Raw genomic sequence first — 72,089 nt, 5'->3', positions numbered from 1 at the left:
AGAGAGAGGAGAGAGGGAGGGACAAAGAGATGGAGTTGGAAGGGAAGAGAGGGAGGGAAGAAGAAATACATTGAGAGAGATAAGTGGAGAGAGAGAGAGGGAGTGACAAGGGAGAGATGTAAAGAGTGTGTGTATGTTTGGGGGTGAGATATAGAGACAAAGAAGGAGAGATGGTGGGAGATATTGATATAGATGGGGTGGGGGGGTAGAGAGGGAAGAAGATTCATTACACTAGATGCATGGATTTTAACATACATGGTGAGTTCTAATACTATTTTATTTCTTACACTAATGCATTGATTTCAATGTAAATGTTGATTTTTAATGATATTTGATTGCTTGCACTAGATGCATTGGTTTCAGTGTAGATGTTGATTTCTAATCCGATTTGATTGCTTGCACTAGATGCATTGATTTCAGTGTAGATTTTTCCTAATTCTATTTGATTGTTTACACTAGATGCATTGATTTTAGTGTAGATGGTTATTTATAATCCTATTTGATTTCTTAGATTAGATGCATTGATTTCATTGTAGATGGTGATTTATAATCCTATTTGATTGCTTGCACTAGATGCACTGATTTCAATGTAGATGTTGATTTCTAATGATATTTGATTGCTTGCACTAGATGCATTGATTTCAGTGTAAATGTGATTTCTAATCCTATTTGATTTCTTGCACTAGATGCATTGATTTTAGTGTAGATGCTTTCTAATTCTATTTTATTGTTTGCACTAGATGCATTTATTTCGGTGTGGATGTTGATTTCTAATTATATTTGATTGTTTGCACTAGATGTATTGATTTCGGTGTAGATGTTGATTTTTTTATTATATTTGATTTCTTGCACTAGATGCATTGATTTCAATGTCGATGTTGATTTCTAATTTGATATCACTAGATGTATGATGGTACATTAATTTTGAAGTGATTGGATTAACAATGTGATTGGTTTTAGTGTAAGCACAAAAAATATTGACAATGTGCATTAATTTTTGTGTTATAATAATTCAACCTATTAATATTGGAGAGCAAGAGAGAGAAGGTAAGATGCTTACTAAAATAGTTTGAGTTAAAGATTTAAATGATTTACGATTTCAACTACACTTTTCATGTCATCGATATGAAAATATGACAAAACTAACAAGGGTGACAATAAGAATAGTAGAAAAAAATAGTTTATATTGATCACAATGAAAACTATTTGTAATTGACTACATTCTTATTATTCACATTTTTTTCCATTCAACACTATTACATTGTCGCTTTGCATTCAAAATTTTTATTTCATCATTTTTCATAACTAGAGTTATTAACAATATCTATCATCTCAATAGATTGAGGTAACCTAGCAAATTTAAAATTAAAACTACTCTTCAAGATATATTTAGTAATACTTGGAGGGACATTATTAACAATTAATACATAAAATTATTTATATCCTATAAACTAATAAAAACATCATTAAAAGATAAAGTTTAAACACTCCCAACTTATCTCACTGCCTATTTAAAAACTTTACTCTATTTTAACGAAGCTTAACATTAATTAGATGATAGAGTAATTAAGATTTTTCGTTGTTTTATTCGCACAAAATTAGGGTTACATAAAGTTTCATTGTGTACAGTTTCCAAGGTGATTGAAACCATATTCGCGCCACATCAAAAGCCCCACTAATTTTTGTTCACCATTTCTTTTGCTATTGGAAAAGCAGGGTTACATAACGACTATTCGATGTAGTACCCATGAAATTCATTTTTTTTCATTCCATGTGAAAAATACCTGACTATGAGGAGCAATTAGTGAAGAAAGCCACATAGGTGGATCTGGTTGAAGGGTCCTAATCCATCAACAAATTCCTTGATGCTGGAGAATCCAGACACCTCAGTGAAAGAAAATTAGAGAATGAGACATGTGGGCAACCACATGGACCACCAGGCCAACCTTGAACAAGATTCAGTTAATGAACTAATTTTAGTTAAAAAATCAGTTAAAACTAAATGTATGTATAACAAGAATTGAATGATTCATGAGTGAATCAAGAAAAAAGAGAGAAGAAAACCCCGTGCGTGTGAGAGAGGGAAAAATGTAGTTGCTGGAGAATTCTTGATTAAGGCTGAGATGCCTTAAGTTGTAATTTGAGTTTGTAAATAATAAAAATGTCTCTTTGTGAATTTGTGTCTTTATATGTTTTTGTTGTTTTCCGGTTTTCTTTTCTGCTGAAAATGAAAGTATGAATGCCACCGAATAGGCATGTCAGTGTGCAGGGTTTTCGGTAGAGTTTTGTGAAGAATTGAGGGCTGAATCCTGGTGGTATATTATGAAGAGTTAAATTACTTGCAATTACAGAGAAGGAGGGCATGAGGAGAGCAGCCCCCAAATTGTGTTAAAGCTTCGATTCGTTCACCATGGACAGTGCTACAGAGAGTACAATTGACCGATGATGTGGAGATCGAGCTATGGGAAGGCTCGAGATCGAATCCCCATCTATTTGTGAAATATCTGATAAACGAAAACAACACTTGTGAGAAATCGCAAAGTTTTTGTAAGAATGTGGCAAGGAAATATTTTTGTGGATATTCGTGAGTTTTACACGAAGGATGAGAAGCAGCTGCTTGGCAAGAAATGTGTTTCATTGTCGTTGGATCAGTGGGTGGTGTTGTGCAATTATGTTGAGGAGGTCGATATCTGTAGGTTGCAGGCATTGTATAGAGAAGCAGTTCTGGAACCTCCTGAGTGTCGACGCCGATGAAGATGGTGGAACAAAGCAGGGTTTCTAGAAAATTAAAAAGAAAATGGGGCTCGGTGTAGCCCATGGTTCTATGTACCAGATTTCCCTGTCAAAGGACCAGAGCGCGCCACCCACGGTGCCTACACTTACCTCGAACGTCCAGCCCCAGGCAGGTGAGTACACCAAAGAAAAGCTTCTAGAGTTGCAGAAAAATACCAAGAGCCTAGGGGGTTCGAAACCTCAACCCCTGGCCGAGAGTAATAAGCCCTCTGAGACCATGGTTGTGTTGAAGGGTTTAGTCAAGCCATCTGGCGAGGGCCTTCAGTGTTCCAAGAACAAAGCACAGTTTTTGAAAAGATGAAGGACTCATTGGCCCATAAGGAAATTGAAACTGTGAGAAGTTTCAAATAGGCTTCGTGGGCCCATAACCCACAGGCTTGAAGAATGATTTTATTGGGGAAAACGGATTTTGGCTTCACCCCAGAATGTCGTCCTCATCAAGTGGTATCAGAGCAGGAAAATATTTCCTGCGGAGAGGAGTTTTTGGATGCGAAGGAAGAAGAGGTACAGTTTGTTGAAGATTTGTAAGGTTGTAATTTTTTTTTTAATTTATTTGTGAAGGTGAGAAGATTGTAGAAAACCTAGAGCAGGAGTGCTCAATTGGTTTGAGAGGGGAGAACCACGGCGATGCCGAGAGGACTAAGCTCAGGAGAGAAGCTTGGTAGGGCATCTAGTAGTAGGGAGGACTTGCTATTGCAAAGGTTTGGTTGCAGCTCACAGAAGGCAGTTCCACTGAAGAAGTGAAACAGTGGGTAGAATTGCTAAGGAAAAGCATATGACGAGGAGGTCATAAATTTTGTACCTTGGGAGCATATGACCAGGAGGTCATAATTTTTGTACCTTGGGAGCATATGACGAGGAGGTCATAATTTTTGTACCTTGGGAGTCTGATGCAGGAGCATCCGGACAACTCAGTGAAAGAAAAATTAGAGAATGAGACACGTGGGCAACCACATGGACCACCAGGCCAACCTTGAACAATATTTGGTTAATGAACTAAATTTAGTTAAAAAATCAATTAAAACTAAATGTATGTATAACAAGAACTGAAGGATTCATGAGTGAATCAAGAAAAAAGAGAGAAGAAAACCCTGTGCATGTGAGAGAGGGAAAATTGTAGTTGCTGGAGAATTCTTGATTAAGGCTGAGATGCCTTAAGTTGTAATCTGAGTTTGTAAATAATAAAAATGCCTCTTTCTAAATTTGTGTCTTTATATGTTTTTATTGTTTTCCAGTTTTCTTTTTTGCTGAAAATGAAAGTATGAATGCCACCGAATAGGCATGTCAGTATGCAGGGTTTTCGGTAGAGTTTTGTGAATAATTGAGGGTTGAATCCTAGCAGTATATTATGAAGAGTTAGATTACTTGCAATTACAGAGAAGGAGGGCATGAGGAGAGCCACCTCCAAATTGTGTTAAAGCTTCGATACGTTCACCATGGACAGTGCTACAGAGAGTACAATCGACTGATGATGTGGAGATCGAGCCATGGGAAGGCTCGAGATCGAATCCCGTTCTGTTCGTGAAATATCCGATAAACGAAAACAACACTTGTGATAAATCGCAAAGTTTCTGTAAGAATGTGGCAAGGAAATATTTTTGTGGATATTTGTGAGTTTTACACGAAGGACAAGAAGCAGCTGCCTAGCAAGAAATGTGTTTCATTGTCGTTGGATCAATGGGAGGTGCTGCGCAATTATGTTGACGAGGTCGATATCTATAGGTTTCAGGCATTGTATAGAGAAGCAGTTCCGGAACCTCCTGAGTGTTGATGCCGATGAAGATAGTGGAACATAACAGGGTTTCCAGAAAATGAAAAAGAAAACGGGGCTCAGTGTAGCCCATGGTTCTACGCATAAGATTGCCTCATCAAAGGACCGGAGCGCGCCACCCACAGTGCCTGCACTTACCTCAAACGTCCAGCCCCAAGCGGGTTAGTACACCAAAGAAATGATTCTGGAGTTGCAAAAAAATACCAAGAGCCTAGGGGGTTTGAAACCTCAACCCCTGGCCGAGAGTAATAAGCCCTTCGAGACTGTGGTTTTGTTGAAGGGTTTAGTCAAGACGTCTGGCGAGGGCCTTCAGTGTTCCAAGAACAAAGCACAGTTTTTGAAAAGATGAAGGACTCATTGGCCCATAAGGCAATTGAGACTGTGAGAAGTTTCAGATAGGCTTCGTGGGCTCATAACCCACAGGCCCGAAGAATGATTTTATTGGGGAAAAGGGATTTTGGCTTCACCCCAGAATCTCGTCCTCATCATTCCTACATGTTAATCAGTTGTATGCTATACGTGTAGAAAGGACCATATCAATAAATGAAAATTGATTCTAGAATACATTCTTACTCTACTAGCAAAATTACTACATATTCAACCACAAACATAAGTAAGAACAAATGGTTTCATGGACTTGAGAACAATTAATAGATACATCTTGTTCGATTTCCATTATGAAATTCTTTATAATGAAGCATGTACCAACTGGTCTAAGGAAAAGACCGAGTTTTGGCCTTTAAATGTTGGTTTCTAAGAGCACAATCCTTGGTCCTTGGGGGCCAGGTTTGCACGAAATGACCCTAGATGGTGGTTTTCAATGCAATAGAGGGTTATGAAAGAGCATAGTATTGAAAATTATATTGTCACATAGACCATATTAAGGTAGAATATGATGTCGCAGAGATTGTCAAAGATTGTGATTGAGAGATTATTGATTTACATTGATTTCGTTATTACAAAAATATTGAGTTGACATTGTTTTGATTATTACAAATATATTAGGTCGACATTAATTCTTTTTTGTATGTTAAATGTTAAATTTTACAAACATTTATGCCTACACATCTCCCCTTATATTGAGTTGTAGGCACAACTATTATTTTAATATAGTTTAGTTTATTTTAATTTAAATTTCTTTTAAAGTTGAAGGTAGGGGTAACTAATGGGTAAATTATAATAATTCACCAAATATTTCCCCCATGCCATGTTGGGTGTGGAGCCTGATTATCCTCTGTGTTCAAAGGTCTCAGCTGGATGTATACCCCAGGAAGATTGTACACCCCTCCACGCGGGGGGGTGCGGGGGGGACTTGTCCCCCTCAAGGGTTCAGGGGGACCGATCCCCCCCCCCCCCGGTTGGGGGGTCCGGGGGGCAGCAGTCCCCCGGCGGGGGTTCAGAGGCAGTGCCCCCGAAGCTAAAAATAGATGTAAAATTGCCTTGTAAAAGTCTAGTAATTTCTAGTCAATCTGGGTTGTTCATTAGGCAGATGATCTGACGGTGGAAGTTATGTTTAGTTTACGGTTTTTTGCCCTAGAAGGCAACCCCTCATTATATATGAGGGAATTGTATTGCATCTATGTATATCTGTATTCTAAGTGAGGAAAATAGAGGAGATTGAGAGCAAAGAGGGAGTTACAGCGGATCTGTTGTAGGTTGTATCTCTTCAGTTTGCTGCGTAATATAATAAAAGAATGACTAGCTGTTTCTCCGTGGACGTAGCCCAAACTGGGTGAACCACGTATATTTGTGTCTCTCTTGTTTTATGCGTTTTCTGTGTTTATATTTCCGCAATATTTTATGTGTTCCATTGCTCTGTAATATATAATTTTCTAACAACTGGTATCAAAGCCAAAGGTCTGTTTGGCTGATAAACTCGCAAGAGAGAAGGGTTCCTGGTTCAAGTGGGAGCAATCGCAGAAGATGGTAGGTTTAGGGTCAAAAAATTCAACGGCCAAAACTACCAGCTATGTAAGATGCAGATGGAAGATTATCTGTATCAGAGATATTTGTACCTACCATTGAGCGCAAAGACAAAGAAGCCAACGAGTATGAGAGACACAAAATGGAATATCCTCGACAACAAGGCACTTGGAACAATATGGCTGTGCTTAGCAGCGTCGTTAGCGTTTAATATTTCAAAGGAAATGACAACAAAGGGTTTAATGTCGACATTGGCCAAACTATATGAAAAACCCTTGGCCTCAGATAAGGTATTTCTTATGAAGCGTTTATTTAATATGAAGATGTCAGAAGGTGGATCTATTGTAGACCATTTAAATGATTTTAATACAGTTACAAGTCAGTTAAGTTCTGTAGGGGTAACTTTTGATGATGAAGTAAGGGCTCTGTTATTTTTGTGCGCATTGCCAGAAAGTTGGAATGGTTTAGTTTTGACCATTAGTAACTCTGTCTCTAGATCTAGTACTTTAAAGTTTGATGATGTTGTTGGTGCAATCCTTAGCGAGGAAATGCGATGAAAAAGATCCGGTGAGACATCAGGTAATGCTTTGACTGCAGAGACTAGGGGAAGAAAAATGGAAAGAGGAAAGAGCCTAGAATATCAAAGTAAGTTAAGAAAAGGCAGATCCAAGTCCAGATCGGGGATAGTGTGCTATAAATGCGGGAAGAAAGGACACCTGAAGAAAGACTGCAAGTCTCGGAAGGGAAAAGAAGGAGACGCGCAATAAGAAACTAATCATGAAGCGAATGTAACAGGTGATGTGTTGCAAGATGCTTTGATTCTTTCACTAGAAAATATTATTGATGCCTGGGTGGTAGATTCAGGGGCCTCATCCATGCCACACCTGATAAGAAACATTTTCATGATTATGTTCAAGGAGATTTTGGACAGGTTCGATTGCGTGATGATAAACCCTATAAAATCGTTGGAATGGGTACAATTTTAATAAAACAGCAGAATTGAAATCAGTGGCTATTGAAGGAGGTAAGGCATGTTCCAAATCTGAAGAAAAATCTGATTTCAACAAGGCAGTTGGGAGGTGAAGGTTGCGTAACTACTTTCACAGATAAAACCTGGAAGGTCACTAAAGGACCCCTAGTAATAGCGAAAGGAGAAAAGGTTGGTACATTGTATTTATGCAATGATATTTCTAATTTTGTTAATGCTTTAACCTCTACAGGAGAAGATACGGCATTGTGGCATCATAGGCTCGGGCACATGAGTGAGAAGGGGATGCAGATTCTTCACTCAAGAAATTTGTTACCAGGTTTGAAGCATGTTGATTTAAAATTATGTGAGAATTATGTCTATGGAAAACAAAAGAGAGTCAGAGTCCTTAGAGTTGGGAAAGAAAAGAAGAGTGAAAAATTAGAGCTTGTGCATACAGATGTATGAGGACCTGCCCAGGTATCATCTCTTGGTGGCTCTCGTTATTATGTTACTTTATTGATGATGCAACCAGAAAAACCTGGATTTATTGTATTCGAAATAAATCTGATGTATTTGATACTTTCAAGAAATGGAAAGCTTTGGTTGAAAATGAGATAGAAAAAAGGTTGAAGTGTCTCAGATCAGACAATGGAGGTAAATATTGCAGCAAAGAGTTTGATAGGTATTGTTCTGAGAATGAAATTCGCAGAGAGAAGATAGTTCTAGGAACACCACAAGAAAATGGTGTGTCAGAAAGGATGAACAGGACAATCATGGAGCGTGCAAGGTGCATGATATTGCATGCAGGATTGCCTTTACAATTTTGGGCAGATGCTGTATATACTACTGTTTATCTAATAAACAGAGGGCCTTCAAGTTCCTTGGATGGTGGTATTCTAGAGGAGGCATGGACAGGTAAAAAGGTAAACTACTCTTTTTTAAAGACTTTTGGTTGTAAAGCCTTTGTCCACATTAATAAAGAAAATAGAACAAAGCTAGAGGCAAAATCAAAGAAATGTACCTTTATTGGATATGGTGTTAATGATTTTGGTTATTGCTTATATGATTATGAAAAACATAAAATCATTAGGAGCAGAGATGTCATATTCAATGAAAAGGTTTTGTATAAGGATCAGTTGTAGGAAAAGAAACAGGAAAAAGAAAACAGAGAATACACAGTGCTTGATGAGATCACAGAAAAAGTGATGGTGCCTAAAAATCATAATGATCAACAGCTAGAACAACAACCACAACAGCAACAAGCACTTCAAACACCTAAAAGTGGTGTTAGAAGATCTACCAAGATAGGTAGACCCCGTGAACGATACTCTCCTTCATTATATTATGTATTGTTGACTGATTCTAGTGAACCAGAATGTTATGAAGAAGCAGTGCAGGTAGAAACCAGGAAGAAGTGGGAGCAAGCCATGAAAGAAGAGATGGACTCCTTAGCACATAACCAGACTTGGGACTTAGTCAGGTTGCCTACAAGTAAAACAACATTACAGAATAAATGGGTTTACAGGCTGAAGGAAGAAGATGGAGGTAGAAAAAGGTACAAAGCTAGACTTGTGGTGAAGGGGTTTGCGCAGAAGAAAGGTATTGATTTTGATGAAATATTTTCTCCTGTTGTTGAAATGACTTCAATCAGAACTATTTTAAGTCTAGTGGCAGTTGAAGATTTTCATCTTGAGCAGTTAGATGTAAAGACAACTTTTCTCCATGGGGATTTGGAGGAAGAGATATATACGCAACAACCACTAGGATATGATGTAAAAGGGAAGGAGAAACTAGTGTGCAGGTTGAAGAAGAGCTTGTATGGCTTAAAACAGGCTCCAAGGCAGTGGTATCTAAAATTTGACAGGTTTATGTCTGAACAAGGTTATACTAGATGTCACTCTGATCATTCTGTTTATCTCAAAAGGCAAAATGATGGCAGCTATCTTATATTGTTATTGTATGTAGATGACATGCTTATTGCAGGTTCTAACATGCAAGAAATAAATGTGCTCAAAAGGAAATTGGCAAACTCATTTGCAATGAAGGATTTGGGTGCTGCAAAACAAATCCTTGATATGAGAATAACTAGAGATAGGAAGAATCACAAATTAACATTGTCTCAAAGTGAGTACATAGAAAAGGTGTTGAAAAGGCTTAACATGCAGAATGAAAAACCAGTTAGTATACCTTTTGCTAGCCATTTCAAACTTAGTAAGGAGATGTGCCCAAAGACCCAAGAAGACATGGATTATATGTCTAAAGTTCCATATGCATCAGCACTTGGAAGCTTAATGTATGCAATGGTCTGCACAAGGCCTGATATTGCACATGCAGTGGGAGTTGTAAGCAAGTACATGAACAATCCAGGAAAAGAACATTGGATGGAGGTGAAGTGGATTCTCAGGTATTTGAGAGGTACCACAAATCAAGCATTATGCTTTGGTGGTTCAAACATTGCTCTACAGGGATATGTTGATGCAGATATGGCAGGTGACAGAGATGGCAGGAGGAGAACTACAGGATATGTATTTTTGTAGGTGGAATAGTTGTTAGTTGGGTTTCAAAAATCCAAAGTGTTGTTGCACTTTCAACAACAGAAGCAGAGTATGTTGCTGCTACAGAGGCTAGTAAAGAAATGATTTGGTTAAAAAGGTTTCTGGATGAATTGGTTAAGAAGCAAGAGTTGGGCAGGTTATACAGTGACAACTAGAGTGCCATACATCTTGCAAAGAACTCTACATTTCATTCCGAGACTAAGCATATACAGATCAAGTACCATTTCATATGGTCAGCATTGGAAGATGGACAGTTGAAGCTGGAAAAGATACACACTAGCTAGAATCATGCAGATATGTTAACAAAAGTTGTAACCAGGGAGAAACTGAGAATCTACTTAGTTTCAATTGGTCTTCAAGTATGATGAATAAGATGAGAAATAGCCAGGTCCAAAGTGGAGTCATTGTTTAGCAAATGAAGTAGTGTTGGAGCTACTATAATCAATCTCCAAGTGGGAGATTTTTGGGTGTGGAGCTTGATTATCTTCTGTATTCAAAGGTCTCAGCTGGATGTATACCCTAGGAAGATTATACACCCCTCCACGCGGGGGGGTGCGGGGGGGACTTGTCCCCCCGGAGGGTTCGGGGGGGGGCTCGATCCCCCATGGCTGGGGAGTCCGGGGGCCAGTGGTCCCCCGGCAGGGGTTTGGGGCTAGCACCCCTGAAGCTAAAAATAGATGTAAAATTGCCTTCTAAAAGTCTAGTAATTTCTAGTCAATCTGGGTTGTTCATTAGGCGGATGATCTGTTGGTGGAAGTTATGTTTAGTTTAGGGTTTTTTGCCCTAGAAGGCAACCCCTCAATATATATGAGGGAATTGTATTACGTCTATGTATATCTATATTCTGAGTGAGGAAAAGAGAGGAGATTGAGAGCGAAGAGGGAGTTACAGCAGATCTGCTATTGGTTGTATCTCTTCAGTTTTTTGGATAATATAATAAAAGGACTCGCTGTTTCTTCGTGGACGTAGCCCAAACTAGGTGAGCCACGTATATCTGTGTCTCTCTTGTTTTATGCATTTTCTGTGTTTATATTTCTGCAATATTTGATGTGTTCCATTGCTCTGTAATATATAATTTTCTAACATGCCACTTTAAGGAGGTGGAGTGCCAAGAAATATTGGATAAATTATTGTTTTAATATAACTTAATTTATTTTAATTCAAATATGTTATGGGAGTAACGCCGAGGGGAAATATTGAATAAACTATTATAATTTACCCAATATTTTCCTCACCACACCCACCCTCATGGGGGTGAGGGTATGGGTGTGGGGAAATATTGAGTAGACTATTATCATTTACCCAATTATAATTATTTAAATGTTAAAGTGAAGACAATGGAAAAGTGATCAATAAGGTCATATTAGTTTATCTATATTTCTTACTTTTACATAAAGTTTTGGGAAAGATAGAATAAATGGAAATATTTAAAGACCAAAGTAAATATAATAGGAGGAGGATTAATGCTATATTAAATATGGCCATAGAGAGTTGAATTATTCATTTCTCTATTTGGAATTTGGTGGGTGTTAATTTGGTATGTAGGTGTTTGAGTGAAGTTGTCATTGATGTCAAAGCCCTAGCCCTAAGAATAAATCCCTAGCTCTAGAAATGATGGAAAAGAGTTGGGAATGATGTCAAAGCATGTGATAACAAGAGGTGTTTCAAAAGGGTTTAATCCCTTAAAGACAATAATGGCAGCGAGAACAAGCCCTTCAAGAAAATTAAGAAATAAGTGGTGAAAGTCAAGGCAAACAAAAAGAAAAGCTACATCATCATGTAGCCTCAACACGACCTTTCAAAATTTTAGTGGCATGCCTTCTAACTCATCACAGTTGAGGAGATATAAATTTTTGTATATATTAATATATATACCCTACTAGAAATCAAGTCGGCCCTACTAGAAGATAAGACATCCCTACCCCTTGACCTCCCAGTCATTTGGTATAAATACTTCACATGTGGCTCATCGAAGGTAAGGAAAAACTTGATGGTGTGATGAATAAGGTCTAAGATAGAACACACAATCGAGATAAGCCCAAGGTAAGGAAATATTATCAATTCAAGATGAGGAGAAGTGAAGCCTAGCTAAGGAGTTTTAATTATTTGACCCAAGTTCTATTAAAGAGACTAAGGTATGGCTAAATTCTCTTAGTGAGTTCAAGTTGAGAAGGCGAATTTTTGAGTTGAGGTATGTTCTTATTGTTATTCTTTATGATGGTATCGTATGGTAGTGTTTTGGTGATAAGATGCAACCCTTAAATAGGTTGCAAGCCTTTTGTGATAAGGCTAACATTCTTGAAGCTTAAAAAAACCCAAAATTTATACCTATGTTCTTTGGAGTAGGTTGATCCTTCTTACAAGGAAGGCTAGTAAAACCCTTTGAACTTTAGCATAAGTTGAAGGATTATATGTGTCTAGTTTAAGGAGACAATATTGTACCTAATAAGGTTGAATTATGCCCCTATTTCAATCTTGATTGGTGGCCAAGTTTCATACTTGTAGAAGGCTGGCGTAAACATTTATTAGAGGTTGAATAGTAGTCCTATTAAAAATTGAGTTCTAGACTTGTATAAGGTAGAGTTGCAGACGTGTTTAAAGCCCAAGTTATTGACCAAATTTGTGTGTTGGAGCCTAATTCTATGTGTTGAGGGGGGTCAAGTTAAGGAATGGAAAGAAAACTATCGGTTTGATAAAAATTGCATATCCTTGTAGTGTTAAAGGTGAAACAAACCTTAGAATGTGTGAAAAATGGTGACCATACTTAAGCCTTATCCAAGGACAAGCCAAAGCATAGGGGAAGGATTTGTATTGAAGGAAGGGTAGACCTAAGAGTCACCCTACACTCTTATCAATTTGGGTTTTTATTTTTGGGAACTACATTGTTGGAGGGAAATGAGATTAGCTTAATTAGTAACAACAAGAAGGTGGGCTAGGCCTAAGGTAAGACCTATATTAGAGACCTATGATAGAAAGTGTTTAATAGGTTTAGGCCATAGTCCTAGTTGTGGACAAAAAGGGATAGTTTAAAAGTAAAAGTATAGTGAGCTATAGTGGAAAATGTACAATGACATGGCAAAACCAATGGTGAAAATTGTAGACTATTGACAACAAGGTGAGCTTTATTAGGGGTCATGTTGCAAAAGATGAGCTAAGGAAAATTGAAGGCAATTAAAGTGTAGGAAAGGTGGTTGTGATCAAGTTTGAAGGTGAAAACCTAAGGGATGCATGATTAGATGACTATCTTATGAATTCTAGAGGACCTTGACGCAGAGATGCAAATAAATAAGGTCAAGGGTATAACTAATATAGGAAGAAGACCTAGGAGTATCCTTAAGTAAAAATTGAGTGGATCTAAGGAGCGAATTGAGAAGAGTGCATACCATAGACAAGATCTAGAAGAGTACAAAATAGTATGACGAAGTAAAGGCCATATTGAAGCAAAAACTTAAGCACCAAGTTGTAGGGATATTCAATGAGCATCTCAAGGACTAAGAGTGCAGATCATAATTCAATATTTGTTGAGTTGGTTCTCAATAAGGCGATTGGGGTCTCTTGTAGGTTGATGCCTACAAATAAATTTCTAAGTAGGATGAGGCTGCCCAAGGGCCCAAGGGGCCTCGTCCTAGGGCATATGAAGCCCATAGACCCAGGGTCGAGGCCCCTAGAGTCCCTGGGCAGGTCTTGGCCGATTCTCAGAATTGGTTGAGCCCTGTCCGGAGGCCTGAGGGGCCTCGACCATGGGTGGGTGGAAATCGCACTCGCCCTAAGCTGAGGCCCCTTGGGCCCCTTGGTGGGGCTTGTCTGATTCTCGGAATTGACCGAGCCCTACCCAGGGGCCTCGATCCTGGGCAGGTGGGCTCACAAGAGCTCCACCCACAAGGGTCGAGGCCCCTCAGGCCCTTAGGCGAGGCTCGGTCGATTCCGAGAATCATTTGAGCCCTACCCAGGGGCCCGAGGGTCCTCAACCCTAGGTGGTGCTCGACCGATTCCACCCACCCAGGGCCGAGGCCCCTTGGGTCCCTGGGCAGGGCTCGGTCGAGTCCCCTCGGCCCCTTGGGTGGGGCTCGACAGATTCTGAGAATCAGTCGAGCCCCGCCCAGGGGCCTGAGGGGTCTCGACCCTGGGCATATGGGCTCCATATGCCTAGGGCTGAGGCCCCTCAGGCCCTTGGGTACGGTTTGGTTGATTTCGAGAATCAACCGAGTCTTATCTAGGGGCCCAAGTGGCCACAATTTTTTATTTTTATTTTTTTTAAATGTTTCTTAATTTTTTTATAGTGTTAATTTTTTTATTAAAATTTTTAAATATATTTTTGTTTAGGTCTTTTTTTTTCTTTTTAATTGTTTCAAATGTTGATATCAGTCTTTCGAATTAATCACATCATAAGGACAATGTGATTAATCTGAAAGACTGATATCTACATTATGGATCACAAAAATCTTAGATCTAACATGTTTTAAATGTCATTTTATAATGTTTTTTCTTTAAAAATTTTTATTTTTTATTTTTTTACAATTATTTTTAATAGTTTTTATAATTTTATAATTTTTATTTTTTTAAATGTATTTTTTGCTACTTCAATATTTTTTATTTTTTATTTTAATTTTTTTATATTTATGTTTTTATTTTTAATGGTTTTTTTTATTAGATCTTAGGCTTTTGTGATCCATATTGTAAACAATAATATTTTTCGGATTAATCACATCATTATTATTTTGTTGACGTTTTGAACCAACTAATGTGGTTCATGCTCAAAGATAAAGGTTTTTTAATTGCACTTTATTTTATTTTATTATGGTTATTTTTACTTTAATTTTTATGAATACATTTTTTTTTTTTGAATTTTTTTTTCAACTATAATCATTTTTTATATAAAATTCATAAATTTTGTTATTTTTCAAAAAAAAATTATTTACTTTTTCCATAAAAATCTTTTATTTTACATGTCAATTTTAGCGAAAATTTTCTCAAATACGTATTTTTTTAAATTATATTTATAAGGAAAATGTGTATTTATTGTCGAGTTTTCAAAATTATAATTTTTTAGTGACAATTATTTTATGTGAACAGAAATATTAATTAACAATATATAAATATAAAAAAATCTTAACCTCACCATATTAATTTTATTAATTTTTTTAGCCCCAAGAGTTAGCTCAATCGGTCAAATCAAGTGCCTCGCTAATGGGAGGTCACAGGGTCGAATCCCGAAAGCTCTTGGGGTTAGGTCAGTAAATAGGCCGAGGGGTGTTGATGCCTTCGGGTGCGTCCACTCAGTGTTGAACAACCCTGGATGTAGCGGCTACCCATTGACCCGGGTATCCGTGAACCAGAAGTGAAAAAAATAAAAAAAATTATTAATTTTTTTAAACTTTGCCAAAAAAAATTATTATGAAAAAACATTGCAAAGGAAAACAAAAAACAAAAAATTGGAAAACCCTTAAAAAAACAAATATCTTAGGATGAAATACCTGAAAGGTGAATAAGACAACTTGAAAAACGGTTAAATAATCAACATTTAAAAAAGCAATTATGTATATTTAGGATATAACAAAATTTGAAGTGTTAAAAATATGCCTTAAAAAATTGTTGATGTTTTTCAAAATCCGCATGAAAACTATTAACATTTAAAAAAAAATATCCACAATTAATACATTCGAAATTTAAAGTGTTAAAGTAAACCCTATAAAATAAGTGGTTGATGATGCATCAACACTTTTCAAAATGAGCATGAAAATCACCAACATTTAAAAAAAATTGTTCATATTTGATATATAAAAAAAAAAAAGTGCCAAAACTATGCTCCAAAAGAAAAAGTGTATTCTGAATCAACGCTTTTCAAAATCAGTTGATTTTTTGGCTACCTCGAAAAAACAGGTAATCATATCAGTTCTTGTTTCAAAGTTTACATTGTTACCTGTGAAGCAAAACCACTTCGATATGAGTTAAAAGGTGCGAGAACATTGAAGAATAAACATACAAGAGTGATGAATCATTGTGTGTTGAGCAGCCTATATCTATGATAAAGTTTCCAAAAATAAAATTTAGCTAGTGCGTACATCCAATAACTTTGTTAAACCCGTGTGTAAGATCAGCAAGACTATCTTTCATGCGTTGCTGATTAAGGACCTTGATAAATTGTAGTGTGGTCATTTGTGTCAACACGTGGTTAAGAATATTACATGACTAATTTAAGGTGAGTATGGTAAACTTATTTGAGTGCCCCAATCAAGGGTAATGCCAAAATTTTAAAAGCGCAACTGAGGACTGGATCTCACCATCTTAGATGCGAAACAGGTAGATGGATAATCCCCAAGGAAGACTGTGAAGAAAGAATTTGTATGTTTGCAGGACAGGAGCGGTTGAAACCTAGTGACACTTCATCATGGAATGTTCGACTTATGAGGACATTTGTAATCAGTTTGAAAGTGGTCTAAAGGTGGACAGTTTGAGCACGGTGTTTGAGGAAGCAAGGCTTCACAAAACTATGAATTTCTTGATCAAAATTCACAACAAAAAGTTTGTTCTAGAGGGAAACTTCAGAGTGTGATGTCTTGTATGATGTGAAGTTTGGGTCCCTTAGACTATTGGTTCTTGTGGACGTCACTAAAATATATCTAGTCTAATCTAATATTTCATAATGTTATATGGCTTGGTTAGTGTGGTCCCCGCTTTGAAACCAACCATGAGGGGAACTTCCTTTTTAAATTTATGTTATGTCAATTTATGTGAATGTCCAATTATAGCACTGTTGCCAAAAATTACAAATTTGTAGAAGCACATCTGGTGTCCAATTATAATATTATTACTAGAAATGACATATTTGTAGAAGAATATCTTAAGATGAATAAATTGTAGAACAACTAACTCATTATTTGGGTCCACATGTTTTCTTTTGATATCTTGGACCAATATTTTCCCAAAATGGAATTTGAAAGAAGCATAACAATTGGGTTTTGAAGGTGGATGCTCTAGGAGATGCATATAATCAATTTTGCATAAAATTTTGATACAGTTACAGAGGCGGTGCTTGACAACTAAATTGTGAGCGTTGATAAGGTTATATATGTTTCTAGGATTTGGTAGTTTTCTTGCATAGTATTGGCGTTGAATGAATGAGCTAGTGACTAACATATTGTTGAGGGTGTTGGTTCAAAGATCATTTGGGCCAAAAAGTGTTGCTATCATTGATGAAATGAGACACTGCTAGGAATTGACATTAATGGTATTGTTGAGTAGTGAGCTTGTGTTGGGAGTTAGAGTTTACACTAACTAGGGTTTGATGTGTAGATTGGGCAGAGACAGAATTGTTGATGTTGACAAATAGCGCTTGACATGTAGATTGAGTAGAGGCAGAGTTGATTGATAGAGAGTGTATAGCAATTTCTTGTATTGCAATTTCTTTGTATTGATTTTGATTACAAGGGAATACAGTTTGAAAATTGTGAAACGAGGTCCATTGGCTGATCAAGGTAGAAAGGTGGTGCTAGGGCAGTTTAGAGCATTCATAGGGCATTGGAGCATCCTTTCGGTTGCAGCTCGTAAACAGGGTGTTGGAGCATCTTTCAGGTTAGAGCCTATAAACTAGGGTGTTGGAGCATCTTTCAGGTTAGAGCCTATAAACTAGGGCGTTGGAGCATCTTTATAGTTGCAATTGGTAAACATGGCATTGGAGTGTCCTATAGGTTGGATGTTGTAAACCGGGGGGTTGGAACCTCCCTTGGTTGGAGCTAAAATATTGATGTACATTTTATTAAAAGCAAATATTAAGAAGCGTTCCGTAGTTCTTGTCCAAGAAGGGTTTCCACCTAAAAATATTTGTTGTCCACTATCTTGATATTTTCACATTGTTGAATGATGTTTATTGTTGATTTATGTTACATATGATGATAATGTTATTTAATTCTTCGTGAAGTTAAAAATTTACTAATTAAAGAGAAATACAGATTCACCCTATCTGGGTATTTCCAACATTAAAACCTACAATAGAGATGTTGTAATGTCTTGTTTAAACTTTTTGACTCGGTAAAAAAAAAAAAAAAAAAAAAAAATTAATAATGATAATTAAACCAGTCTAGATCCATCTTAACTTTGGATCAACCAAATGTGGAGAGGGATGAGATATGTTGAGGTGCAAAGCTCTTTTAGACTGAAAATAGATTTGATCCCTCTGCATACTTGGTAGATCGGAAGCTAAGATGGATCTAGGTTAGTTTAACTATAAACGTGTTTTAACAATTTTAAATATAAAACTTCTTATCTATCAACACATAAATTGTAGAACAATTAATGATAAAATGTATTGTTAAAATACTCCTTGTATAAAGATTACAAATTCCAAACTTATTTAAAAAAAAAAAAATTAATATAAACAATAATATAAACGTACATTAATTATTAATATGAATTAATAATAACACAAACTTGCAACATATAGATGTATTAAATGAAATAAAATAAACAAAACAAACCTACATTAATAATATGTATAAAATAAAATAGAGCAAACAAACTTTTGTCCATCAATAAGAAGTTTAGTTTCTTGAAGATAATACCCTAATATGAGGTTTTTTTTCACCATTATTTTCAGTATTCTATAATAGTGTGAATGGATAGAATGAACTTGATGGAATAAAAGTAAAGAGGAATCTGACGGTACCAAGTTAGACCCGTCCACGATGTGTTTAAAAGTAAAGAGGAATCTTTACTTTTCTCCATCAATAAGAGTAGTTTAGTTTCTTGAACGTAATACCCTAATATGAGGTTCTTTCAAACATCATTTTCAGTATTCTATAATAGTGTAAATGGATAGAATGAACTTGATGGAATAAAAGTAAAGAGGAATCTGACGGTACCAATCTAGAGCCGTCCACGATGTGTTTGGAAGTCCGGTGCATGCCCCGGAATCTTCGTTTTCTTTGGAATTTAGCCATGAAGATTTTCAACCTAACGCAAATTATAAAACTCAGACTCACCATTTCAAGAAATCCAGAGAAAATTGAGGAAGAAATATGAAAAGTCCAAAACGTTCAGAGTAGGCGGATTGAGATGTAAGAATTGGGTCAAGTGTGATGCGTGTTTGAAGGACCCTAACGTAATTGACGTGACTACCTGCTACCTGCTCCAAAAGAAAATTGAGGAAGAAATATGAGAAGTCCAAAGCGTTTAGACTACGTTTGCTTCTATTCATGTTGAAACACTAAAAGGTTACAAGAATAATATGCCTGTATAATAATTTGTTGGAGTCGTTTTGTTGTCATATCCAGAATCTGATTTTGTGCTTTCATATTTTCTTGGCTTTGTGTTTTCTTCCACTCCTGTTGAAACACTAAAAGGTTGTCCAATTGTGATAGAGAAGTGTAGGTTGTATTTATAATCTAACAACCAGACAATTCCTCAATTATACCGTGTTTGGACCCAATGTTAATGCTCTTTTTGATAATCTCTCCACATAATTGTTGAATTCCCTGTAAATATGTTGGAATTGAATATCTTGGAAGTGACCTCTGAATTCGTTGTTTCCAAGTAGCCAAACATTTTAAATGGGTACTATTAAGTACCGCTTATTGGGTTTTATCAGCATGGCCGGACTATTTGAACTCAGGGTAGCCAAACATTTTAAATGGGTACTATTAAGTACCGCTTATTGGGTTTTATCAGCATGGTCGGACTATTTAAACTCAGGACCTAGCTTGAGTTGTCATAACCACCAGGATAGCAAATATGGGCCTTCTTTAAAAAAATTGGACCATTTCTCCATTTGTGTGTGTCATCCTTGCGAGGGCCATGCTAATCTTCTTTATATCGTTCAGGATAGCAAATATGGGCCTTCTTTAGAAAAATTGGACCATTTCTCAATTTGTGTGTGTCATCCTTGCCCAAGGGCCATGCTAATCTTCTTTGTATCGTTCCAATTTTATCGGATGTCTTTGAAGATATGAACTCATTCCAATTTTATCGAATGTCTTTGAAGATATGAACTCATTCGCGTTGCGCTTTGCTACTTGGATAAATTATAATAATTCACCAAATATTGCCCCCAACCCCCACTTAAAAGGGACGTGGAGTGTAGGAAAATATTGGGTAAATTATTGTTCCAATATATCTTGGTTTATTTTAATCAAAATTTGTTATGAGGGTGGGTTCAGAAAATAATGAATAAATTATTATAATTTAACCAATATTTCTCTCACTCTCACTCTCACCCCATATTAATAAATATAGATTAAGTTATATGATGATCCTCACCCACCCTCATCAAGGTGAGGGTGGGGCTGGAGGCAATGTTGGATATATTATTATCATTTACCCAAGTATAAATATCCAAAGGTCAAAGCAAAGATAATGAAAAAATGATCGACGAGGTCATATAAGTTAAATCTATATTTATCAATCTAGATCCATTTTTAACTCTAAATCTATCAAATGTCGAGAGGAATCAAATCTCTTTTCACTCTAATAGAGGTTTGTACTTCAAGATATTTAATCCCTCTCAAGAGAGGTTTGTACCTCAATATATTTAATCCCTCTCAAGAGTTGGTAGATCTAGAGTTAAGATGGATCTAGACTTGTTTTGAAATAAAGATGAGTTTAATAAAGACTTTTCATATGTCATTTTAATATCTAATTTTGACTATCACTTTAAAATACATCACATTTTCCTAATTATTAAAAATATTAATCTATTTTCATACAACACTTTAATATCTAATTTAACTATAATTTTAAAATAAAATAAATTTTCATTATTATTAATAATATTTTTATATTAAAATTTAACTTTTCGGATGCCCTTATTATGTGATAATGGATATAATTTAATTTATTATTTGAAATGATGTTGAATTTTATTTGTACAGTTCACCGCAACACGTACTTTTCACCGACCCGAAGATCTCTCCCAAATAAAAGACCACGTAAACCATTTCGGACAAGTGCAATCACGCGGAAAAAAAAATGAAGAACCCATCATTAAGTTGAAAATATTACATAAATATTTCAATATATCTATTGTTCGACTCGTGCTATGTACTCATACCAAATTATAATCTTTACGAGTTGTTTATATACGATTTTTTTGGAGATTCTGGTGTCAGAATCCGGTAGAAAAAATCGAGGTTAAATCTTGATTTGTATTATTTAAAATGGTTTTTTAACTGCATAATTGGATTCAGCACCCTAAAAAACCTCTGAGACTCTTTGATTGTGAAGAAACTAGCTATCAAACTTGCGATTCCAATAAATTGCTGTCAGATTTTTACTGAAAAACCCACCGGAAAAGCTTCCAAAAAATTACATTATAGACAACTCCTAATCTTTAAACCACCTTGCAAATAAAAATAAAGAAAACGTGTGGAATAAATTACATGTGAAGTAGTCACTATAAAGAACAAAATACAAATGGACGCATACTTAAATTCCAATTTCCAAGGTTACCCCACGTTTTGCTCAAAAAAATTCACAAGTAACCCCAAAATATGGGAAATTAAAGATTGTGAAAAAAGAACCATGAGAAGATCTCTTTATTTTTAAATAGTGAAACCATAAATAAAGAATACAAAAGATTGAATTTCACAAATCCACAATAATTTGATTTATAGAAAGGATATAATAGGTCACAAAACATATACTAACCAAAGAGTATTTGCAATACATCTCACTAAAATCGACAGCCCAGGAATGGGATCAATGAGGCAATAATGGAAACAAAAAGGGAGGGAACGAAGGGCATTGAAGCAGTGCCTGTGTCCATTTTCAGAGTGGGAGATGATGCCATTACTTCGGTTGCTCCCACCTCAACCATTACCATTATGAAAATGAATAAGAAAGCTACAAATGCATACTTGCTTGTCTTTGTCATTTTTCTCACACTTGCAACACGGAGTTCTAAAAAGTCTAAATCCTAAACACAACCTTTGTCAAAGAAATGTGAAACTTTCTTCTTATACAATTTGCAATAACCTACGTAGTCCGTTCACAAAATACCGAGTTGGCTTACACCAATCTTTTTAATTTCAAACATCCTTAAACTACCTGCATTTTGTGGGGTTTCAATCTAAATTCAATTTTGGCCATGGAAGATGACAGGGTCTGCAACCAACATGGGGTATCTCCCGAGTTGCTTGAATTTTGATATCACAGAGGTTGTTTTGTCTTAGGGGTCCATTAGCTCCATAGTTAGGTCGTGTATCAACTCTAAGCACTATTATGGGGTATCTCCCGAGTTGGTTGAATTTTGATATCACAGAGGTTGTTTTGTCTTAGGGGTCCATTAGCTCCATAGTTAGGTCGTGTATCAACTCTAAGCACTATTATTCTCTTTGGAATGCCCTGTGTTTGCACTTGGCTTCTACCCTGACCAAATCTTTCTCTTTGGAAAAAAAAAAGGGAAAATTCATTAGAATTTTATGTCTTTAAATAGGATACATTAGAGAAGAATATTATGGGAAAAACCATGGGTTGAGAATACCATGGGAAAAACCATGGATTGTCAAAACCTAGAGTATGAACACTGCTAATGTTTACATGACATCACAACATCTCTTCCATTCTAGGATGGAGAGCGCCTCTCAACACACTTATTACTTTTTATTTTATTTTATTTTATTATTTTTTTTATGTAATTTGACCAAGTCAAAATGTTTAACAATGTAAACTTTGAAACAGGCACTATACTCTTGTTTCGTAGAGATAGCAAAAAAGTGACCCAATTTTGAAAATGGGTGATGTAGAACACACATGTTTTTTTTAGAGCATAGGTTTTGGCATTTTAAATTTTTTTTATGTACATTGCGTTTTAGAATGGTAATGATTTTCATGCGGATTTAAAAAAGTGGTAATTTTGCATGAGGCCATTTTTTTAAAAGACCTATTTTTTGACTTTAAATTTTATAATCTATGAAATGTAAATAATTATTTTCTAAATTTAATAATTTTTGAAGTGGTCTTCTTCTTCATATTTTCTTGTTTTTATTTATTTATTTATTTTGTGGTGAGGTTTTTATTGTTTTGCATATTTAAAGAAGAAGGTCGATATTTTGACTTTTCGATATTCTACATATTTATACATCGTTAATTAATTTTTCAATCCACATGAAATAATTGTCTCTAAAAAACAATAATTTTTAACAATTGACATAAAAATAACCATTTTTAACATAAATATAACTAAAAAACTACATGTTTTGATAATTTTTTGTAATTTTTTTGCTAGAAATGAATGCCAAAATCACAAATTTTATAGGAAAATTTTAACTAAAAATGGTTAAATAATAGATTTTTTTATGAATTTCATGTCAAAAAAATAATAATAATCACTGTTTTTTTCAAAAAATAATGATTAACATAAAAATTAATGCGAAAATCATATAATACAAATATTGAACGCATAACAACCTTAATTGAGTGTGTATTTTTCTCATAAAATGTCAAAGTCAAAACATTACAAGTATAACTAATTAAGAGTTACAAAAAATTGTCGGACGCCTAATCCTCTATGGGTTAGTGTGGAAGCCGAATAGACTAAGGAAGTCCAAAAGACCTTGGGATGTGGAACCCAACAGTCACACAATGTACTATAAATGTATATCATTTGTTAATAATAAATGTACTCTTCTGATTATCATTCATATTTTGTTGTTGCCCATGTGTGTTTAACAAGGTATCAGAGCAGACGATATCCTACCCCGCTCATATTTGAGCCACTGTTTTTTGTGGTCTTTCTCAGTGTGTTTGTCGGACCTGAGCATTGTCTAAAATATTCCAGAATCAGTCAGAGCGCGGGTCTCAAATTAGTTAGTGTAACTCCTGTCAGATTTCTCTGCCATATTTTCTCTGTCCTCCGCGTTAGTTTTATTGAATGGTGTCTTTAATAATTAGTGGGGTTTGGATGTGAGTTTCTGCTGAATTAAGGGTTTAGATTATTTGAAGGGAAGATCGATGGTATTAAGAAATTGCAAGAATGAAAGAATGGGGTCAAGAATAGGTATGAGGCCTCACTAATTTGATAGTTGAAGAAGTTTGAATCATGGTTTGTCAATTTGGCCCTAAGTAGGCAAGGCAGCATGGAAAGAGGTGACCCCCTTGGAAGAGTTCTAAAGGGGAAGGCCACATAAGGCCTTATATAAAAATCTAAATCCAAGGACCTCCCTCATAAAAAGAGCTAGACGTGTATTTAAAGAATGTAGACAACGACCCATCTAAATCTTAATAAAGACAATAGAACATCCCTTGAATATCATAATAAATGGGGCATCTATAGATGAGGTGATCCTCTAATTCTATCTTGTGTATATGGAAAAGCTAACAAATGTTACTGAGAATAGGAAGATCATGATGATTAGTTTCAACTTGATGCCAATGTAAACCCACTTTGAACGCACCAAGGAGAAACTTAAGGGCATCATTCAGTGCTCTTTGTGCGTATGTGGTTAAACAAAAAGGCCCTCTCTCATTTGCATGAAGTGTTTCTAATACAGATCCATGTTAGAGTCGAGGCCCTGAAAAGATGAAGTCCAAGTACATTGAATGTATTGCTTATAAATAACCTCTCTAACACCCTTACACAAACATACAATGATGTGATTTACATTGGAGGTGTAAATCACTTGAATTGTGTTACAACTTTAATCGCTCCCCCACAAAAATGTGTCATGTTTTCTTGTGATGATACATCAATCCTATTAGAGAACAACCTCACGATGTAAAAGGAATTTAAACATGACATAACTTTAATAGTGCCCCACATTCACCCCCTAGCTCACCACTCATGGATAATGTGAGGCTATTTCAAGCATTGATGCAGATAATATAATTTTATTCTCTTATGTATAGTATTTTACATTGACACAATTGAGTTTGTTTAGCAAACAAAATATTTGTAGAGGGTTCACTCCTTGTGCTTTAGGGATAGACATGCCTTGCCTTTATGAGTGATCTATTCATTTCCAACTCCTTATGTGAGAGAGCACTACAAGCTCCATCTCAACATGAAGTGTAGATATTTTGAGCAATTCAAATCAAGGTTTTGCAAATTATCCAATTGTTCTACATTTGGTATACATGGTAATAATGGGATTACCCACAAACACATATCCTCAAGACCAATACCTAGTTCTCTAAAAATCACTTTGGCGAGGCACTTGCAATAAGAAATCCACAGAGACAACTTTAGAAAGATTGTAGAAATTTCAGAATGATTCAAAAGTACATAGACCTTTGTCTTTGTTAGAATGGATAAGGAGGCAAAATTAAACTTTTCAAAATGGATCAATTAAGTGGAAAGCATATAAGATACTAGCTTCTCTCTAGTAGGAAACTAAACTGTGTGGAAAACATTGGTACCATCTTTTCTTCTATTTGGAAATTGGACTATGTGGAAGACATGTAATGAGGTAGATGGTTATCATGGGAGTTGACTTTTGGGTTCTAAGTCGTAATTTCTATAGACTTCCAAATGAGCTCATTGTTTATTTTCAAGGTGTATATTTTTTTCCTTCAACTTGGATTGTTGATGAATTAATACATCCTTATGGTACCATGACTAGATGACTTCTAATGTGTTGGGACTAGAAGGCTTCACATTAGACAATGGAATTATTACATTAGAAGGCTTATCAAGAGTCATGTTGGAGTAGGAGAAGAATAGGATGAGTTTATTTGCTTCAAAAATCCTACATTTGAGAACCAAACAATGTGAGTAGGATACAAAGAAATGTTTTCAAATGAAATTCAAGGCGAGTCAAATCAGGGTGGAAATCTCTTTGGAATACCATAACCCCTTTGAAGACTTGGATATTTGTACGGTTGGCACTAAAACACATGATTTTGACCTAGGAGGCTTTTTAAAGAAAGAGTTGGCAAGGGTTGGGACAATGTGTTTTATGTCGATAATCCAAGAAAAATATTACACATTTCTTATAAACTACCCATATATGAGGATTTGTTTGTCACAGTTGCGAGCTTTAGCATGTTGTAAAAATATCTAGCAAGGAGAAAGTATTGAAGATTTTATAAAGTTTTTGTATGATATTAAACAGTTAAATCCCTTCAGGAGACCACCATTCATTGTTCCTTGGGGAATTTGGCTATCCTTTAATTATAGTGTCTCATGTATATGGAAAAGCTATCAGATGTTATATTTAAGAAGAGGAGGGTTATTATGATTAGTTTCAACTCGACGCAAATGTAAACCCACTTTGAACGCACCAAGGGGGATCTGAAGGGTAGCATCTGGTGCTCTTGTGCGTATGTGGTTAAACGAAAATCCCCCCTTTCATTTGCATGAAGTGTTCCTGGTACAAATCCATGTTAGAGTCGAGGCCCTGAAAAGATGAAGTCTAATTACATTGAATGTATTGTCTATAAATAACCTCTCTAACAACCTGACATAAACATACAATGATTTCATTTACATTGGAGGTGTAAATCACTTGAATTGTGTTACAACTTTAAATGCTCCCCCACAAAAATGTGTCATGCTTCCTTGTGATGATGCTTCAACCCTATTGAAGAATAGCCTCACAATGTAAAAGGAATTTAAACATGATGTAACTTTAATAGTGCCCCACATTCACCCTCTCGCTCACCACTCATGGCTAATTTAAGGTTATTTCAAGCATTGATGTGGATAATATCATTTTATTTTCTCTTATGTATATTATTCTATATTGACACAATTGAGTTTAGAGGTTAAGGACTTAAGATTTAGGGGATTTAGGTGTTTAGGTGGTGAAGGGTTAGGGGTTAAAAGGGTCACAGGTTAAGAGGATAAGGAGTTATGGCTTAGGAGTTGGTTCATGGATTATAGGTTAGGGGTTAGTGTCTTAAGATTTAATGAGTCAAGGGGTTTATGGGTTATGAGTTGTGAGTGTAGGGGTTAAGGGATTATGGATTTAAGGTCAAGGGGATAGAGAATTTGGTGGCTATGGTTTAATGGCTTATGGTTTGTGATAATTGGACTCCTAATCCCCTTATCACCACTATTGGGGGTTACCCTATCAATTTCTCTTGCTACCTTCCCTCTAGGTCCCCTAGACCCTATGAAATTAAGTCCTAAGCCCCCTTCTCATTCTCTAATGTTAGGATTATAGATCTTAGTAAACCATGCATTTACCTTTGATCTCTAGCATCCATGCTACCCTTGTGTCCCCTTGCCCTGTTCAATACACCATAACGTACCCCCCCACAACCTTTTTGGCCATACCATTCCACTTTTCCTGATGTTATGAACCCCCAAATTTGGTCCCAATGGCCCTACAACTACACCCTTGGCCCCCCTTGGCTAAGGGATTAAACACATTAAGGGTTATGGGTTGTGATAAGGGAGCCCCTAATCCCCTTATCACAACTAGAAATAGGATCATGAACACCATAAATATCTACTGGAGGTGTTGTGATGAAAGCAATAATGAATACAAAAGTTGTGGTCAATAGGATAGGGATCATCAAGATGTTAAAACATCCAATGTAAATATGGTTTTCAATGCTAGTGATCTAGTCACATAAAATACCCCATAAATTTGTTCTTTGGGACACCCCTAGGATTCAATTTAATCCAAACCAAGAGGATTCGTTGCTGAGGTGACAATGGCAACAACCTTGAGTTGACGCACAATGACACTTTGTGAGACTTACACAACTAGGGTGTCGGTTTCGTCATCAACAAGAGGAACAATTGACAAGTGGCAAACATCTCACATTTAGGGTACTTGGTCATAAATCTCGATGCATGTTTTTCCACCGAGGGTACCTTTCACATCTCCCACGGCACAAATTACATATTTGGATGAATTTTGGATAAATTGTCACATTCCACTAGCCTCATGCATGAAGAGGAGCTCCCATCCTTTAAGAAGATTTTGGAGGATTTCATGTCATAGTCAAGGGTCACATGTATAAAAGAAGAACACCATACCTAAGAATAAGAAAATTGGAATTTGTGTCAAGTGTTAGGGAGTGCCATGGAAACATAAGGAGGAACTAGCTCAAAATGCATGCAATTGAATGAATAAGAGTGTGTGATAAGGAGTGTCAGTGAGTTTCAGGTGTGTTAAGGAGGGAGTGAAAAGGTTATATGCTAGGCAGTGCCAAGGCATGCTAGATTTGCAGGGCATGTCAGGGAGTGACAGGGAGTGCCAAAGCATGCTAAGGAATGTAGGGGGTGCTAACACGTGCCACATAGTGCCAAGGGATTGTTAGATGTGCCAGGTGCTATGGCATGTCAAGATGTAAACTATGTTGCTCAGTTGGCTTATGGTCAGAGTTGGACGTGAGCCTTGACTTGGTAACTTGTAACTTGTTAAGTTGGATAAGATGAAATTATACATGAGTAGCCTAAGATGAGTTATAGTCAGTTCTTAGGTGAACAAGGCATAGTCTAGTTGTAGTAACTATAAATTGGTCAAGTTGTTGTACTCGAGGCAAGACTTGGTTGGGTTCCCAAGACCCAACAAAACTAAGGGTAGTTGTGAAGGCATTATAGCTAAGGAGTGCGAGGGAATGCCAAGGAATGAAAAGGCATGCTAACACATGTCAAGCATTGCCAATGCATGTTGAGGAATGTTAGGGAGTGTTCAGGCATCACAAGGGAGAACTAGGTAAAAATACATGGAAATGAACAAATAAGTGTGTGTGCCAAGGAGTGTTAATGAATTCCAGGTGTCTCAAGGAAAAAGTGTGCTAGGAGAAGGTCAGAATAGGAATTGTAGGAGGCAAGCCTATGGTTACAATTATAAGGGGTTGGTCAAAGTAGTTTCAGACAAAGGGAGACTTTGGGTTGGGCACAACACTATTTTTCCACTGACTTGGTTGGGTTCCCAAATCGCAAAAATAGTAAAGCTATCTATGAGGGTATGACAATTAGGGAGTGTCAAGGTGTGCCAAGGAATGCTAGGAAGTACTAACACATGCTAGAAAATTACAAGGCATGTTAGGCATGCTAAGACAAACCAACTGCTATGGATTGCCAAGATGTGTCAGGTGCCAAGGTATGGCACAAATGCATGCTAGGGAGTGTTAGGGCCAAGTGCCAAGGAAACACAAGGGACACTAGTTTCAAATGCATGGAAATGAAGTGGAAGCGAGTTCTAGGTGTGATAAGGAGAGAAGGGCAAGGTATGTTATGCAGTGCCAAGGCATGATAAAGTGCTAGGGAAGCATACTAAGATGTGCCTGCAAGCGCCAAGGTGTGCCAATACATGCTAAGGAGTGTTAGGGAGTGCCAGGGAAACATAAGGGAGAACAAGGTCAAAATGCATGGAAATGAATGAATGAGAGTGTGTGACAGGGAGTATCAGCGAGTTCTAAGTGTGCTAAGGAGAGAGTGACATGGTATGCTAGGTTTCATTAAGTCATGCTAGATTTCTAGGGCGAAATGCAACCAAGATGTGCCAGGTGCCAGGGTGTGTCAACATGTGCTAGGAAGTGTTAGGGAGTGCCACGGAAACACAAGGGAGCACTAGGTCAAATTAATGCATGCAAATGAACAAATAAGAGTTTGTGACAGGAAGTGTCAGTGAGATACAAGTGTGTTGAGGGAGTAACAAGCTATGGTAGGCAGTGCTAAGGCATGCTAGAGGCCATGGAAACATATCAAGATGTGCCAGATGCTAGGGTGTGCCAATGCATGCCAGGGAGTGTTATGAGGTGCCAAGGAAACAAAAGGGATCACTAGTTTCAAATACATGGAAATTAATGAATAAGAGTGTGTGACAGGGAATGTTAGTGAGTTCTAGGTGTGGTAAGGAGGGAGTGACAAGATATGTTAGGTAGTGCCAAGGCAACATGCCAAGATGTGTCAAGTGCCAGGCTATGCCAATGCGTGCCATCAAATTTTAGGGAGTGCCACATAAACACAAGGGAGAAATAGTTCAAAATGCATGGAAATGAATAGATAAGAGTGTGTGATAGGGAGTGTCAATGAGTTCCAAGTGTTCTAAGGAGGGAGTGACAAGGTTATATCCTAGGTAGTGCCAAGGGATGCTAGAGTGCCAGGGTATGTCATGGAGTGCTAGGGTGTTCTAGGGAGTGTTAGGGTGTGCTAGGGAGTGAAAAGCATGCCAAGAAATGTAGGGGATGCTAACACGTGCCACATAGGGCTAAGAGATTGTTAGATGTGCCAGGTGCTATGGCATGTCAAGATGTAAACAATGTTGCTTAGTTGTTTTATGGTCATGGTTGGATGTGAGCCTTGACTTGGTAACTTGTTAAGTGGGATGAGTTGAGATTGGACATGAGTAGCCTAAGATGTGTTATAGGCAGTTCTTAGGTGAACAAGGCATAGTCTAGTTGTAGTAACTATAACTTGGTTAAGTTGTTGTAGTTAAGGTAGGACTTGGTTGGGTTCCCAAGTCTAAAAAAAGTAAGGGTAGTTGTGAGGGCATGATAGTTAAGGAGTGACAGAGCATGCCAAGGAATGGAAAAGTGTGCTAACACATGGTAGACAATGTCAATGGATGTTGAGGAGTGTTAGGGAGTGTCAAGGGAACACAAGGGAGAACTAGGTCAAAATGCTTGGAAATGAACGAATAAGAGTGTGTGCCAAGGAGTGTCAGTGAATTCTAGGTGTCCCAAGGATGAAGTGTTTTAGGAGAAGTTCAAAATATGACTTGTAGGAGGCAAGCCAATGGTTGTGATAAGGCATGGACAAAGCAATTTCATAGAAATGGAGCCTTTGGGTTGGGCACAATATTGTTTTGCTAAGGAATTGGCTAGGTTCCCAAGTCGCAAAAAAAGTAAGGCTATCTATGAGGGCATGAAAACTAGAGAGTGCCAAGGTGTTCTAGGGAATGTACGGTTCCCAAGTCATGGAAAAATGTAATGCTAGCTGTGAGGGCATGACTGCCAAGGTGTGTTAGGGAATGCTAACATGTGCTAGATAGTACAAAGGCATGTCAAACAATTAAGGCATGTCAAGATGTGCAAGCATGTGACAATGAATGCCAAGGATGGTCAAGGCAACAAAAGGGAGGAACAAGTTAAACTACAAGAAAATGAACACATAATAGGGTTAATAAGTCATCAATTTACCTTTTCCATGAGGGGCATGCTAGGTACACCAACACTAGGTGCCAAGTTCCAAGTGCCAGTGCATTTTAAGTGTCAAATATTCCTCCTTTGCTTCTCGTCTACTTTCCAATAATTGATCTCAAATAAATTTAATATTAAACCATGCCAAATCATACCAAGTCATCTCAACGCATGCCAAACATGCTAAGACTTGCCAAGTGCCAACATGTGCCGAGTGTCAATGTGTGTCAAGGAGTGTGATGCATGCTATGAAGTGGCAGAGCATGCCAATGAGTGCTAGGGTGTGCTAGAGAGTGCCAATGCGCGCCAAGGAGTGGTAGGGAGTACTAGGACACACAAGGGAGCACTAGGTCAAAATTCATGGAAGTGAATGAATATGAGGGTGTGTTAGGGAGTGCCAATGAGTGCTAGTTGTCATGCCAAGGAGGGAGTGACAACGTATGCTAAGCATGGGTAAGGCATGCTAGGGAATATCAGGGAATGTCAAGAAGTGCTAGAGTGTGCTAGGTAGTTTTGGGGTGTGCTAACATGTGCCAAATAGAGCCAAGTCACGCCAAGACATGCCAGGTGCTAAGACATGCTAGGTCAATGTGAAAGGTACCAAAGTGTGCCAATATGTGTCAAGGAGTTTCAAGGAAACAAAAGGAATATACAAGCTAAAATGCAAGGAAATGAACACATAAGATGGTTAATAAGTCGAGACTTTATCTTTTTCAAAAGGGGAATGCTAGGCACACTAATAATATGTCCCAATGCATGCCAAGTGCCAATGTGTGCCAAGTGTTAATGTATGCCAATGGAATATTATGCCAAGGTGTTCTAGGGCATGCTAGGGACTACAGGGCATGCCATCACATGCTAGGGGAGTGATATGCTATGCTAGGGCATGACAACATGTGCTTGGGTGTCCTACTCATGGCAAGATGTTCTATGTACAAACATGTTGCAAGACATGTGAGGTGCCAAGGAATGTTAGTGTGTTCCAAAGCATGTTAACGTGTGCCATGAGTGTTGAGGAGTGCTAGGTCTCTCTCATTAATAGAATTGACAGAGTTTGATTATGTATTAAATAATATAGTTCCTATACACACTAGTGGAACTTTATCTAAAGTGAATTTGATATATTAACCAAGCTAAAATGTAAGGAAATGAACACATAAGAGGGTTAATAAGTTAGGACTTTATATTTTTTAAAAGGGGCATGCTAGGCACACTAATAATATGTTCCAATACATTCCAAGTGCCAATGTGTGCCAAGTGCTAATGTTTGTCAATGCAATATTATGCCAAGGTGTTCCAGGGCATGCTAGGGACTACAGGGCATGCCAACACATGATAGGGGAGTGCTATGCTATTCTAGGGCATGCCAACATGTGATTGGGCATCCTACTCATGGCAAGGTTGTATAGGTACAAATATGTTCCAAGACATGCAAGGTGCCAAGGAATGTTAGTGTACTATTCCAAAGCATGTTAAGGGGTGAAATGAGTGTTGAGGAGTGCTAGGTCTCTCTCATCAATAGAATTGGTAGAGCTTGATTATGTATTAAATAATATAGTTCCTATACACACTAGTGGAACTTTATTTAAAGGAAATTTGCTAGATAAAAAACCTAATAGAGATGAATCATGTGTTGACTCATAGGAAAACTATATTCTTATGACTTGAGGGAAATGATACACACTAATTACTTCTTAACAAATTGAATGACTAATATAACCACTATGACCATGGACACATAATGAAAAATACTCCACAACAATGGTCTTGAATCGTTATCTTTTGACAAAAAATATAGTAACAGGTACGTAGCATCATCAAAAACTCATTGGAATGATCAATGATGACGAAATTTTTTGACTGTCACCAAAAGTAACCAAAAAGAGCATTGGTGAGGGTCAATAAAACATCGTAACTAGAAGTGTCACCAAAAAGAGAACTAGTGATGGACCTTTAACGACCCTCACCAAAAGTGTCACCAAAGAGAGAATTAGTGACATGCCCTTAACGACCCTCACCAAAAGTCTCATTGAAAATGGCTTTGGTGACAAACCTTAAAGGACCGTCACTATATACACTTACAACAATGATTTTTTAAAGATTGTCACCATATGCGACATTGGTGATGGACGCTAAATGTCCGTCACAGGAATGAAGCGTCATCAAAAACCCATTGGAATTTTCAATGATGACAAAAATGTATTGACCATCACCAAAAGTAACCAAAAAGATCATTGGTGATGGTTAATAAAAGATCGTCACTAGAAGTGTCACCAAAGAGAGAATTAGTGATGGGCCTTTAACGACCCTCACCAAAAGTGTCACCAAAGAGAGAATTAGTGACGGGCCTTTAACAACCCTCACCAAAAGTGTCATTGAAAATGGATTTGGTGACAAACCTTAAAGGACCATCACTATATACACTTACAACAACTCTTTTTTAAAGACCGTCACCATATGTGACATTGGTGACAGACCTTAAAGGTCAATCACAAGCATGACCCTCACTAATTACCTTTTTTCTTGTAGTGTTGGTTATTTTGGTGCTTATCTTGTTGAGAATGTGTTATAATGGTTGTATCACTGTCCCATCCTTGTGGACTATTCCACATGATACTAGACAGATCTTTCCTTGTTTGTTAGTTGTCACTAATGTCGCACTTGTTGTGGACTATTCCGCTGGATGTTAGACATGTCTTTCTAATTCTCGTGTGTCTCTCCCTGGGTGGTAATATTACCTCTCACTTAGAGGCTCAATTTTCTTTCCCCCACCTTTTGTAGTAGAAGAACCTCGACACAGCTGCACTGCACACTCACCAAGGGCACTCCCCTTGTTTTTCGAAGATACCATTGTAATACTCTCTTGTGCTGATAGCTATAGCCAAGGAAAATATTTAAGGATTTGGAAACAAGGCCTTTATACTGGATGAGACTCCTACACCAAATGGTGTGAGATTTGATTGGGACTTCATATCGGGGAGATATGTTTAATGTTAGCAGGTCCAACACCATCAACATTTCTGGTGCTAGAAGGATGGAAGCCAGTATTTTATGGCTAATAAACTCACTGATCCCACTATTTGATCTTCTGGTCAAAGTAGCAACGTTCACTCCACCTCCCCTACTCGTGCTTCTAAAGTTGGTAAATCTTCCTAACCCAGGCCTGAACATAAAATCTCATATGATCAGCTTTGAGTCATCTGCCCCATCACCCGTCAATTTGTAAAAAAATTTGGATTGATTCTCGGAGTAACCAGTCTTCCATATGCTCCAAATAAGAACAAGACCACCTCCAAAGGGATATAAGTCTTGTCCATTGAAGAAGTGGTTCTCGCCACTCTTGAAGAATTAGTAGACTTTTTGGAACAGGGAGAAGAGCCTCCACTCTTTCACGGTGGTAATGGAGGAAACACCTTACTCTTGGGCTCAATGTTTGGTGGGATAGGTGAAGAGGGAGAAGAAGAGGAAGAAGAACCATCAAATTTGGAAAAGGAAGAGGAAGACGTGGAATATCAAAATATGGACTAGATGAATCAGGGCCCACTAGCACTTCTGGGTTTCCTACATAATATTCCAAGTCATGCAGATAAGCTCTTGATGAAGTATGACCCTGACAAGACAATGAAGGCTTAAGATCACTTGAAAAAGTTTTACCTACATCTGTAGACACTTGAGGTATGTTACGATGATTTTTCTTGCAAACATTTTCCATGTACCTTGGATGGTAGAGCATTTGTATGATATCACAATCTTCCTCCAAACTCCATCTAGAATTGGAGGGGGTTCAAAAATATCTTTCTTGAAAAATTTGCTGAAGACAAAACCCTGACCATGTTATTAAAGGAGTTGGGTAATATTAAGATGGAGCAAAAGGAAAAAGTTAAAGATTTCAACTAGAGGTTCAGTCGCATCTTGAACAATTTTTTTGACAATACAAAACCTCATGACTCCATCACTATAGATTACTACACTTCTTCCTTGGCAACAACTTTTGTGTAGTTTGCAAAGCAAACTGCGAGATAAAGATTGACAAAAATCTACAAAGAGGATATTACCATAGAGAAGGACTTGTGTACTATTGGAATCATCTCGAAAGATGAATAAAAAAAATCCTCCAAGGACATGGGTAAGTGGTCTCAGGCCTCCATGAGCAAGGCTAAGGAGAAAAAAGTAAACTATCTTGAAAGTCAGACTCGTCTCATCAAGTCCCTGACCATTGAAATGGAAAAAATAAAACAAAGGAAAAGCGAGACTACTGTGAGTAGCAACCCCACCAAGTACCTGTTCAAAGGGAATTCAACTCCTAGCAGTAGCAACAACCAACTGAAAAATTCTACACAAAGTTCTAATGTTGTCCTGACTATTGAGAAAATTGGCACAGATTCATATTTCACATTTCATGAAGAGCATCATTCAGAAAATACGTTCCCAAAGTGGACCAACTCGTTAGGAGGATGGTTGCACAATTTGTGGATTCAGTCATGGCTAAGGAGAAGAGTGAGCTTGATGGAGGGAAGGAAGAAGCTACTGCAACTGATGAAGCTCCAAGTATTAGGCATGCAGTGAACATGTTTAATTGTGTTCTCAAAGCCCAAAAGGGTATTTCCAACAAGTAGCCTCCGAGTGATGGTATGCCCCAGGAGAATAACAATTGATACAATCTAAGAAGCCAAGGGGCAAACACCATAGTTGAGTTTCCGAAGAAAAATTCAAAGAAAACATGTTAAGAAAAATCAATCCACTGACTAAATTAGCACAGAACACTCAGAACAAGTTCGGGAAAGCAGTCTCAATAAAAAGAGTTTCCGACAATATTAAGGACATAACTATCCTTACGGAAACCACAAACCAAGTTCCATCCTTGGACACCTCGGTTAGTATTCTTGTTGTGGATTATAACATTGTGGATGATATGAATAAGGTTCGTGCAAACATCTCTTTTTTCGAACTCACAAAGATCACGAGCTAGCGAGACATCCTTCTACGGTAACTTTTCCAAACCTCTTCAGGTAATGATTTCTCTTCAAACAAGGGATCTAGTAAGTCTCCTAATACTCTCGCATATGTAATTAATGCACTCACAATGGATGCAAACACACTCTACCCTTCGTTCTTGTTAATGTACGAAATCTCGATTTCAATGTACAAAATTGCTTAGTTGATTCGGGTGCATCGGTGAATGTCATGCCATTTTCTGTTGCCAAGAAAATCAATGCTAAATGGGAAAAGGAAGATGCACAGATTATTCAACTGGACAGAGCTCATGTCCAAGCAATTGGTGAACTTGGATATGTCATCATTTGTTTATCATATGACGAACGAGTTCACCAATGTATCAACATAGTGATTGTGGAGATTCTGGAAGCATACAGAGTGTTACTGAGCAAACACTGGTCTAGCAAGATTCAAGGGTAATTTGCCATAGACTGGTCACACCTATGGCTTCTGTATAGGGGCTGCAATAATAAAATCCGGGTAGAATCGGAGAGATACATGAAGAAAATGGTTACTCCCTTGAACGGACACAACGATCCAATGGCTTTCGTAGAATTCGTATTTGGCAATTACTTTTTGGAAACTCAGCTAGGGTGTTATCTTATAGAGACATCCCCAGTCCCACCAGACAAATAGTTGGATCTCCTTCCTTTTCCGAATGGCGATAATAAACTATGTACATTTAGTAGTAGTAGTAGTACTAGTGCAATTAGTAGTCCCTTTACATATGATATGTGGACTATGTATTTCGATGGATCCAAAAAGAAGGAGGGATCTAGAGTTGGTTGTGTTTTAATATACTCACTGCAGAGAAAACATTTGATCTCTAGCTGCTTGGAATTCGGTTGCACGAATAACACTACAGAGTACAAATCACTCATCTTGGGCTTATAGAAGACCATCCACCTCAATGCTGCCATTCTAAAAGTGGTAGGTGACTCATAAATCATGGTGTGTCATGCACGTAACACCATACATTATATGTCACCTCATCTTAAAACTTATCAAAAAGAGGTATGGTGACTCACCTTACATTTCCAAGCTTTTAATATTAGTTATGTTCCAAGAATGTGTAATACAGTTGTGGATGCCTTGGCAAATTCTTCTGCTAGGATGTCATCATTAACGGACAAATTTTCAATTGAAATTATGTATAAACATTCCATCTTGGATAATATCACTAATTTATGCATTTTTTATGATGACCAACAGATATTGTATTTTATGGCGAACACTGACATGTTTAAAGATGCAACAATCAATGAGGACGAGCACGAAAAGGAACTGTAGGATGCAACCAATGCGAGTAAAGGGAACCTCATCCTGAAGGGTGTGGTATCATTGGAGAAGTTGTATGGTCTTCAGAACCACTTCCGGGGACCTATCAATGCCAATACCCACAGTTCCATCCTGTCGCATGAACAAATCAAATTGGGAACTAAGAAGGATCTGAAATATGTCAATCTCAGTAAATGATACACATCACAAGAGAAACAAGCCTTCATCTTCTTATTCAAGCAGTACTGTGATATCTTCACGTGGATGTATGATGAATTCAAGACATATGACACACAAATCATCCAACATGTAATACGAATCAAGGAAGGGGCCAAGGCATTTCAACAAAAAATGAGGAAATTTCATCCAACACTTGAGCCTCTCATACGGAAGGAGTTGAGAAAACTATTGGATGCTTGGATCATATACAAGGTGTGACACTCGACGTGGGTGTCAAATTTGGTTCCTGTGAGGAAGAAATTCGGGGAGATCTGCTTATGTATAGATTTACATAATCTTAACCACGCCTCAGACAATGATAACTACCTCGTGTCGTCCACGAAGAAAATACTGTAAATTGTATCGAGGTCCATAATGTTTTCTTTGCTTGTAATATAATCAAGATATAGCCAGGTTCTGGTGGTAGAGACTGACAGACTAAAAACTACATTTAGAACGAAGTGGTGCACGTTCACGTTTCGACGAATTCCATTTGGGTTGATCAATGTTGGTGCAACATTTCAATGTGCAATGGACATCACCTTCCATAGCCTCATTACACAAAGTGTAGTGGTCTATCTTGATGATGTGACAATATTCTCCAAAAAGAGGTTAGACCACCTATGCCACTTAAAGAAGATTTTTTAGCGATGCTGCAAGTATGGGTTATCCCTGAATCCCAAGAAGAGTATCTTTGCAGTGTCTGAGGGTAATATCTTGGGACACATCATTGCTAAAAGTGTGCTCAAGGTAGACCCAGATAGGGTCAGTACTATCACACAGATTGTCTTCCCAGCTAATAAGAAAGCCATGCAGTCTTTCTTGGGGAAGATCAACTTCCTTCATAAGTTCATCTCCAACTATGCCTAGATTGTTAAACCAGTACAAGAGATGGTGAAGAAATACATGGTTTACAAATGGGATAAAAGGGAAAAGGACATGTTTTCCTATATCAAACAAACTATAGCAGAATCACCTGTGTTGTAAAACCCATACTTTGTTAAAGATTTCTTGCTCTACACTTTTGCTTCTGATACCTCTCTAGCTGTTGTACTTACTTAGAAGGATGAGTTGAGCAATGAATGACCTATCTCCTTCATGAGTGCAAGTCTGCAAGGACCATATCTTAATTAACCCACCATGGAAGAACAATCTTATGCAGTGTACAAGGTGGTAAAGCACTTTATACCCTATCTGTTAAAGAATTGTTGTGTTATCTTTGTTCCACACTTACTAATCAGACCACTATTTGTTCAACAAGACATGGGTGAAAGAAGGGCAAACTAGATGACCGGGTTACAAGAGTAAGATCTAGACATCAAGCTAGTTCACACAATCAATGGTCATGGTCTTTTCCAATTAGCGGCAGAAGCAGTAAACATGAAAGAGGAAGAAGAAGAGCTCGTAGGATGGGAGCAAGAGATTGAAATGTATAACGTTGAGTGAGCGTCCCCCACTATAGACATAAACTCTTGGTACATGGATGTGCACCAATACCTCGAGCATAGCACAATTCCATCTCACTTTTCCACATGGAAGAAGAAGGAACTCCAACTCAAATCATTATCATATGAGTTGGTGCATGGGGTGCTGTTTAGAAATCACCACAATGGAGTACTGCTCAGGTGTTTGGAGGTGCAAGATTCATAAAATTTATTGTGTGATCTCCACAACAGACCAGCCCAGGGAAACTTTGAAAGCAACACTACAACACATAAGATTATGCTGGTCGTATTTTACTGGCCTACATTATTTAAAGATGATCATGCCTACACCCATAAGTGTCTGGTCTGTCAAAGGTGTGTTGACAGAAATAAAAATTCAACAACCCCACTGCAGCCTGTTGGAGTGGAAGAATATTTTCAACAGTGGGGCTTGGATATCGTTGATGATCTAAGTCCGGGTGTGATGAAGGGCCCTTCCAAGACCTTTTACTTTCGTGATGTGTTAAATTGCATTTTTTAAAAGAAACATAAATGAATACATGTGCATGATGTAAAGAAGAGGAACATGACAATCATCAGCAACATTAAAACATAAGCCGTTGATAACGGAGTTTGTCTAGGATGATGTACATAAGAGATGATGTCGCTATCATACAAGGAAAATTCCCTCATGTAGGAGTGGCTCCAAGAGATGTTCCACTACAGGAACTCTCAGTCAAAAGACTCCTATCAGTATGACACAAAACTCATGCACGATGAGCATCCTGCCAACATGGCATAAAAGGGATCTCAAAGCAAACATGCATGACGAAAACATGAGTATCCCATCAACATACAACAAAGGGATCTCAAAACACAATATGATGAATCATGACAACAAGTACATTACATAGGCGATTCCACATCACATCAAGCAAGAATCATAAAAATGAGTAAGAAATAGGATCCCACATCAAACATTAATCAAGGACTTGTGCAGCACAATGCATAGCAAAAGAAGTACATTAACACTGAATATACCTCACAACCAAGGGCCATCTGAAGAAGCGGATGTAAAATTGCTGAAGCTGCTCAGACCATCGATCTCACGGCATCAATCGCATGACTTCTCGCACATGGATGTTGACACCTACATTCCACTTAGAAAAGTGGCTGAAGAATAGAATGAGAGAATGAGAAATCTGAATGGACCATCAGATTTGTGGCGTCGAATAGTGCAAAATCGACTGTCCAAAATCTGAATTCTGAGAAGTTGAGAATCTAGGGCTTAAGGAATCTTTTAGATTCCCCCTAGATTCCTCAAAGATTCTACTGCATTGGTGGACTAGAAATCTGAAACTCCAAGGGAAAATCTGACTTCACCATTGTGATCCCTATGGAAAACCATGAAAAACGACTGTAAACTTGACTATATTCCGACATGAAGAAAAATTACCTTCTCAGGAAAATTGCAAGGATCGTGGTTCCGCTCCCTATTTTTACAGCGATCATGGTTCCATGTCCATACTAAAAAGTGGCTGAAAAATGTAGAACTCTGATGGATAAATGGATAGTGCCATCGCGTTCATGGCATCGAGAAGTGCTAAAACCATATAAAATTTGTCAAAATCTGACAACATGAAATTTCACCCCTCCTGCAAAATGCTACCTTGAACTGCATGCACAGTGTTTTCCTGTCTCAAAATTCATGCCTGCACTTGGTTCCTCCATCTATCTATAAATCCATGCAAATGAGGGTTAAATATTTTTCTAAGGCGGATTAACCAAGGGTTCGGTTATGTCATAATGGTAAACTTAGAAATTGGTTGAGGAGGGGTTGGGTGGTCAAACCCTGTCCCTCTCATTATAGTTGTTTGTTTTTTTTAAAACACAAAAATGTGTTCGAATGGGGGGTCGGGTCTGCATTGGGTGGCCCGCCCCCAAAACTACCGTAACCATATCTCAAATGAGGGTGGTGTGTTAAAGTTTTGATGGACCACTGATTTGTTTGGTACGTACTAATGTTTTTTAATGTTTCAGTTGGGCCGCCCTTGGTGCAGGCTGGCCACGTGGCCGGGTGGGTTCAATTCCCACCAACCCATGCAAATATGGTGTATGGTGCATTGGGGGTGGTGGGGTTGGTGGCCCCCACCCCCTTTTTTTTATTAATTTTTTTGTTTTTATTAACAATAATATTCATTTTTTTGAAAATCTGTTTTTGACCATAGGAGTCAAATTAATGAGGCAACAAATTTGCCCGGAATTTGGCTGGTGTTGGCCGAAATCCGGTGGCCAGAAAAAGTCCAAATTATGGCCTACTTAAGCTTTCCCATTCATAAAAATTCAACTCAACTTTGAATACTTCTAACTTTCGCATACAAACTCAGATTGACAAACCGTTTGCACCACCGCAATCAAGACGACGAGATCTACGCTCTGGCCTTGGTTTGAAAGCATTTTGATCACTTTGATTTTTGAGCTTTCCTGAGTCCTCCTTGTCCTGTGTGTGTCTCTAGAGCCACCTAGATCAATCCTCCCCACTGAGGAGATTTTGGTCCTCCAAAAGCATGAAAAATAATTTGCATCTTCTTTGTACCTTGTCTCCATCACAAGCGTCCTGAAAGGCCTCGCTTCCATCTCCTGCACCTTTGTTCTTCAGAGCCTTAAGCGATGAGCCGAAACCTACCACCTCTGCAACCTGTAGTACATTGTTTTGTAAATTACATGCTTGAATGACATGACCAGCTAATGACCCAAACGTCCCACACTTGCCACGAGTTTATAACACATACTCGGTGGTCAAGTTTACTACAAGATGGACTCAATACCCCAGCGACGACAACAAGGCCAACCTATCATTGTTGCTTCAAAAAGTGATGAAAGCACATCATCACTGCAACACATGATTTACAAAAATAAGGCCAAACACTATTTTGTTTTGACAAGTGATGGAAACACGACATCACTTTCAGAGTTTAAAATGCAACACAAAATAAGACCAGACATCATTGTTGCTGAACAAGTGATGGAAAACACATCATCACTTTTACATTTTAAAATGCAACAAATGATTTACAAAAGCACAAACATGAAATGAAAACACGTCTAGAAACCATTTTTCACATATCAATGTGAATGGATCGCCTCCTTGTGGTGATTTTGCTTGTTGAACGATTGTTTCACCTGGTTCATGCACCGACACTTTGTCTTTAAGGCATTGCTCTGGATGGAGCCTCCAACAAGTGGCTCTTTGATGGCCACTTCTATTGCAATGACTGTAATACATGTTCTTCCTCCACATTTGCTTAACCTATTTCTTTACCTGCTGTTGAGAGGGTCTTTCACGCCTCATCCTTTTGTGTGCTTCCATTCTTTTCCAGCACTTAGAAAATGTATGGTTATGTAATCCACAAAAGGAGCATGTTTTTCGATGCCATGTTCTTCGTTCATCATTAACAACATGATCATAATCAAAATGAACATTTGAAGATCGAAAGTGGTTATACCTTCCCTTGCTGTCTCTGGTGTAAGTATGGCAATAAGAGCTTGCCTCAGCTCTTTCCTTTCCATGGAAACCGGCATGGGATGATGGGGATGTTTTTCGATTATTCTCTTTCCTCGAAAATTTCGACGATGCCTCGGATGAATCTGACACCTTCGAGAATTCTACTTTAGTGTATCTTGAGCCTACAAATTGATGTTCGTGCACAACTTCCAAAGTTTGAGTTATGCCTTGGTTATTAACACCAAGTTCTTCTTCCTCCTCGTGCCTCATCCTTGTAAGGAGCCTCATGTTTGTCCCTGTAATTGGGATCTCCAAATCTCCAACAGAACACATATTATGTGAAGATGAAACCAAAAGGAAATCAACATATTTTACCTCCTCTTTTGATTTGGAAATAACTGACGAGGGTTTCTCATCATCTGTTGTTGGTGGCTTGCTAACTGTCGTGGCAGATTCCCCAACTTCTTTTCTGACATAACCAAGTCCTGCTTGACGAGTTAATTCTTCTACTTTGATGGGGTTGACAATTTGCCATTAATGCCCAAGCCTTTTCCTTCATTCCACATTCTCTTCAACAGTTTGGAGCCAATTCCTGTGGTATGATTTTCAAAAACAGCGAAATCATCATTAGGAAATATACATGAAGATGGAGAACTACTTTTTACCTCACATGGGTCATGCTGCAGATTTTCCAAGGCCTCGTCCTTTGCTTGTAGTTGTCGTAGAAAACTATGTTTTTCCTCTTTCTCTTCATGTAGGTGCATCTTCAATTAAACCTTTTCTGTTTGAAGATTATGTTTGTTTTGCTTCAGTTCTTCAATGGCCTCTTGTGTGGCTTGCAACTAAAGCTGCAATCGCTCCTTTCCCTCTGTCTCTTTCTGTATAGTTTCATACATGATTTCCACTCTTTTGGAAATGTTGAGCATGGTCTCATACATCGCTCTTTCATCCTTTGTCGCTACATGTTCCATTCTTCACACTACAATTCACATCAACACAAAGACCGCTCTGATACCACTTGATCCAGGTCTAGGTGTGACGAAGGACCCTTCCAAGACCTTTTACTTTCGTGTTCAATTGCATTTTTAAAAGAAACATAAATGAATACATGTGTATGCTGTAAAGAAGAGGAACATGACAATCATCAGCAACATAAAAACATAAGCCGTTGATAACGGAATTCGTCTAGGAGGGACTACGTCTCCGGGCCCCGGTGTCAAGATGGTATAGACCACTGCATTAAGTGTTGTCAATAGTGCTGATGTACATAAGAGATGATGTCGCTATCATGCAAGGAAAATTCCCTCACGCATGAGTGGCTCCAAGAGATGTTCCACTATAGGAACTCTTAGCCAAAAGACTCCTATCAGTATGACACAAAACTCATGCATGATGAGCATCCCACCAACATGGCATAAAAGGGATCTCAAAGCAAACATGCATGACGAAAACATGAGTATCCCATCAACATACAACAAAGGGATCTCAAAACACAACATGATGAATCATGACAACAAGTACATTACATAGGCGATTCTGCGTCACATCAAGCAAGAATCATAAAAATGAGTAAGAAACAGGATACCACATCAAACATCACTCAAGGACCTATGCAGCACAATGCATAGCAAAAGAAGTACATGAACACTGCATATACCTCACAACCAAGGGCCATTTGAAGAAGCGGGTGTCAAACCACTGAAGCTGCTCGGACCATTGATCTCATGGCATCAATTGCATGACTTCTCGCACATGGATGTTGACACCTGCATTCCACTTAGAAAAGTGGCTGAAGAATAGAATGAGAGAATGAGAAATCTGAACGCACCATCAGATTTGTGGCGTAGAATAGTGCAAAATCAATTGTCCAAAATTTGAATTATGAGAAGTTGAGAATCTGGGGCTAAAGGAATATTTTAGATTCCTCAAAGATTATGCTCCATGGGTGGACTGAAAATCTGCAACTCCAAGGGCGAATCTGACTTCGCCATTGCAATCTTTGCGAAAAACCATGAAAAACGACTATAAACTTAACTATATTCCGACATGGAGAAAAATTGCCTCCTAAGGAAAATTGCAAGGATCGTGGTTCCACTCCCTGTGTTTACAGCAATCATGGTTCCACGTCCATACTGAAAAGTGGCCGAAAAATGCAGAACTCTGATGGAGAAACAAACAACGCCATCGCGTTTGTGGCATCAAGAAGTGATGAATCCATATAAAATTTATCAAAATCTAACAACATGAAATTTCACCCCTCCTGCAAAATGTTGCCTCGAACTACGTGCATAGTGTCCTCCTGTCTTGAAATTCATGCCTACTCCTGGTTCCTCCATCTGTCTCGAAATCCATGCAAATGAGGGTTAAATATTTTTCCATGGCGGATTAATCAAGGAGTTCGGTTATGGCATAAGGGTAAATTTAGAAATTGGTTAAGGAGGGGTCGGGTGGTCAAACCCTGTCCATCTCATTATAGTTGTTTGTTTTTTTTTAAACACAAAAATGTGTTTGAATGTGGGATTTGGGTCCGTATTGGGCGGCCCGCCCCCAAAACTCTCGTAATCATATCTCAAATGAGGGTGGTGTGTTAAAGTTTTGATGGGCCTCCATTTTGTTTGGTACGTATTAATGTTTTTCAATGTTTCAGTTGGGCCACCCATGGTGCGGGCCGACCACGTGGCCGAGTGGGTTCGATTCCCACCGGCCCATTCAAATATGGTGTATGGTACGTTGGGGGTGGTGGCCCCCACCCCCTTCTTTTATTAATTTTTTTTTTTATTAACAATAATATGCATTTTTTTGAAAATCCGTTTTTAATGAGACAACAAATTTGCCCGAAATTTGGCCAACGTTGGCCAGAAAAAGTCAAAATTGTGGCCTCCTTAAGCCTGCCCATTCATAAAAAAGTCAACCCAACTTTGACTTCTTCTAACTTCTGCATATAGACTCGGATTGATGAACCATTCGCACTGCTGCGATCAAGACGATGAGATCTACGCTCTGGCTCTGGTTCAAAATAATTTTGATCACTTTGATTTTTGAGCTTTCCTGAGTCCTCCTTGTCTTGTGTGTGTCTCTAGAGCCACCTAGATCAGTTGGGAAAATTTTTCCGCAATTGTAAAATAAACACCACTATATTCTAACCGCTACAAACTATTTCACATGATGGATAGAGGTAGTTCAACTAAAACAAGTGAACGATCAGGAAGTCACCAGCCTTCTGCAAGAAAACATCATTTCCAGGTTTAGTGTTCCTATGTCACTTGTTTTTGAAAATGCAACATATTTTTCATCATTAAGACATTATGATTTTGCATTGGAAATTGGTATTTTATTGAAGCATTTAGCTAATTATTATCCACAAGGGAATGGTCTTACTGAATCCACGAACAATAACCTTATCTGTATCATCAAAAGGACCATATTCTCTGAACAACGAAACTGGCACTCTGCTTTGATGAATGCCTTATGGGCTGACTGAGCCATGTCTAAACCTTCTATGAACACCTCCCCTTACTTCCTATTGTACGGAAAAGAAGCCATCCTCCACTGAACATCTACTTGCCTGCTCTCCAACTGTCACAGGTGTCCCAAGGCAAGCCCTGTCTTTTAGTTCAATGTAGGATGGAAACTTTGCACAAGCTATAGGAAGAAAGGTTGAAAGTTAAAGATTTTTTTTTACTTCACTAGAGTCGTATCAAGAGGTGGTTTATAGGAAGTATGTAGGGAAAAATAACTTTAGTGTGGGTGACTTAGTCTTAAAGTGGGATAAAGCCCATGAGGACAAAGGAAAACACACTAAGTGTCAGTTCCTTTGGATTAGACCATACACGGTACACGAGAAGATTGAACAAGACACATATCATCTTAAATCACTTGCTGGGAAGATTGACTCTCTCCGTGTCAATGGCCAAGACATAAAGAAATATTTTCAATTAAGATTTGGGGTTGTTCCCCACACTATGTACATAGTCTTTTGTTGTTTTATATTTGGTTTTTTTCTTGAATTTTGCGTTTGTTTTATCACGTGAATAAGTGTTGTGCATGACTGAGTTATTGATTTTAAGTGTGTTATAATCAAATGCTTTTAAATACTTGGGATGAAAATCTAGTCTATATACAATACTCCTACAATTGATCAATCCACACTTCAACTAATAAGTCTCCATTTGAGACTTGTTTTGGATATTTTCCACCTTCACCTTTGGATGTACTAAATGGAAATAAAGGAGGAGTGGAGGAGGATCACACAAGTGATGCTTTAAGAGTAGATTTTATTTTTAGAATACTAAGAAGATACATTCACAAGTATAGGAGGCACTAAAGAAGACAAAAGAAAAATACAAGGCCAGACATGATTAGAAATGCATAGAGAAATCATTTGGAGTGGGAGATAGAGTATGGTTACACTTGAACAAGGAGATTCTACATGGTCCTACTAAGAAAATCAAGGATCTATGATATGGTCCTTTCAAGATACTAAAAATGGTTGGAGATAATGCCTACAAACTCATTCTACCCTAATACATGCACATTTACATAGTGGTGAATGTGAAAACTTTCAAACTTTATGAGCGTTCCATGTTGGATAAGGAAGAGTAGAAATTCCTTTATTCCATAGAAGACTTAACTCTATTTAACTATGCATAATTGATTAAGGATGCAATTTTGCAAAATAGGTATAGAACTACAATACAAGGGAGAATGACCTTTGTTAGATTAGGTTGAAATGACAACTTCTAGGTAAGGCTAGATGGTACTCCAGGGAGAAGCTAGAGGAAAATTTTCTTCACCTCATTAAATAAATATTTTAGGGACCAAAAGCCTCCCAAAATGGGGAGATATGATTTGGATTGAATCATCTATAATTTTTCATCCATATGGATGCTTTTAGAGTAGAAGCTATGAAGAAATCAACTTAGAGGAGCAATATTATCAATGGGGCCTAGTTTGGAGAATTTGGGTGTGAAACATTTTGGGGCTAGTTTGAGGCCTTGAATGATGTTTTCTTGGGGTTTAATAATTCAATTATTAAGTGTATGAACCCATGAGGATATTATACACTTATATACCTTTCCAATAACATAAGAAAAACATCAATTGAAGTTTGGATGAAAACTTTATACCTCTTGGAAGCATACCTATCATGATTGACCACAATACTTCAAGAGGATGTCGTGCTAACCCTGGTTAGCCATGGAAAGGTTGCTATACATGTGAATAATATGAAGAAGAATATAGAAGGGTCAAAATAGTAACTCTAGTTGAGAGTTGATGGAGTCAAACATAACCCATAGTTTCTCATCAAGCTATGTTATAACCAAACCACTAGGAGAAAGGGGGTTCCATTCATTTTTTATTGTATCTTGTTCCACAGTAGAGAAGAAAATATTTGGAGTTGGAGTGTGTTACACAGTAATTTATCACCTCCTTCACTCCCGGTCCTTTCGATGTCTCATGTGTCCAATTCAAACATGCTCATACTGAACAAATGCTCTCTTATGCTGCCAATTGACCCACTTTTCTTAAGTTATCTGCCTCATCGCGACTATGGACTTAATACACATGATGAAAGGAATTCATAAATAGTCCAGCCGCACTGCCAACGTGGAAGTACAGCTGATTCCCGCAATGGCCCGATTACATGCACCAACGCGGGCCTATTTGTTATCTTTAGCGATGATCTGACTAGCTACATTGATCACTAGCGATGTCAGCACTGAAGCTCAGTTATGTACCCGCGATGATCCATATTGGGCGAATTTGTTCCAACAGTCGGCTTTCTGGATGACTCTAGACATGGTTGTTGGCATAGTTTGTGTCGCCCTTCTTTCCCTAGTGTGGCAGTTCCGCCAATTGTGCTACCTTCCTTGGGGATAAGCTCTCTCTTCCACCTTTCATGGAGACTTCTTCTCCTATTTAAACACTCACTTTTGATATCATCAGGGTTGGTAGTTGGAAAACTCTTGGTTTGAATAGTGTTGTTAGTGCTTTGATAGCTAGCTGGTGTGAGTGTGATAAGTGTGAGAGTGTTGCTAGTTTGGGGAAGGTTGTGAAGTGCCCTTGATTTCATGTAAAACTTGTGAGAGAGAGAGACTTGTATTTTGGGAGATCCATCTTCAAATAGTGGATGCTTGAAGAACATGTTGGCTGGATCCCTCTGAGAAGGCTTGTGACGTCAAGAATTTGGTTGTAAGCTTACTCTTATTTCATTATTAATGCAATCAATGATGTTTTCATATGTCTTGTATGTAATGTACTTGATAGCTCATGACTTCTTGACTTTGTGAGTAAATAGTTCATTGTTGTTTCCTGTTACGTGCTTTGTTGTATTTCCTTTGCTTTGTTCTAGGTTGATCACTCATTGAGGAGAAGGAAGCGGAAGCTGGAGCAGTGCAACCGAACTCCATCGACCACCGGTTGAGGTAGGCCTCCAATTTTAACTGTTTAAGGAAAGCTATTGTTGATCTGTCCTTGTTTGTGACTAGACCCACTCTAGGGCTAGAGGGGTTGCCTCTGTCCACAGAGGGAACACTTTCCTGCATCACAAATTGGCGACTCGACTGGGGAGTCTATCCCATGTTTTTCTCTTTTCTCTTGTTTTGATTTTGAATTTGGTCTCTCTTTGCTTTTGGGGATTGATTATCACTTTCCTTGGATCACCTGGATTGATCTGGGAGATCCCTCTACTGTTTGTTAGCTTGGTTGGTTTTTGCCTGGGAGTCTTTGGCTCATTTTCCTTTGTTTTTTGCATCATCGTAGAACTTAGTCTAACAGTCGCGCTGAAATCATGATCACTCTTTTGTAAAATCCTGTGCATCGCGGAATAACACCACACAGTCGCGACGATCCTAAAAATCAGATCATCGCGGGAAAGAAATGTACTTCCACGCTGATAGCGCTCTGTTGCTATAGCTAGCTCTATATCAGCGCTACTTGCTAGTGTTCTATTCGCAACGATACCTGTAGAATTGATTTTGTTGGACACCTGATCCTCAATGGGTTAGTGTGGAAGCTGAATGGAAAAACGGAGTCCAAGAGACCTTGGGATGTGAAACCCAATGGTCAAACAATGTACTATAAATGTATATCTCCTGTTAATAAAAAATGTACTACATGTTTTATCTTTCATATTTTCTCTTGTTGCCCATGTGTGTTTAACATGGTATCAGAGCGGGCGATTGCTGGTCCTGCTCCAATTTGAGCCACTTGTTTTGTGGTCCCTATATATATGTTAGTTCTGCGTTACCTGACCTCTGCCTCTGCCTTATTCCCCTCAGAACTAAATAGCCTACCTCTGCCAGCGCTGCACATCTGTCCATATCATATTAACGTTGTCCCATAATAGTTGAATGCGTTTGAATATTAATGTTGTGCGTTGAACTGGCCTGACATGCTGATAATTGAACGCTGGTCCAGCTCCTGTTGAATGCATTATGGTTCGATATTGAATGGTATGCATAATGCTGCCCATGCATTTGAGTTTGTATTGCTTTAACGATTGAATGGTATATGCCCATGCGTTTGAGTTTGAACTGAATTTGTATCTGCGTTAAAACGACTTTGGTATTAGTTTTAACGCTGTCCAATAGTATCAATCAATAGTATCAAAGTTTGGTTTATTGAATGGTTTATTGAACGTTGAATTCGTATTAACGCTGTGGGTTTACTCACTGAAATACCATGGATTCCACGGCTCTGTTAATATTAACACTGTTTGGTCCAGCGTATATATGGTATTAAACTACCGTGTTATTGTTTGACACAACGTTTGAGTTTGAATATTGAATGCGTTTGATATGCACTGTCTAATGAGATTTGGTATACAGCGCTTGCGTATGCGTTGAATTAACATGGTATAGACAGAAGTATGTGCACATTATATCCCCACCGTGGAGACTTTTGTGAAAAGGTTCAACATAATCCTGACATGTGATACAGGTATGGGCCTCTTTGGATTTCCACAACTCTTGTATTTGCGGTAACGGCACTGGGAAATTATGCTTCCTATTTGTCTTCCATAAAGAGTGAAGATAAAATTTACTGGCATTATGACATTAATTATATGAGCTGGGCTGCGTGCTTGATTTATGGATACATCTGTTTGGTACCCCTCGGATTTTATTTCCTCCTCCATTACTTGGGCATATCAACACCCTTGGTGCAGTTGTGGTGTCTTTATGGATATTCTCTGTTTATCTTCATTCCAGCTTCGATTCTGCTAATCTTCCCAACTGAGTTTTTAAGATGGACTATTATTTCTCTTGTTGGCTTAGCGGCAGCAAGCTTTGTAGCACTGAATATGCGATCTTGCATGAGTGGAAGTGACAAATGGATTACAGCATGCATAAGTGCATTTTTAATGCAAATATTCTTGGCCTTTGTAATTAAGCTTTGTTTCTTTGTATGAATGGGAAGGGCACACTTATATATTTGATATTGGTTCATTTAAAATAATGTTAAAATTAAATGATGGGGCATTGTCTCATTGACTTCTGAGTATATGAAATCAGATACTGAAACCCATATATAAATGATTGTGGAAATGATTCAAGAAGAAGATTTTGGGCTTAAAACTAGAATTAAAAGGGCCATTGTATTGAGGTTTGGTTGAGACAAAAATTTGTGCAATTTAATGTGAAATGGAAACCATATGGATAATGGCCCAGAGTGAGTGAAATGCGAAGCTTTTGATTGAATCCAACATATGTGAATGTAATTGTGGTAATGAATCTGAATTATGAGAGCATTTGAAGTTGATGGGATTGATAGTTAAAATATGAATGAGGATGAAGGAAACTTCACAGACAGTGATTGATTTTTATGGAGTTTTCATGAACCATGAAATATGTGAACAGGTGTTTGATAAGCTTCCACATGCAAATGATAAAATGTGAATTTGCCAGGAATTGAAAGGTAAGCTTCCACATATTAATTGAGATTGCCAGTGGTAGAAATTTGCTAGACATTGAGATATTGATTGAGCATAGGCCGAGATGCATGTTCATATGCATGTGCTACCATGAAACCCTTTAAATTTCAATGTTGACTTAGTTTATATATCTGCATTGCTCCACATAAGATTATGAGATTATGTACAATTCTTTCTCTGGGAATCTGTAATCCAACAATTGTAGTTGTTCCACATGTTATCATGAATGGTTACAATCACTATTGAACTTGACTATTCTTTTCCACTGGCCGAGAAAGTGAAGGAGTATTTGAAGGATTCAAGCAAGTTTGCAGTTGTTTCTGCCCTAGTATAGCATTGTATTTAAAACTCATTATAGTGCATTGATTCCTTGATTCCATTGCTGCATAAAGAGTTTGGTGAGCTGATTGTAATCTTTTATGTTTCACACTGATCATTTGCTGACATTTATAAAGGATATTGCAGTGACATCGAATTGTGAGTGATTGTTGCTTCTTCTTCACTGGTTGATAGTTGTGATCAGTGTCTTTAACGTATAAGATAATGAAGAAAATGACCAGACTTGATAATGCATTAGAGTTGTTAAATACTCTGATACATTCCACTGTTGATGAGATGGTTAAGATCAACAAAACCTCTCTATTCAATATTAAAATATGTCTACAAAATGCACAGGAAAAGATTGATTTTTTGCAGCTTGAATCTCAGCTACAACAAGAAGAATTAAAACAGTGGAGTCATCATTCTGAACCTATTTCTGTTCAGAACAATGAAACAGACTCCCATAAACAACGAGACAATATTGTTGAAGTTCATTCAGATCTAGTGCCCAATAAAGCAATCGTTGTACATGCAGATGCAGAAACTCAGTCTGCACTTCCCAAGCCCATCATCAGACCTTGGGAACAACTTGTCCACAACAAGCACAGAACTGGTCTTGGATATGACAAGGACTTGTCCTTTCATATTCCAAACTACTCAAAGCCCATTCAGTTTCAGAGTGTTGGATTCATTCATGACAGTTCACCTGCTCCTCAGGACAGTTCACCTCCAGCTGTTCCAGACTTTGCCCCTCTTCCACAGCAACAACAACAACAACAACAACAGATTGAAAAATGCCAACATTGTGATCGAGTTGGCCATTTGAAAGATCATTGTTTTGATCTTCATCCATGTAAGCATTGTCATAAAACCAGTCATTCTTCACATAGATGCTTCAGAAACAAACGTCCTGCAAGAACAAAGATTCATCTTGGATGGATCGCTTCTTGGCAATGGGCATCAACAACCAAGAAGATATTCCAAACACATGTCAGAACTTGTTCCAGAGTATTGAACAATCTTGCAGTTTTGTTTTCTCCATCATCTCACCTTGTATCTGACAGGGGGGGCAATGATGGTCATATACAAGCTTCAAAGCCACATCAAGTGAGCCTGAGCCACAACCTGCCACACCAGTTTCAGAGTTGTAGCCAGAGACAAAGATGCCCGTGAACATGCCTTCAGTTGGCAATCTGGGACACTTCCTCTAGCAGAAGACTTCAGCTTCTTGTCAGTTTTGGAAGAATTCCAGGAACAATATTGAGAACACTTCCTCTAGCATAAGTCTCCAGCTTCTTGCCAGTTTTGGAAGAGTTCCAGGAATTGCATTAAGTATTCCAGAGTTGTTGGTCATCCTTAAACCATCACAGGTTGAGACTTCCCTTTTCAGGTTGAAGTTCTCCCTTTTTATGTGGGGTGAGACTTCCCTTTATTGGTTGAAGGTTTCCCTCTTCAAAACAATAGGATCACTTCCTCTAGCAGAAGACTTCAGCTTCTTGCCAGTTTTGGAAGAGTTCCGGGAACTGCACTAAGCGTTCCAGTGTTGGTGGTCATCCTTAAACCACCGCCCTTTATACCAACATTTCAGAGAGCACATTCAGCCTAGTGCTGCCATGCATTTTTTGCAGATTTTGTATTACAGCTCTCTTCTTGGACTCATACATAACCCTTCGGATTAAGGGGGGGAATGTTGGACACCTAATCCTCAATGGGTTAGTGTGGAAGCCGAATGGACAAAAGGAGTCCAAGAGACCTTGGGATGTGAAACCCAACAGTCAAACAATGTACTATAAATGTATATCTCCTGTTAATAAAAAAATGTACTGCATGTTTTATCTTTCATATTTTCTCTTGCTGCCCATGTGTGTTTAACAGATTTTCTCAGTTCTGTCCCCTGAATTTTCCAGTCCTCTTTATCCCTCTGCCTTTTTACTTGCTCAGTCACTTGTTTTTCACTGATTATGGTCGAGGCACTCTTTCATTGGCCTTGTTAAATGAATCTTGCTTTTTGTTCGTTTGACCTAGTTCACTATTTTAAGTTCCTTGAATCAATTCTCTTGGTTGCTGGTTTGTCCAAGATTCGTTTACAGCTCTCTTATCGGTTTGATTGAGCCTTCCTCGTTCTTTGTTTCTGGTTGATTTTTAGTGATAGTTATTGAACCAGTCTTTGGTATTAATTCGATCTCTTTTCGCTACCGAACATAGATCACAATTGTTTGGGTCAACCAGTCTTTTCACACTTGCTTGTTTGCTTCTTTGAATTTAAAGCATTAAAAAAAAAAATCAAAAGATTGCATTTGTTTAGTGTGCGAAAGTGAAAGCGAATTCGCATTTCAAGGTTGCATTTTGAAAAGTGAATGATTAAATCTCTCGTTAGTAGTTCTCATGCATTGTAGGAATTGGTGTTTGTATGCATTGTGTGATTGCATTTGGCTTTGTTTTCTTGGCTTGGAAATGATCTCTCTACCCTCTCGTAGGTAGGTGTTCATTGAAGAAAAGGATATTTCATTAATTTTAGCTGCATCCTAGGATTTTTTGAATACATACGGTAGGGCCTCAAAACTGAAACATAATTCAAGATCAACCTTAAAACGAACTGAATAAACCTAACAACGCATTGGAACATAATGCTTATTATTTAGAGGTCTAGGCTAGAGACGTGCTCAGGCATCGTTAAACCTAGTCACTATTATTTTCACTCAAGGTTGGGTGATTCCTCCTTCTATGACTCAATAGCGGTCTAGTACGGAATTTTTCTACCACGTACCATCGAGTATATATTGGGAGACCCCACTAGGTTTATCATCCCTTATCCTTAGGAATCCATGTCTGCCGCCTTGCAAACCGTAACGTACCGAACACAACATTCATGAAGATTGATTGCCATACGGAAAGTCCTTGGTTTTCATATGGCTGCCAACGTGTATATGAAGTTTGACGGGTTGTTTGGTAAACCTTTTGCCTAGTTCTCCAGAGTAGTCACTTGCGTTCCTTTTCGGACTCCCTAAAAGAAAAGGTCCATCTAAGCACTTGTCACTTTAGGCTTATTAAATATTTGAAGGCGACTAGAGTCATCTTTTGGTCCTTTTCTCAACTCTTTAAAGATGAAAAGGTCAAGTTTTGTTCCTGCGTCACAAAATTTACTGCCCATGAAATATTCCTGGTAAAAGTTCGAGTTCTTGGTTGTGATAAGAGTGTTTTTTAGGCTCGTTCTCGATGGAAACTTTCCCCGAGTCTACCGGCCAAGGTTTTCCCCTAGATGGAAATCCCAGTCTGTTTCCTTCATTTGGAAATGTCGGTGCTCCGTATATGGCAACATTGTCTTTGCCTGGGTTAACCATCGGTTTGCCTGTATGGTTGTTTTCAACCTCGGTGGTCCTGAGCATCATGACTCCTGTTCCACTGTCTCCTTCGTCTGAACCACAACATGTTGATTCCAAGGTTGAGCCTGCACCTTCTTCCCTTGTTTTTTCACCTTCATCTCCTCCTTCGCCTGGTGAAAGTTCCACATCTAGTAACCAGGAGACTAAGAAGAAGAAGAAGAAGATGAAGAAGAAGAAGAAGTCTGATAAACACAAGGCCACCTATGCAGCTACTGCTCCAAGTACATCTCAGGTCGGACCACCTTCTGCTCCTCTGCGGAAGGTTAAGTTTCCTTGTAAATTGTGCAAGGGTGACCATCTTCTTCGTGATTGTCCTGGCATTCCTAGGATCTTAGAAGTATGGTCCCATTATTCAGCTCATCCCTCATCGTCCTCTAAATCTCATGGCGATGCTACCCTATCAACTGGAAATGGTAAGAAGAAAGGGAAGATTCGATTCCCCTGTAGACTGTGTGAAGGCAACCATCCCCTTCACCTTTGTCCGCTCATGGATAAAGCTTCCGCCGTTTTGGAAAGTCTTACAGCTTCTTCACCCCAACTTCTCGTTGGTTATCAGAGGCTCTCTTCAGACCCTCTCCCTGTCAACAAAGAGATTGACTTAGATTCTTCTCTTGTCCCTCCTCCTCTTTCCGAACCTGGCTATGCCAAGCCTGCTCTAAACCAACCATTGGTCGAAGAGAGTGTCAACTTGGGTTCACCACTTGTTGATCACTCTGTTTCAGAAGAGCTTCATGCTCATGCTCTTCTCGTCTCGTCAGATTCTCCTGAGTCCGAAAACGACCCTCCTATCCCCTCTGGTCAAGAGGGTCCTTCTTCGGTTCCTGTAGAGCAAGGGGGCAATCATACAATTCCCCCACCGAGTAGTTTAGTCGTTTCCTTTGACTGGAGTCATTTGACTGCCTTCTGCCTTCCATCCCATGTGCCTTTCTAGATTACAATACATGCCCATGATAAGGCGGTACCTGGCACTATCTTGGATGAGGGTGCATCTGTCAGTCTTATGCCTTCCACTACTTGGCAAGCTTTGGGCTCCCCACAGCTTGTGCCGGTCACACAGAATTTGTTAGCGTTTGACGGAGGAACCAGTCAACCGTTAGGGATCCTTCCGAAGTTCCCCGTTACTTTAGGAGGCAAAACCATCTATATAGACGTTCTAATTGTCCAAGGTGCTTTAGATTTCAGTCTTCTCCTTGGCTGTGACTATGTTTATGCCATGGGGCCCTTGTCTCTTTGGTTTTCCGTTTGGTTTGTTTTCCACATGATGGAAGAATGGTGACCATATATCAATTATCGTTCTTTAGTCCCCCGGTGCCTCCTGTGCAGCTGTCATCCCCTCTTGGTTCTTGCTCGCAAGCAGTACCTTCGCCACAGGTCAATTATGTGGCTACCCATTCTGACTCCACCTCTGCTGATGATCATGCAGATGGTCTCGTACATCATGTACTGGGGGCATTGGAACCCGATCTATCATTGGTGCATCATGACATGTATTACTCCCAGAGTGCGTTTCTTCCAACCCACGAAGACCTCTTGGGAACCATGTTCTCATAAGGCCCATGAAACATAATCATGAGGACAATTTGTTCCTGTGTCAACCTCGTTAAAAAATGAAACCGGGTGTCCCGAGCATAGTTCCTTGTCTTGTGTCAAGCTCGTTAAAAAATGAAACAAGGAGTTCCGAGGATAGTTCTGATCTTGTGTCGACCTCGTTAAAAAACGAAACAAGGGTTACGAGGATAGTTTGTTCCTATCTCAACCTCGTTAAAAAATGAAACAAGGAGTCTTGAGGAAAGTTCTTTTACTGTGTCAACCTCATTAAAAAATGAAACAACTCCCTTTCCAAATCGAGTCTTTGATTAAGATCTCGTAAAATCCAAGTCGAGTCTTTCAAAAATCTCGAAAGTGAACCTTCATTCCATCCACCTTGTTGAATGCAATGAATCTTGGGGGGCATGTACCTCGATTTGCGTCATTATGCTGGGGGCATGCGGACTCATAACAAGCATAGTTTTTCTTTTCAAGCTTGTGTAAACATGAAACCGAATCCTAGCAGAGTTCTCCATGGTTCAAGCTTGTGTAAAAATGAACCCATATCTGATTTACATCTCGTGATTGCCATTTATCTGCTAAATTCTGCAAGATAAGCCTTGGTTGTTTCATTCCATTGCCACCATCTCTTTGGTCGATCATATGCTTTCACTTGGTTCTTTTTCCCTTTACTGAGGAACCGCAGCGATGAGTGGTTTTATTAGCCAGCCTCTTGAACATTACATGTTTTGAGCAGTTCCACCATTGTCAGAACCAGTTGCTACCCTTTATACCACTCGTTCCTCCAGGACGAGTCTCCTTTAAGCTCTTTTCTCACTCGTAAAAAATGAAAAGATTGCCAAGTATTTTTCCCTTTTTGACTCGTTAAAGAGAATAAAAATGGAGGTCTACTTTCAGCACTTTTTAACCATTTAAAGACGAAAAGATTGTTGAGTTTTCCCTTTCAACTCGTTAAATGAAATGAGAGGTGGTCTGCTTTAAGCTCTTTTCCAACCTTGTAAACTGTTATCACTCAGGTTGTACTTAAGCTCTGGAAAAGGATACGGCCGAGGTAACCACAAACCAACTTTGGACTGCAGGTTCTAGCCCACCTGCAATCAGAGAGGGCTCTCTCTTTCAGATTTAGCTTTGTTTAAAAATGATTTTAGGCTAGTTATTGAATTCAGGGGTTTTTGTTTTGTTTTTGGTGGGAAGGATGATGCTTTCAGGTAGAGAGGCAAAGCATAGTCTAGTAAGTTTCAAACCATTGGGCGTGGAGTCAAGGAGTCGGACTGCTGATGCGTTTTCTTGGTCACAAGAGAAATAAGGAGCAAGGTAGCTGCTCATGAAACAACACTTAAGCTTTAAAGGATGGAATGAGGGATAAGGAATGAGAGGCAACAAAGAATCTCTCACTCAGCTTAAAAAGGGGGAAGGTGAATGAGCTCTATCTAGGAGAAATTAAGAATTCCTAGACAACTGCCAAAGATGAATGGATTAGGGGAAATATGGGCCAGAGGGAATTCATATTTATGACTGATCCAGAGGAAAACATAAAGAAACAGCAGAAAATGAGCATAGAGGGCAGTTAAACCAATTCTAGACTATTCTTTCTTTCTGCTATTTTAGATGGTATATCAATGGAAAAAAAAGAGGTAGGAAAACTTATTGAGTCATGTTGCAGCACAAGAATTCCAGATTCACTTCTTCAAACCATTAGACACAGAGCAGACAGCCTTTCCTCCAAGCCTTTCAGAAGTCTTTGATTACAGAAAACATATCAAGTATACAGTGCGAGTCTCAACTGAAGACTATCAACCAACCGACCCTTTAAACAATATAGAGGGTGGTATATATAGGGAAGATTTATCCAAAATTATCTATTACAGCCGACCTAACAGGTCTGACAGAAAACTGATTACTTTAACCTAATCTTATCCAGAAATAAATGCAAGAAAATATCTTTGAGCTATGCTGGGGGCAGTTGTATCAAAATGAGTTAATGTCTGTCCTGGTGGCTCTGTGCTGTTCATCTATCATAACTGTGCATTGGTCTTTGCACCCTTGTTGTTCGGCGGTATTGAATGCTTTTGACGGTGATTTGAGAGCTCTGATGGGCTTACGCCTCCCGACTTGACCTTTCTGAGGGACTCATTAATTGTACAAGCGCCTCGAGCCCTTAAAAAATCTTTGTTGATACTCTTTGGCAATAAATCGGGATGTTGCTCTGACGTGCTGTGTGTCTAATCACAAATTAATGGCCGCTGTTCGGCTCTCTGTTTCCTTCAAAACTGCTTTCTGCTCTTTCCTGAGTGCCTCGCAAAGAAAAACGGCTCTTTCGGCGCCTTTCGGCGCCTTTCGGCGCCTTTCGGGCTTCCTGGGGGCTGCAAAATGAAAAGATTCCCTGAAGATTCCCCATTCTGGCCCAAAAAATCTAGCGATGCACAAATTACTCATCAAAAACTGCCTCAGAAACTGATTCCGGGGCTCCGAAGTGCGATTTTCGCCTTTGCACCCAAAAAGTGATGATGACGTCAGCATCACGTGACGTTGTACGGCGGGTGACGTCAGCATGACGTGACGTTGTACGACGGGTGACGTCAGCGATGACGTCAGCATGATGACATGGCAGGATGATGTCAGCATGATGACGTCATCCTGTACGGTGGCAGGGACACAGTGGCAGGACACGTGGCAGATGACTCGGCGGTACGGTGGTGGGGCAAGGGGGGTGACGCGGCGGATGACGTGGGGCTTACGTCACAGGGGAGAGGGCGATAAACAGTTTCTAGGTGCACCGCCTTTAGGCCTGAGCGGTTTTGTCAGAGGGGGCTCCGTCACAGCCCAGGAGGTGACGCGTGGCGAGAGGTACGGCGGGAATACCGACCATCTGTTGGCACTGGTATGGCTATATGTTACAGATGTTGTACTTGATGGCAACACCCATGGCAAGGCTCTCAATATGTTGAAAATTAAGAAGTACGCAGGAGATTAGTTCAGAAAGTGCATACCCGCAGGTACACCGTGAAGGGACCGCAGCCTGATACGCAGGTCAGCCGTTCAGGAGGTGCGTACCCCCAGTGCACACATTTCAAGGCAAAGAAAAGCACACGTGGGTTTTCTTATGTTTAACCTTTGGTATTTAGCCGACGGTGTTTGTGTTATTATGGTGTCGGCCCATGGTATTGATCCATGATTTGAGGAAGAGCTTTCCTATATAAAGCAAAGGAGATCATTTGGCTTAGGCATGTTTTGGGTTGAATATCTTATGAGAGCTAGATCTGAAATATTATGATCTCTTGGGAGTAATGTCTAGATCTAAATAAGGCGAATCTACTGATGGATTAAGATCTCTTCGGCGCATGTTCAGATCTGTAGATCTGACTGTCTGGGTTATTCTTGAAGTCTTGAAATCATCTATGCCCGAAGGTACGTAGGTACATTGAAAGAAAAGTGCGTATATATGCTGGAACGAAGCATTTCAGGTGCGTCGGTACGCAGGCACAGAAGGGTTGTAGGTGCGGAGGTCCGCAGGCAGTTCAATGGACACAGAGCGAGGTAAGCAGGTGAGCAGTTGACTACAGTGCGTACGTAAGCAGGCGAGCAGTTGAGCAGGGTGCGTACGTAAGCAGGCGAGCAGTTGAGCAGGGTGCGTACGTAAGCAGGCGAGCAGTTGAGCAGAGTGCGTACTGTAAGCAGGCAATACATGAGTGAAGCTGCTTACTTCTCTTCAAATCTCTGTTTATCATTTTTATGATCTGGGTTGTTGAAGTGATGTTTGGTTCTGATATTATGTTCAAATAACAGCAGTGATTGAGTGAATGATTATGATTAACTTCAGTTTTGTTGGATGAATGGATCGGTTTAAAATGACTTATCTTCATGTGATTTGATGTACTAGATCTGATTGATAACTCTCCTAATATCATTGTATATGTATGGATCTGATGATTGGGTGATTCAGAAGGTTGGTTGATTATGAGATTCAAAGTTGTTGTTGGATCCAGTTTGAAAATTTATGAAAAGTGGTCCTTGTAAGAAAAGAAGTAGGGGGTTGTAGCTCCCTTCCAGGAGAGATTGGAAAACGAGAGAGAGAGTTGTAGCTCTCTGCAGGTTGCAGCCTGCGTACTGGTAAAGGATTGCACCAGTACATAACCATTGTAAAAGGAGTTTCTAATTTGAAAGAAGATAGAGACATATTGCAGCAGGTGGTTTTCACCCACATTGGGTTTCCACCTTACATCTTGTGTTCTTTGGTGTGACTATCTGTTTTCTTTGTTCATGTTCATTATTTTATGGTACTGACATGCAAAAATAATTCAAAGAACAAATAAGAAAGATTTATTAAAAGAATTAGATAATACTGATTCACCCCCCCTCTCAGTATTATTTCCAACAATTGGTATCAGAGCAGGTCCTTCAGAGAAGCTTGATCGCTTGAAGGTAGATCATTCATCATGAGCAACTACGAGAGAGAAGCATCAATCAGGCCACCGGTTTTTGATGGGACAAACTTCAATTATTGGAAGGTAAGAGTTACTGCCTATCTTCAATCTCTTGGTACAGAAGTTTGGGACATCGTAGAGACAGGCTACACTTTTCCTTCAGCTACTCCTACAGATGCAGCCGAGAAAAAGAAGTATGAAACAAATGTGAAAGCTGTCAGTACCCTATTAGGATGTATATCCCAATCGGAATTCATGAAGGTAATGCACTATAAATCCGCAAAAGAAATATGGGACAAAATTGTCACGAGTTATGAAGGAGATGAACAGGTAAAGCGTGCTAAACTTCAAACTCTCAGGATTCAGTATGAGACTCTCAAGATGTTAATGATGAAAGTGTGGCTAACTATTTTCTTCGGGTAGATGAGATTGTTAATTGTATGAAAAATTTGGGTGAAGAAATAAAAGAGGCTATTGTGGTTGAAAAGGTTCTAAGATCATTTTCCCCCAAGTTTGAATCTAAAGTATCTGCAATAGAAGAAAAGGAAAATCTACGAATTCTTACTATGTCTCAGCTACATGGAATTCTAACTGCTTATGAAATGAGAAAGGGAGGTCCATAAGACAGAAGAGAAGCTGCTTTCAAGGCATTAGGCAAAGGAGATTATTATGAAGCAAGCCACATCCCAGAAGAAGAGGAAGAAGAATCAAATTTTGTCAGAAATCTTCAAAGGGGTTCTGGAAGGTTGAGAGGTAAGTTACCTTTTAAATGCTTTGCTTGTGGAAGAGTAGGCCATTATGCTGCAAAATGTCCTTATAAGGATAAAGGAAAGGAACCTGCTAGATGGAACAAGAAACAGAGTGCAAATAAGAAAAGCTACTACACTCATGAAGATAGTGATGGTCTATCAAACAGTGATGAAGATGAACAAGGTAATGAATATAAATTGTTAATGGCGTTTGAAGATGATGATTATATGGATGCTATAGATGTGGATAACCTTTATGACGAAATTACTAGACTCAAGAGATGTATAGAAGAAAAGAATATGATCATTGATACTCTACAATTTCAAATTGATGAAAAGGAAAAACATCTTGAAAAATTAGAAGGTGAAATTGTTGGTCTTAGAAAAGAGATTGAGAAAACAAAAGCTATTAATCTTAAGTTTGTCAAAGGATCTGAAACTTTGGATGAGATTATCAATGTGCAATGGTCTCCACTAAACAAAACAGGTCTAGGCTATAATGGAGAAACTTCTCAAGCCTCCACCTCAAGAATTTATCTTGATGCAGCAAGAAGAAATGAGCAAAAGCACAATGAAGACCATCAGGTAAAGCAGGGACGAATTGCAAACAGAAACTATCAGGGGCAATCCATCTTAAGGGTGAACAAAAACTACAACCAGCCACAGGTAAAATATTCTCAATTTGGTTCAAGAATAGATGAAAATAGAAATTACAATCAATTGGCTAGTAGATTCGATAACCGCAGAAGTTTCTTCAATGGACAATGCTTTTCTTGCCATAACTTTGGTCACAAAGCAGCTCAATGTGTTGCATATAAAACAATCATGACTAGGGAAGCTAAAAAACAAAGAAGTATGACCGGGATTACAAAAAGGACCTATAACAACTTTTCGGTTCTTGAAAATGAAGTTGAATGTTCTGTTTGCAATAACTTTGGTCATGAAGACTCTGAATGCAGAAGCAGGTTTCAGCAGAAAAAGGAACAAGCCTCAAACACCAAAACATGGAGAATAAAGGAACCACAAACAGAAAGATGTGGGATAGCATTTTATGCAGAGGGACAGGAAAATCTATGGTACATTGACAGTGGTTGTTCGAAGCATATGACAGGTGATAAAGAAAAACTTGAGTCATATTCTGCTCTAGAAAAAGGAAAGAAAGTTTCTTTTGGAAATGATACTCCTGCAACTATAAAAGGAAAAGGCATTGCTCAGTTAAAAGAGAAAGTCAAGGCTGGAAATGTTTTGTATGTTGATGGATTGAAGCATAATCTTCTAAGTGTCAGCCAAATGTGTGATCAAAGAACCGAGGTTATATTCAGATCAAATGGATGTCTTGTTCGTGATCTTGATACAGGTAAAATAGTGATCAAAGGCAAAAGAACTCCAAATAATCTGTACATATTTGAAGAAGGACAACAACAATGCTATCTGAGCAAGGATGATGAGCACTGGTTATGGCATCGAAGGTTGGGACATCTAAGCTTTTCACAAATAAGGAAAGCATGCAAATATCAGGCAGTTCGCGATCTTCCAGATATCAAAATTCCTGACAACACCATATGCAAATCATGTCAGTTTGGAAAACAAACCAGAACTAACTTTCCAGAGAAAGAAGGATCAGCTAGCATGCCTTTTGAGATAGTACATACAGATACATGCGGTCCTTTCAGGAAAAGAACACCTCGAGGAGAATAATACTTGATATTATTCATTGACGATTTCTCCAGGTTTGTCTGGTTAGGACTTATGAAGCACAAAGATGAAGCATTCGAAAAGTTCAAATCCTTCAAAGCCTTGGTTGAAAATGAATCAGGTCACAAAATTAAGTGCCTCAGATCCGACAGAGGTGGGGAATTTACCTCAAATGAATTTTTTGATTTCTGTGAAGAACATGGGATAAGAAGAGAATTCTCTACAGCTAGAACTCCTCAGCAAAATGGAGTTGTGGAAAGAATGAACAGAACAGTCCAACAAATGGCTCGTGCTATGCTTGATGAGTCAGGAACTCCCGCAACTTTCTGGGGTGAAGCTGCACATGCTGTGGTTGTTATTCTCAACAAAACAAATGTCCGGGTGAACAGCACTCAAACTCCCCATGAGCTCTGGAGTGGTAGGACTCCTTCGGTAAAGCACTTCAAAATCTTTGGGAGCAAATGCTATATCAAGAATATTGATGAGCAGCTTGGCAAACTTGAACCTAGAGCAGATGAAGGCATTCTTCTTGGTTACTCTCCACATAGCAAAGCATACAAATGCTACAATAAAAGACTTGGCAGAATTGTTGACAGCGTTGATGTAGTGGTTGATGAGAAAGGATACATTCCTAGGCAAGTACATCATGAATACATCGAAGAATATGAAGGCTACCCTCAACAACAAAATGATGAAGAAGAAGAACCAGAGGAGCAAACAAGAATAGAAGAAAAGACTCCATCCAGATATGTTCAGAAGAATCATCCAGAATCTCAGATTATGGGGCAGAAAGAAGCAGGCGTACAAACAAGAAGAACAGTTGCAGAAGCTTCAAGCTATTTGGCATTACTCTCCTCTACTGAACCACAAAATGTGAAAGAGGCATGCAAAGATGAATGTTGGGTGAAAGCAATGGATGAAGAACTTGAGCAGATTGAAAAGAACAACACTTGGGAGCTGGTTCCTAGACCAAAGGATAAGAACGTTATCGGAACAAAATGGGTCTTCAAAAATAAATTGAATGAAAATGGAGAAGTAATTAGAAACAAAGCCAGAATTGTTTGTAAAGGGTATGCGCAGCAAGAAGGAATAGACTTTGAAGAAACCTTTGCTCCTGTTGCAAGACTTGAGGCCATCTGAATGTTCCTTGCTCTCTCAAGTTTTCAAAACTTCAAAGTATTTCAAATGGACGTGAAATCAGCCTTTCTGAATGGAGACTTGGAAGAAGAAGTATACATTGAACAGCCAGATGGGTTCATTCTTGGAAATAATCCAAATCTTGTATGCAGATTGAAAAAGGCTCTCTATGGTCTCAAACAAGCTCCAAGGGCTTGGTACTACCGTTTGGACAAATATCTTCATCAACAAGGATTTTCAAAAGGATCAACAGATAGCAATCTTTATATAAAAGTTGAAAATGACAAATTGCTAATACTTGTTGTGTATGTAGATGACATTATTTTTGGCAGCAATGAAGAAACTATGAGTCAAAGCTTTGCTTTGGTCATGCAGAAATAATTTGAAATGTCTTTGCTAGGAGAACTGACATATTTCCTTGGTTTGCAAATCCAACAAAAAGAAGGAGGAATCTTTTTATCTCAAACCAAGTATCTCAAACAGATTTTGAAGAAATATGGCATGGAAGATGCAAAACCAGTATGTACACCCATGGTCACAGGATGTAGCCTCAGTGCAATTGATGAATCTGCAGCAGTACATCAACCAACCTACAGATCTATGATTGGAAGTTTACTTTATTTAACAGGTACCCGACCGGACATCATGCATGCAGTTGGAATAGTTGGAAGATTTCAGGCAAATCCGAAGGAGACTCATCTTCAGGCAGTGAAGAGAATTTTCAAATATCTTCAAGGAACTCAAAATTATGGCTTATGGTATCCTAGAGATACAGATCTTACACTTCATGCTTATACAGATGCAGATTGGGCCGGAAGCGTGGATGACAGGAAAAGCACAAGTGGTGGTGCGTTCTTTATGGGTTCCAGACTGGTATCTTGGTTCAGCAAGAAACAAAGTTCGATTGCCTTGTCTACAGCTGAAGCGGAATATGTTGCTGCTGCATCCTGTTGCACCCAACTCCTTTGGATGATGCAGACTTTGCAGGATTTTCAAATCACTTGTACACCACCTATCCCCATCTTATGTGATAACACAAGTGCAATCAGCATCTCAAAGAATCCTGTTATGCATTCAAAAACCAAGCACATACCAATCAAGTATCATTTTCTCCGGGAACAAGTGCTTGAACAGAAGGTCAAGTTGGAGTATGTTCCTTCTAAGGAACAAGTTGCTGATATACTCACCAAACCATTGCCCAGGGACACTTTTGAATACCTCAGGCAAAAGCTGGGGGTTGTTGATGCATCATCTTGTTGCTGAACCTCTTCTGATTGATGGTACACGTTCAGGGGGAGCATATAATGCATTGTTGGCATTATGGAGGATGTGCAGAAGGAGATCTTGGAAGTAGCTGCAATATGTCTCTATCTCTTTCATGGTGGATTATGGTTCTTCGTTGCAGATCTGGTTCATATTCAGGGGGAGCATGTTCTTAGGGGGAGCATAACCCTTTGCCCTTGATGTCAAAGGGGGAGAATGAAGCTGAAGTTTTGAGGGTGCCATCAAGTCCAAAGGGGGAGATTGTTGGCATTATGTTTCTGGTATGGCTATATGTTACAGATGTTGTACTTGATGGCAACACCCATGGCAAGGCTCTCAATATGTTGAAAATTAAGAAGTACGCAGGAGATTAGTTCAGAAAGTGCGTACCCGCAGGTACACCGTGAAGGGACCGTGGCCTGATACGCAGGTCAGCCGTTCAGGAGGTGCGTACCCCCAGTGCACACATTTCAAGGCAAAGAAAAGCACACGTGGGGTTTCTTATGTTTAACCTTTGGTATTTAGCCGACGGTATTTGTGTTATTATGGTGTCGGCCCGTTGTATTGATCCATGATTTGAGGAAGAGCTTTCCTATATAAAGCAAAGGAGATCATTTGGCTTAGGCATGTTTTGGGTTGAATATCTTATGAGAGCTAGATCTGAAATATTATGATCTCTTGGGAGTAATGTCTAGATCTAAATAAGGCGAATCTACTGATGGATTGAGATCTCTTCGGCGCATGTTCAGATCTGTAGATCTGACTGTCTGGGTTATTCTTGAAGTCTTGAAATCATCTATGCCCGAAGGTACGTAGGTACAGTGAAAGAAAAGTGCGTATATACGCTGGAACGAAGCGTTTCAGGTGCGCCGGTACGCAGGCACAGAAGGGTTGCAGGTGCAGAGGGCCGCAGGCAGTTCAATGGACACAGAGCGAGGTAAGCGGGTGAGAAGTTGACTACAGTGCGTACGTAAGCAGGCGAGCAGTTGAGCAGGGTACGTACGTAAGCAGACAAGCAGTTGAGCAGGGTGCGTACGTAAGCAGGCGAGCAGTTGAGCAGAGTGCGTACTGTAAGCAGGCAGTACATGAGTGAAGCTGCTTACTTCTCTTCAAATCTCTGTTTGTCATTTTTATGATCTGGGTTGTTGAAGTGATGTTTGGTTCTGATATTATGTTCAGATAACAGCAGTGATTGAGTGAATGATTATGATTAACTTCAGTTTTGTTGGATGAATGGATCGGTTTAAAATGACTTATCTTCATGTGATCTGATGTACTAGATCTGATTGATAACTCTCATAATATCATTGTATATGTATGCATCTGATGATTGGGTGATTCAGAAGGTTGGTTGATTATGAGCTTCAAAGTTGTTGTTGGATCCAGTTTGAAAATTTATGAAAAGTGGTCCTTGTAAGAAAAGAAGTAGGGGGTTGTAGCTCCCTTCCAGGAGAGACTGGAAAACGAGAGAGAGAATTGTAGCTCTCTGCAGGTTGCAGCCTGCGTACTGGTAAAGGACTTCACCAGTACATAACCATTGTAAAAGGAGTTTCTAATTTGAAAGAAGATAGAGACATATTGCAGCAGGTGGTTTTCACCCACATTGGGTTTCCACCTTACATCTTGTGTTCTTTGGTGTGACTATCTATTTTCTTTGTTCATGTTCATTATTTTATGGTACTGACATGCAAAAATAATTCAAAGAACAAATAAGAAAGATTTATTAAAAGAATTAGATAATACTGATTCACCCCCCCTCTCAGTATTATTTCCAACACCATCTCCCGGACGCTAATGCTCGAGCGTTTTGGAGATGGGACGGCCCGCCCACCGTTGATCTGCGGGGCGGGCGATCCAACGGTTGGCGGTAAGGATGAGGCGACGGTGGGTTAGGGCGGGAATATGTGCAGAATATTCCCCTTTAATACGGCGCGCGAGTATTTTAGACTTAGGGAATGGGGGTTTTTGGGTTAAAAATGCGCAGGGTTAATGTATTTATGCAAAAACTTTGGGTTAGGGGCGGAAAAACGGGGTTTTGAGGGTTTTAGGGCTAGGGAAGAGGCTGTTAGCATGACCAGGTGTCATCTAACCCCTGTGATGACTCGGATGGGTTAAAAACAGCCCCAGATGGACCGTTTTTTCCCGGACTTATAAAAAATATTGCTATATTGCCAGGGAGGAAATATTCACATAGGGGAATTTTATATACAAAGTTTTAGTAGGGGAAGGGGGAAACTGATAGGGAGTTATATAATACTATTAGTAGTTAATATGAAGGTGATCAGCAAGCGCTAAGGTGAGGGACCTTAGGCTAAATTTGGGAAAAAGGACTTGTACAGAAATGTAGTCCTTGAGTGAAGCAAATCTTCACCAGGGCAACTGATATGGATGATGATGAAACTAAGAGGAATCAAGAAGATCTTGACCTCTTTGGGAAGTTAATAAGTGACTTGGGGAATTAGAAGAATGGGAGTTAGAAGAATGGGGAGTTAATGATGTCCACCTTTGAGCCCTTATGAAAATTGCCCGCACTGTGATCTGAAAAGATAAAACACTTTGTACCACAAAATTGATCACAAATTATCATTCTGCAACCACACAGCTACCTACCCAGCCTACTTTTCTAACATTTTTTCTTCTTTTTTGGGTGGGTGCACTTAGACTTGCAGACCCAGATTTACAATTTCCTTTTGAATATTTCCTATCTAAATCTACACTTATTTCTTCCAGGGCCCAGATTAAACAGTTGGGTCCCTTTGATTCTCTACCTATCTACAAAATCTGCCCAGATTAAACTATTTGGACAGATACATTTTCTACATTCTAAAACAGGAAATTGAAATCTAGGGAGGCCAAGATTAAGCTGTTTAGCCTTTCCTTTAAAAAAGAACTCATCAAAAATGGAATACAGCAGTGGCCTTTGGACTAGCACACTTCATGGCTTCTTGTGGAAATATGGAACACTGCAGCTTGTAAAGTATGACATATTTGGCATGTAAAAATGTCAATCATGAAAGATGAATACCTGCTGCAACAGGAGGCTAACATAAACGAGAAAATATTACCAAGCTTTTGTCGTTTCGGGCTTGTTATTCATTACAAAATGACGTGGTTTCGATTGCTTTTTTACTTTTTCGGGTCGAGATCACTAATCACGAAAAGTACTCCTTGATCGTAATGGTCAAGCAGTTCTTTCGAGTATCATTTTATACTTTTTCGGGCTCGAGAGACACAAATTTACGAAAAAGGACCCCCCTGGAGTTTTCTTTTCCGTGTCTTTTTCAAACTCCCTAAACATGAAAAAGACTCCGAGTTTTACCTATTTCGGACTCATTAAACCCTGACGACATTGGACTCGTCACCATGACGAGACTCAATCTTCTCCTCCCTAGGGCTCGTTAAACTATTACTAGGTTGGATTCGATCGCATGTTTATCATTGATTGTCTATGGCAACAAGTCACTCTTGAACATCGACACTTTTGCTTCTTGTTGGGTTGGGATATCCATATGTCGTCATTTGGCCTTCCGTGGGTTTGGGTTGTCATTTAGCCTCATTCCATCTGATACATGCTGTCTCCATTAAGCCTCTGATCCCTTGGTACCTAAATGCTACCACCCTCTGGAGTCGTGTCGCCGACATGTTCAAGAGTATAATCCTTCTGCAGTTTACACCTTTGTCTCCTTCTCTGATACTCTGTTTCACCATCTAACTCTTGTTCCTCCTCTCGTGTCGTTGATGGGGGAAATATTATGGCCCTCCTGCGACAGATCATCTCCCGTCGACTTCAGCTCATTATCCAGGAGATTGATCTAGAGATCCCTTTTGGTACCTTGGAGCTTGCATGCCTCAATGGCAAGTTCTTCGCACCTGATGGTCAACTTACATCATTGTTCATCGATTGGGTGATTCCACGAGTGTTTGACTTCAGCTCATTCTTCACACTTCCTGGATTGTATTGGACAGTACCTTGAGAACCATTGGCATTATTGGTGGTTTCTCTCGCGCTTGTTAATGGTTTACATCATCGACGGGTAATCAAGCGAATTTCTCTCATGCTCGACTTCAGCCCCTCTATTCGCATGTTAGAATTTGTACTATGATCAATTGGGTTCAAGACCCCGAACTCAAATTACACATGTTCAGGCTGCGTGGATTGGTTCGTGATTACATGACTCATTGATGGGTGGCTGCAACCATACCTTTGTCATTATCGTGGTCTTATTAGCTGGATGGCTGCGTCCATACCACAAACCTAGTTTATATGTCTTTTGGATGGCTGCATCCATGCCTAGACTGCATGTATTCCACTATCAGAGATATTGTACTTGCGCCTGCAAGTTCTTCCAGATGGTGTTCCAGCTCAGTCCATTTTGTAAAGCATTTCACCCCTCCCACTCTCTCGGGCTTCATACTTTAGGGGGCATTTGTTACACAGTAATTTGTCACTGCCTTCACTCCCAGTCCATTTACTGTGTCGTGTGTCAAGTCAAACATGCTTGTACTAAACAAATTCTCTCTTGTGCTGCCAATTGACCCACTTTTCCTAAGTTATCTGCCTCATCATGACTGTGGACTTAATACACGCACTGAAGGGCGCTCATAAACAGTCCAACCGCGCTGCCAACGTGGAAGTACATCTGATTCCCGCGATGGTCCAATTTCATGCACCAGCGCGGGTCTACTTGTTATCTTTAGCGATGATCTGACTCGCTACATTTCTCACTAGCGATGTCAGCGCTAAAGCCTAGTGATGAACCTGCAATGACCCAGATTGGGCGAATTTGTTCCAACATTCGGCCTTATGGATGACTCCAGACCTAGTTGTTGGCATAGTTTATGTCGCCCTTCCTTCCCTGGTGTGGCATTTCACCCCTCCCACTCTCTCGGGCTTCATACTTTAGGGGGCATCTGTTACACAGTAATTTATCACCGCCTTCACTCCCGGTCCTTTCACTGTGTAATGTGTCCAAGTCAAACATGCTCATACTGAACAAATTCTCTCTTATTCTGCCAATTGACCCACTTTTCCTAAGTTATCTGCCTCATTGCGACTATGGACTTAATACATGCGCTGAAAGGCGCTCATAAACAGTCCAGCCGCACTGCCAGCGTGGAAGTACATCTGACTCCCGCGATGGCCCGATTACATGCACCAACACGGGGCTATTTGTTATCTTTAGTGATGATTTGGCTGGCTACATTACTCACTAGCGATGTCAATGCTGAATCTCAGTTATGTACTCGCGATGATCCAGATTGGGCGAATTTGTTCCAACAGTCGGCCTTCTGGATGACTCCAAACCTGGTTGTTGGCACAGTTTGTGTTGCCCTTCCTTCCCTAGTGTGGCAGTTCCGTCAATTGTGCTACCTTCCTTGGGGATAAGCTCTCTCTTCCACCTTTCATGGAAACTCCTTCTCCTATTTAAACACTCACTTTTGATATGATCAAGGTTGGTAGTTGGAAAATTCTTGGTCTGAACAGTGCTGTTAGTGCTTTGATAGATAACTGGTGTGAGTGTGATAAGTGTGAGAGTTTTGCTAGTTTGGGGAAGGTTGTGAAGTGCCCTTGATTTCATGTAAAACTTGTGTGAGAGAGAGAGACTTGTATGTTGGGAAATCCATCTTCAAAGAGTGAATGCTTTAAGAATATGTTGGCTGGATCCCTCTGAGAAGGCTTGTGACGTCAAGACTTTAGTTGTAAGCTTACTCTTATTTCATTATTAATGCAATCAATGATGTTTTCCTATGTCTTGTATGTAATGTACTTGATAGCTCATGAATTCTTGACTTTGTGAGTAAATAGTTCATTGTTGTTTCCGGTTACGTGCTTTGTTTTATTTCCTTTGCTTTGTTCCAGGTTGATCACTCATTGAGGAGAAGGAAGCGGAAGCTGGAGCAGCGCAATGGAACTCCATCGACCACCGACTGAGGTATGCCTCCAGCTTTAACTGTTTAAGGAAAGCTATTGTTGATCTGTCCTTGTTTGTGACTAGACCCACTCTAGGGCTAGAGGGGTTGCCTCTGTCCACAGAGGGAACACTTTCCTGCATCACAGAGTGAAATGGCATAAAATAAGGGGTTTGCTTTCCATAACATCTCATGAGCCACATGTCACAGATAACCCCATAAACAATTTTTTTTCCTTATATTTTCATTATTTATGTTCCATAA

The 72,089-nt window shown here is 39.0% G+C and overlaps 1 non-coding gene and 2 pseudogenes across 1 annotated transcript; 1 reads left to right on the top strand and 2 right to left on the bottom strand.

Annotated features, from left to right (window-relative positions):
* Window positions 1–19,752: 19,752 nt before the first annotated feature.
* Window positions 19,753–19,844, bottom strand: LOC149185523 (U6 spliceosomal RNA; annotated as a pseudogene).
* Window positions 19,845–19,851: 7 nt separating this feature from the next.
* Window positions 19,852–19,957, bottom strand: LOC149185522 (U6 spliceosomal RNA). Its single transcript, XR_016256669.1, has one exon. It is a non-coding gene; the product is annotated as a U6 spliceosomal RNA (small nuclear RNA).
* A 15,539-nt stretch (window positions 19,958–35,496) lies between these two features.
* Window positions 35,497–50,873, top strand: LOC149185521 (uncharacterized; annotated as a pseudogene).
* The last annotated feature ends 21,216 nt before the right edge of the window (window positions 50,874–72,089 follow it).

The sequence above is a fragment of the Pinus tabuliformis genome, chromosome 3_1 (assembly GCF_031772625.1).
Source record: "Pinus tabuliformis cultivar Carrire ecotype Pingquan chromosome 3_1, CPIR1, whole genome shotgun sequence".
Lineage (NCBI taxonomy): Eukaryota > Viridiplantae > Streptophyta > Pinopsida > Pinales > Pinaceae > Pinus > Pinus tabuliformis.
The sequence above is the reverse complement of the archived record's forward strand: the minus strand, read 5'-3'. Positions and strand labels throughout refer to the sequence as shown.